This window comes from Sarcophilus harrisii, chromosome 2 (genome assembly GCF_902635505.1).
Source record: "Sarcophilus harrisii chromosome 2, mSarHar1.11, whole genome shotgun sequence".
Taxonomy (NCBI): domain Eukaryota; kingdom Metazoa; phylum Chordata; class Mammalia; order Dasyuromorphia; family Dasyuridae; genus Sarcophilus; species Sarcophilus harrisii.
Genome location: NC_045427.1, coordinates 132,593,953 through 132,666,041, shown reverse-complemented (window position 1 = coordinate 132,666,041; position 72,089 = coordinate 132,593,953).

The window sequence follows — 72,089 nt, the reverse complement described above, 5'->3', positions numbered from 1 at the left end:
GTGATAAATGTTGAAGGGCATTGAAAAAACTGGAACACTAATACATTGTTGGTGGAGTTGTGAACTGATCCAATCATTCTGGAGAGCAATTTGGACTATGCTTAAAGGTCTATCAAACTGTGCATACTCTTTGATCCACTAGTGTCTCTACTAGGTCAGTACCCCAGAGATCCTAAAGGAGGGAAAGGGACCCACACATGCAAAAATGTTTGTAATAATTTTTTTTGTAGTGGTAAGGAATTGGAGACTGAGTGGATGCTCATCAGTTGGAAAGTGACTGATAAGTTATGGATATGAATGTTATGGAATATATATTTCTATAAGAAACAATCAGCACAAGCTTCAGGGGTTTGGAGAGTTTGAGGGAAGAACTCAGCAAGTCTCTGCTTTTATTCTTATCTTTTTGGCTTCACCCCCTAAAGGACACCTTGAATCCAGCTAAGGCAGAAATAGAAGGTGAACAGAAACAGGAACAGAGGCTGGCTGTCATGCTCTCCTCAGAGAGAGGAGGAATACCAGCTAGAATTAGGTCTATCTGTTCTTTTAAATATCATCTGTGAAATCTAGTTTTCATATTCAAGATAACTTCTGATCACTGTTTCATTATTGAGGGAAGGAGGATCTCAAGTTTTATGTGCAAGGTTTGACCCCCTTCCCACCAAATACCAGCTTCTATGATATTTTAAATAATGTTCAAGAAACATAGTTTCTGGGTAACTTAATCATTTTATTAATAAGACCAGTAGATTATTAATAAAAGGATGGTCATTTGACTGTCTCTCTTCTTATCATGGTGGTAAATTCAGTTTATATAGCTTTCCAATGAGGAGATGATGTCACCCATCATTATCTACCCTTTGGGCAGAGAAAATAGCTCTATATTAGACAATATCCAGCCTTGAGCTATCTAGACAAAAGAATCTGTCTTCCCTGAAGCTTGAAAAGAACACTATGAGTTTCCCTACCTTAGACTAGATTCCTTGTAAGGTTAGGTAGGGTCTGACCAAGATCAAGGACAGTTAATGCAATCTCATTATCAGTAATGTCCTTCAAGAGACTGAACTTTCAGGACTTTGGAAGAAGAGAAAAGATTTGAAATTCTCCAAGTTATTGGTTATTAATGATAATTACTCTTATTTCACAATAAACACATAAAGCAATTAGCACAAAAAGAGAAAACATTTATCTAATTAAATAATATAAATCAGAGAAAGTATGCATAAGAAAAATGAAAAGAAAATACAAATTGAAAGAAACTCTCCCACTGAAAGGGAGATATCTCAGCTCATCTAGGAAAGACTCCTAGATCTCACCCAAAAGGGAATTCCCTGAAATTTCCAGTGTAGCAAATTGGGCATAGGAACTTGTTGAAGACTGCCAACTCCTCTCATGTCAGCTTCTTTCCAGTCTTTTCCATCTGCAACCTGAAGTGTAGTTGACCTTTATTATCTTCTCTCTTGAAGACAAGTTGAAGACACGTCTTAAGACACTGAAGGTCTCTTCTGCTATTAGCAACTTTTTCACACAGACCTAGGTCATTGATCTTCACCAATAAGAAAATAATTCATACTAATGGGCTTTGGGATTAGGATTATATATAGGTCCTCAGATCTATATAGAACTGGAGAGATTTCTTTCATTTCAACATAGGACAGGAATCTTCTTTACACCATCCCTAATAAGTGGATATACAACTTATAATAGAAACCCTCTATTTATAAATAACTCCTCACCCTTCAAGTCAGTCCATTCTGCACCCAGGTAGTCCTATTTATTAATAAATTCCCCTCTCCTATTATATCAAGAAGAAATCGACCATATTATAATGCATGCCTACTAAGCCTGATTTGTCCCTCTTGGATCAAACAGCAGCCTTCTCTGGATGGCAGCCTTTTAAATATGTGAATATAGTTATAATTCCCCTCCAATCTCTTCCTCAGAATAAAATATTCCATAATTCCTTCCTATCCATCATAAAATATACAGTGTCTTGATGTCACCCTCCAAAAATTTAGTCCACATATAATCCCTAAAAGGAGAGATGAAGGATGACACATCTTTTCAGTTTCCCCTATATTCAGACTGAAGAGAATTAACTTTGTGGTTTTCTTGGGGGATGATTAAAGGGGAGAAACTGTACAATATGCTGAGTTCCTCAAGAAAAGGCACATGTTATGTGAACACCCTTTCCCCTGCTTCAATTGCTTAAAAAAATTCTAGCAAGCTGACAACTAGAAGAAAATGAGTTTCAGTTGCAGAAACATGTGTGGGGAGATTGAGTCATTCACTTTAAAACACCCGCTTTAAAGACATCTCTGGGAGAAAGCCTGCATCTATATCAGAATTCATAATACAAAACATTCAGTATCTGTTATTAAAATGTTAACATCAGAAACTGCTAAAGAAATCCCGAGAGATTATAGCTACCCAGTGAAGCTTCACTGAGGGAAAACCCAATCCAACTCTACCCATCCATAATACTTTATTTTTATATATTAAAAAGTGAAGAATGTTTAGAGGATGACAGATCAACAATTTTGGTTTGCTAATTGGGCTGAGAATTCTTTAGAATAGCATGAGGGAGAGAGAAATTGTGTTGCACACAGAAGTATTTATTGATGTGTTTACAAAGACAGGGCCTTTGAAGTCAGCTGGAGTGGTGGCATGGTTAAGTCTCAGTTCCTAACTGAGCTCATCTACCTTTAATTCCTATTAGCATACAGCTTCAGGAGAACAAATGTCTTCCTTGCCAAGAGGTGACATTTTGAGAATGAATCATTTTAAAATACTTACACTTTAATATAAGTGCTCGATACTTTGCAATTTACAAAGACTTTACCTGAAGTATTCCCTCATTTAATCCTCACATTAATTATATGAGGTGGCCAGAAATCATGAGGGTCTTCCCCTCCTATATTTCCTTTCTTTGTCAAGGTAAAAAAGGCCATTCTTTCCCTCATTTCTTACCCAGTTTTAATCACTGAATGAGTGTTGTCTCAGTCAAACTGAGACCTGTTGAAGACCTTAAGTCTTCCCTTGCATCCAGGATCATCTCTAGTCATCCTGATCTATATCTGGCCACTAGACCAGAAGTAGAAAGTGGGGCTGATGATCTTGGATAGCCCTCCCTCACTTAAATCCAATTCATTTGCATGTCAAGACATCACCTCTCTGATGTCATGATCCCCTTCAAACATGAAGGACAGACAGACAACAACAACAATCCTGTGAGGTAAGTAGCATGAACATTATCACCCCAATTTTTTAGACAAATTTACAGAACAATTTCAGTGAACAGAACTATTTAAGTTCATATTTAGTAACTAGCAAAGTTGAGACTAGAATCAGTTCCCCTACCCAGTGATTCCCCACCCAGTTTCCCTATAATAACCTGATGGTAATACTTTAGGTCAAAGTTAAAAGGGAGAAAGTGATCCTGACTAACCTTAATCTCTCAAAAATCTTTTATCCATGAACTTTGGACTTTCTGCATCTTAAATTTCTCATATATTAAATGGGAATAGAAGGGAAGAGAATAAGAGGGAAGGTGATAAGCATTTATAATGTGCCTGCTATACACTAGACACTGTATGAAGCACTTTTATTTTTTATAAACATCTTATTTGATCTTCACCACAATCCTGCACAGTAGGTGTTATTATTATCCCCATTTTAAAGATGAGAAAAGTGAGGCAAACAGATTAACTGATTTACTCAGGGCCAAATAGCTAGTGTCAGAAGTTATATTTTGAACTTGTCAGGAATATAGGGGCAATTCAAGCACCCTTTAATATGAAACCCTGAGAAGTGTGTACAGGATTAAGATAATCTTTTCAAAACCTATCAGAACCTTCTCTTTTAATCTTTTAATAATATTGTTGTTCATTTGGTTCAGTCGTAACCAACTCTTCATGACACCAATCTTGGCAAAGACACTGGAACAGTTTGTCATTTCCTTTTCCAGTTCATTTTACAGATGAGGAAATTGAGGCAAACTGGATTAAGTGACTTGAACAAGGTCACACAGCTAGTAACTGTCTAATTTGAGTATTCTAATTTGAATACTCAAAGATGAAATCCAGGCTCAGCCCATCAAACTCAGAGGATTCATTAATTCAAAGTAATGATATTTAGTTAAATAGCATAACAGGGCAAATACCTCTCACACTAAGATGATTGATGATCTTTGAATACAGGTATTATTTTGCTTTTGTAGCTGTTTTCAGTGCTTAGCTTGGCATAGTGCCGAGGACACAGAAGGCATTTAAAAAAATGCTTACTGCACATAGTAGGCACTTAATAAATTTTTGTTGATTGTTTGATTGACTGAATATTTTTTTCATTAATTCTTGTATCACCACATAGCATGTCTAGACGACTCATGTTTCTAGAATTATGCTACAGATGAAATACTTCTCTGACTCCAAATCTCCTGCCTAATATTTCTTTATAGAATTGTTGATGTCATCTAATGTACTGCTTTCTTACCTAAGCTGTAGGCTGCTAATATCTTAGGTTGGGCTGTTTTTTCAGCCACGTTGCTTATCTATTGAATTGCTACGACTAATGGTTCTCCATTGAACTGCTACCAGGCTAATTCTCTAATGAGCTGTTACTGCTACCTTCTGTTTCTTTGCTGAATTGTGGCAGTCAGCTGAATTTTTATAGAGGAGTATTTTCAGTTCTTTTGTGAGTCAGAACATCCACTGTACTTAGGCAGCATTTTAAGAATGCCTCAGATCCAATCTGTCTTTTTTTTTTAACACTTTTTTTTACATTTTCCAGTAGATCAACTCTTCTAGTAAAAGGATTGTTTGTTTTTCTAGCTCCAAATTGAAGTGTAATGCATTACACAAAATACGTGATTGACTGATGCATTTTGTGGAACTCAATCTGCTTTGTTCTCAGAAAGAGCTTCCACAAGTCCACTTGATATTTGTATTGAGTGATTAAATTCTTTCTGGGTCCTATAGTTCTTCATATCATTACCTATAGTGGGCCACCAGTCCCCAGAGCCATGCTGATTATACTGAAGTGTCATAGAGACATACTGAAGAGGGAAAGAATAGAAGAACTAGAGCTGGTGAGCTTTGTTCAAGCTATAACCAAATATTTCCCCTGCATTATGGTGTATAACATACATCACAGAGTTGCTAAGAAGAAAGTACTTTATAAAACTTAAAATTTCCATAGAATTGATGATAGGGACTCAGACTGTGAATGCATTGGTATAAGAAAGGCCTAGAGAAGTGAACTATATCTATTAAGAAAAAATGGCATCTGCTTTGTAATGTACAGCCTCAGAAACCTGCTTAAGTCCTGAGAAGTTAAGTGACTTCACCAGTCTTCCTGGCTCCAAGGCCAGTTCTCTATCTACTGTGTCATGATGCTTCTCACCTTAGAAATATGTTATTGCTGTTATAATCATTGTGATTATATCACAGGATTTGACACAATCTATGAATGATTTCAAAACATTCAAGATGTTCAAAACATTCAACAACCAAGGAGTTTGGTTTGGCTTGAATATTTCTCTGTGGTAGGTCTTACAACATCTGTTGTTTATATCACTGCTCTTTGTTAAGTCAGTTAAATGTAGCCAAGTGGATTCTTATTTCCTATGATTCAGAATTGCTATAGATGGATCCACATGTCAAATTCCATCTTCTTTGGAAACAAAAAGCAGAAGACCAGGTAGAAATTTGTAGATGAGAAACCACTGAGATTTCTAATATGTAAAAACCATCACAATGTTGGGTATTAGGCCATGTTGTTAAAAGAATACAAACAGCAGCATCAAATCATAGTAAGAGTTAGAAAAGGCCTATTAGTCCATTTCACTTTCCTCTATCCAGTGAAGCATCAATTCTTAAAGTATATAAACAAGGACAACAGATGTCTAAGCATTCTTTCCTATAATACAAATTGAAAACATAATTTCGCAGCCATGAGATCAACTTTCATCTCATCTAAGGGATAATCATGGTAACAGGGATATTATTTTGAAGTCCAAAGTCAAGGAGACATTTTTTAAAGGTGTCTTTCATTTTATATTGAAATGAATCTGAGATATGAAAATAAACAAACAATAAGATCAAATATTGATTGACTTATACATTCAGTTCTTTACTTCTTCACTACAGTTGAAGTCTGTGCCAATCAGTTGGTATGAAAATAATTTTTAAGATTAGAAGGAAATGGAGAATACCAGAAAGGTTTTAACAAGCTGTGGAAATGTTAAAGTACAAGGTTCCCAATTCATCTCCTTCATATTATAAATTGACAGACTGGGAGATGAGACAATCTATCCAGAATCATTCAATAATTTATTGACAAAGCTGAGGTTGGATCCCAAGTCTTCTGACTTTTAGCCCAGAGATCTTTTCCACTCCATAACACTGTTTTTTTTCAGCTTTTATTTCATGAAAAAATTTATATTGAATAACCCAGACAAGGGGCTCGAGGGAGAAGAAGCTTTTAGGTATGTATTTAATTTTTTAAAATAACTATTTTTAAAGCAAAGTAAATTACATTATATTTTCCAACTCTGTAAAATAATTCAAGAACTCTATATGGTAATATAGCACATCACATAGTCAGTAGTTTTTGTTTTCCCTAATGCTAAAGACATTTAGTAAGTATTTACAAAGTCCTGAGCTGATCACACCTAAGCAGATTAAGTTTCTTCTTCTAAGTAGTTACTCCTCCATCTTTTCTTTTGCCTCATACATAATAAACCTTATCTTCCACCTTACAGTAACCTTCAATTCTCCCATCCTCTTACTCTTACTCATGTTTTAGCTTCCTTTGCCCTCTTTCATACAAGGCACTGTCATACAACTATGATTCAGCTCTGTGTCCTTTAATTTCTAAGGCTCTGTCAATATTCAATTTGGAGTCAACTACAATCATATGAAAATAAACAAACAATAAGATCAAATACTGACAGTTGAAGTCTGTATCAATCAATTTGAAATTAATTTTAATGTTTAGAAGGAAATGGAGAGTACCAGAAAAGATTTAACAGACTGAGAGAAGCATTTTTCCTTTCTGCCACCAAGTTGCTGAATACTACTGGAGGAAAAAAAAATTTAAGTGTTTTTGAATCCAATATAAATTCACATTAACTAGTTTCAAATGGATCCTCACTGCTCCACGGCAATCCTTTAACTCACTTCTTATTTTGACTATCATGTTTCCTCAGTGACTGTTATAAAGCTCTCTCTTGATTCAAACATTCAATAACACCAGAATCCCCTTCTCTTAACTCCCATTGAGCTATTGAGAAAATAGAAGTCATCTAATATGAGATCCCTCATTTCATATCTAAAAAGCTTTCTTTCCCTAAGAATCTCTGGTTTCTTTAAATGTTCAGCTTAATCTCAGCATTCTGTAGAAGAATTTATCTGAGCCATTTAGCTGCTAGAACTTCCCCCCAGAGTTATCCTCTATCTAATACATATGTATGCATGTGTGTGTGTGTATGTGGTATATCCCTATGTTTGCATTTTGTTTCCCCATTATAATGTGTTTTGAAAACAAGTACTATTTTCTTTTTTCTTTGTTTCTCATTTCTCAGCATAGTATGTGGAACATAATAGACGATAAATATCTCTTGTTTGATTAATTGATCTTTCCTAGGTACCTCTTCAAAACTCTTTTGCATCTGTAGCCATGCTTTCCTCCAGTCTCTGAAAATAAGATGCTCTTTCCTCCTTCTTTGGCCAACCCATTTACTCATACCTTTAATCCCATCTCCTCTAAGCCTTTATCCACAATCATTTCTCTAAACTACACATTTTCAGTTTATCCCTATCTATCATATATGTGTGTGTATTATATTATTTATATCATATATATATTAAATCTTCCTCATCCTTAAAAATTCTCACCTGCTTTTGCCATTTCCTAAAGCCTCTCCCCATTATGTAATCTGTATAATCAATTCTAATCAATATATTAAGTTTCAGCCTCACATATGTGGCAACTTATTTTCTCTTCATTAATTGTTTACAATTTAGATTGTATATAATTTGTATGTAGTTGTTTGCATGTTGTTGACTCCATTAGACTGTGAACTCCTTGAAGCCACGGTCTATCTTTTGGCTTTCTCATATCCCCAGCACTTAGTATTGTTCCTGGAATGTAGCAGATACTTAATATATGTTTATTGATATTGATTGTGAAATACATCCATCTGAATATCCTGCCAGAACCTCAAATTCCACAATTTTAAAATTGAATTCTCCATCTTTTCCTCTAATCTCCTCTACTAGATTTTCCAATTTCTGTATGGTATTGTCTTCCCCGTTACCCAGGTTCAAAATTTCAAAATCATCTGTGATTCTTCCCCAGTTTTTCCCATCTCCTGTCCAATCAGTTGTTCACTATTCTTGATTTTACTTCCATAACTACATTTCTAAGATCCATTGCTTTTTCTCCACTCATAAATGCTGTCAATATTGTAGTCAAAAGTCTCATAATTTCTGTGATAAATGCTTCCTATCTCATTTTCCTGCCTTGGGTTTCTTTTCTTCCTAATCCATCTTTCTTTGCCAAAATTATTTTCTTCAAGAACATAATTTGAAAGAGGAATTTTCTATTGTGATGAGTTCTGCTTATTTGTACATAATATTTTACTGAATGCATAATGCCATCAAATATTACAAAACCTAATAAATGAGATCCATAGTTATTTAAATGAATTAAGCCTAACTATCTTTGTGGGGAAAATCAAATGGATGAAAAATTTCTGTTGTTTGGACTATGATATACATTTGAATAGCCAGTTCATAAAGATAGTCAATCATTATGTTTATGTTTGATAAACTCTGTTCTACTGTTCATTGTCGATCAACAGTAAATGGGTTCTAGAACTGATAGAAGTAGCAGAGGCAGGAATTTGACTTCAGAATCCTCCGACTCTAGATTCACATGATGAATACAAATACAAATATACCCAAATATATACTGGGTAAATTGCTTAGTCTCTCAAAGTTTCTGTTCCCTTATCTACAAGATAGGGATAATAAATAGCAATCATTCACAAAAATGACAAAGATGTTATGAAAATCAAATGAGACAGTGTATGTATTTTGCCTACTATAAAGGGCTGTATCACTGTATGTTATTGTCTAATTCTTCATATTGCTAAGGTTCTAATTAAGGCCAAGGAGTCAAGAAGACTGAATTCTGGCTTCAAACATTTAATAGTGACCCTAAGGAAGCCACTTAACATCGTCTCAGTTCCTCATCTGTAAAATGAGTTAGAGAAGGAAATGGCAAACCACTTCAGTATCTTTACCAAGAAAAGCCCCAAGATCAATTACAAAGAATGGGACATGTGAAATGACTTAATGACAACAAAACTGAGGTCAAAAGAAGAAACATCATTTTTTGAGATCACAAAGCTAATAAACAGTAGAACTAGAGCTAGAATTCAAGTTTCTTAACTTCTTTTTCAGGGACCATGTCTTTGTTGTTTTTCTCTGTCTCTGTCTCTGTATCTCTCTGTCTCTCTGTTTCTCTGTCTCTGTCTCTGTCTCTGTCTGTCTGTCTATCTCTTTCTTTGTGTGTGTCTTTTCTTCTCTTAGCTCATATGAGCATACATTCACATATATGCATTTTATATATACATATATGTATGTATGTAGGTATGTATATGTATGCATACAGATATAGATCTAGATCCTCTAATTTTCTTTTAGGAGGGGAGTAGGGAACTCCTATTTATGTACAAATTAGTCACTTTTCTAATAATAGCATACATGAAATACATTTCTTTGTAAGGCAAACCCAAGGTAAAATACTTAAGCAAAAAAAAATCTATATCTATATATATGTCTCCCTTTCTTTCCTCTTTTGCTTTCTGAAAGCCCAATTTGAGGGATGTTGCTAACTTCCTTTTTAATTTCCCCCAGATAAGTGATGTGCCAAGGGATAGTGTCCTGGGACTGGAATCAAATATTTGAGTTCAAATCTGGTCTCAGACACTTACTAGCTGTGTGACTCTGGACAAGTCATTTATTTAATTTTTCTCTGTCTGAGTTTCCTCATTTGTAAAATGAGGATAATAATAGCACCCACTTTGCAAAAGTTATTGTGAGGATCAAATGAAATAATATTTGTAAAGTGCTTCGTATATGAGACATATTAGGCATTCAGTAAATTCTTCCTTCACCACCATTATCCCCCATTAGCTGTCTCTTTATACATATTTAAAGTTGTACTTAAAGAGCACTTGAATGGGAATTAGGAAATCTGGGCTGTAATCTTAACTCTGCTACTAACAACATGATCTTAGACAAATAAGGTGACCTCTTTATGCCTTACCTCCCCCCTTTTTAAAAGGAAGGGAATTGGTTAATGTCACCTATCAGCTATGACAATCTATGATTCTATCATTCTAGCCTTGTTCAGTCTATTGCCTTACTCAGCCCACAACCCAAGTTGCTATCCCTTTCATGTGTGTGTATGTGTGTGTGTGTTTTAATTTAGACAATCAGAGTTAAATGACTTGCCAGGGTCACAGATCTACTAAGTGTCAGGTATCTAAGATCAAATTTGAACTCAGGTCCTTCCTAAGCCTAATCACACTGGTACTCTATCCACTGAACTATCTAACTGCCCACTTTTTATAGGGTTTTGAAGTTTATAGTTTTATAGGGTTTATAGTGTCTCAGAACAGGCAGCATCCTGATTTCAGCAAAGACATTCAAGAGATTCAGGCTCAATGTCAATGTCAATAGCACATTTTCAATCTATCTAGGAATAACTGACATCCTTCTGTCCCAAGTTTGTTGTTGCAGATGTTTTCAATTCTCATCACTTTATCATAATTGTTATGATAAGTATTTCTGCCAAAATACTGGGAAAAACTCAATTTTCCTGAGGAAAATTAACAACAACAAAAAAAAAATGTTCACAGCTCATGCAACCTGGTTATTAAGCTGTAGCTGGAATTGACTACAGCTGTGAAATAAGATATAATTAAAATCTGGGGCCCTTCACGGCATATCTGGTTTGGTGCATTTACTGTATTGTAGATACATGAATTATTGGGACTGACCATCTCAAGCTGTCAATTGGGAACATGTCTAGGGGAATTATATTTAAGGGTATGAGTGTGTGTGGGGTGTGTGTGTGAGAGAGAGAAGGGGGGGGAGAGAGGGAGGAAGGGAGGGAGAGAGAGAGAGAAAAAGATGTGGTAGGGGAGAGAAAAAGAAGAGGTAGAGGGAAAGTGAGAAGGAAAGGAAGAGAGAGAATGATTTTGTATGAAAAACTAAACATTTGGAATCAAAAGTTTGAAATTCACTGGTTCATTAAGCAAATCACTTCACTCCTCTAAGATTCATTTTTCTCATCTATAATATTCAAAATCATAAAATATCCTAACTACTGCACTGGATTGTGATGAACAAAACATATTGCAAAGGTAGATAAAGCATTTATCAACTGCTTACTATGTGCTAAGCCTAAGCCCTGGAAGTGCTTTCACAAGCAAGTTCTTAAGCAGCTCATAATAATCAGAGAAAAAAAAACATAAAAGGAAACTGAAAAGGGTGTGGAGGAAAGAAGACATTTATGTGATATTGGGACAAGGAAGACAAATAAGTCATCTAGAGTGTTATGGTTTGAGATGGATTTGGAATAAGGAATAAGGATGTGTGGCTGGGCACTTTCTTAAATAAAGGATCCAATGACAGACTCAACAGAGAAGATCACCATGGAGGTGGAGGTGTTATCAGTGTGAGAAGGTCATGGGGCAAAAATTAAGAAGCAGCCTAGGGAATCATAGACTTAGTAAGGTTTGGAGCACAGCAGAAATCTAAGCTATCATTATTCATATATAATTTATTCCAATAAGTGACAATTGATCCTTTGAACGTCTATTATATATGAAAATACTCTGGAAAATGGCATAGTTCTTGGATTCACAGAGCTTATTGTCTTGTGAGGGACATAAGGCATATTCATGAATAATTTCAATAAAAAGACAGCATGCATCCATCTCCTAACAGAAAGATTATTTGGTCAAGCTGGATTATAAGACATAAGTGTATTTCTGTGTCTGTGTGTGTGTGTCCAATGTGTGGATTCGTTTTGATTAATTAGCCTTATTTATGTGGAGTAGGTAGGTGGCACAGTAGAGTCAGAAAGGCTTATCTTCCTGAGTTCAAATCAGGCCTTGGACATAGCGTTGGTTTTTATGGGGTCCTGAAGAGTCGAACACAATTGAAAAGGGATGAAACAACAAGAACATTTATTATTTAATGCCCTCTCTGGAAACTGACACTAACAAATAGAGTCTTGCTAGGCTCATGCTTTTATCCCCAGGGTTTTAGGAGTAACCTTATAGATAGCTATTTTCCTTACCTATTGCTCAAAAGCCCATATTAGTGTGTTTCCACTTCATGATCATTCCAGCGACTCACTTCTTAAGTAATGGCTTTGATACATATGGCATAGCAAGAACAGTAAAGATAAAACATTTTCCCTAAGATCTGGGTCATGTTCTCCCAAAAGTAAACAAAGGGCCTGGAGGAAGGGAGGTGGTGAGTGGGCAGGATTCTATAACAGTCATAGTGACTCACAAATGGCCAAGGAAACTCACATGTTCAGAACTCTTTTCTTTCTCCAAAGGACCTACCTGTTTCAATGTGAGGCAAGGTATTAGTAATGAATAAGTTGCCCCTCTATCCAATTTAGATAGCTCTTCTTGGGGCATATTGTCTCAGCTGTATGAGTGATTTATTTGGGTTTGTTCCTGGTGAGGTATATTGTTTCAGTTAGGCAGATTCATCCACTGCTGGGCTGTATTTCCCTTAGCTGCTGACCTAGCCCCTCATTGAGCATAACTGTGGTAGCTCTGACCCGTCTTGCCCAACAGTTCTTCCAGTTTCAGAATTACCTTCCCTCAGTTTTGTCCTTAATCTTTATTTATAATGATGTCACAATCCTATTGAGACTTATATAGATGAATATCTGGGGACAAAGATATGGAAGAGGTCTGTGACCACTCATATGCAATTGAACTATTCAAGTCTCAAAACAGTCCATTACATCTGAAAAGTCCTATCCTCTACATTTTGATATTTCTATCTTTTACTCCTTCCAATCTGTAGCTTTGCCAAAATAAAAATGGAGCTTACAGCTACAAGTTAGTTTCTTGGATTTTGTTTGTTTGTTTTTTAAGTTGAGGAAATTGTGAGAAGGACACTGGCACTATATAGATTCCCCCAAAAAGGACAAAAGAAAAATAATCATTTTAGAATTTTTATTCAATCAAAAAAAACTATGGGAAGTTCAGGAGGAAACAATCAGGATAGCTTTGAAACAAATGTGTTACAAATCATATGTAATGGGAATGTGCAATTTTGTATTATAATCTTTTGCTCTTCATTATATATAAAAATGCCTAAATTGGTTGTTTTGTTCAGAATAGCAAAAGATAAAAAATAATAACTTTAAAAATAAATGAGAATAAGACAATAAGTAAAAACTATAAGAAAGATACAAGCCTTATTGAAGTACAAGGCTAGTAGAGAGTTGAACTTTACATTGAAAACACCATCCAAAGGATTTAAGCAAAAAAGTGTTTAAGGACATTAAAATGAAGTTAGGGCAAGACATCCTGATCATTTGGAGAATAGTCAGCCTTTGAGCTGATGGGCAAAATTTCAACAGACAGAGTTTGGCAGGAAGGCCCAAAAGCCTGAACAAAGATATAGATATGAAGTAATTCATGTTTAGGGAATAACGATTGGTTCCTCAAGACTTTGGATAGCCATTTTTAGTTCTACTGTTGACTCAGAGACCTTATTAAACTGAGTTGTTACAAGGTCATAAGAAATGCTTTGCAATAGTCCTCAAACCTTTGCTTGCCCTTTTATTGATGGGAAAGCACAACTCCCTAGTTACATTAGTAGCCTCTAGTGAGGTGACACTTTGTGTTTTCTTATCTCTAAATGCCAGCCTCTCACAACAGGCAAAAAGAGCATGGTTTAACCTGGAAGATACTATGACAATGATGAGGAGTTTATAACCTTATAATACTCTTGGTAGCATTGTGTTGCCATTTTCAATTTTTAAAATTCTCTTCTATAGTCTTGACATACAGTTTATAGAACACTTGGTTTCATTTAGGCATAATAGGATATACTGAGTGGAACTATGTGACAAAACACACTAGAAAGAAATTTAATTTGCTTGTATTTGACCTATGAACAAAAACACATAAGCAAACATTTTTATCTATGCACAGATACACTTGGAAAAATATATATTCTATGTCCCCGTTAAGGTCATTCCATTAAGGTTAGCTTGAGCTGACAAGCAAAGTAATTTGTTAGGAAGACCCTGTCCTCTGTACCTTGTTCAACCATCTGAGAGCAGAGCTAGACCAACTGTTGTCATCTCATTAAAAAACCATTATTTAAATGAACACGTCTTGAATGGGATTTAAACTAAGTTAAATAGCAAAAATTCCTTGATAATCAAAACACATTAGTGAAGATATAAAATGGGGAGGCAAAAGGTCAGAAAGAAATATGATGATAAAAGGAATTCCCTCCTTCTCCCTCCTTCTCTTTCCCACTAATGTGGGAGTCAGAATATTTGAATTTTGGTATTGGTTTTAGCTCATGCCAAAATCTGAAACTCACTTTCCTCATCTTGGGAATGAGAGATTTTTTATTAGATGCCCTGTCTAAATAATCCTAGTTTTAACATTCTAGGATTTCTAATTTTTTTTAACGATTAAGCTCTATGAGAGCTTTCTTTTTGATGCTTAAGTAATCTGAAGTATTTAAGTGCAAAGAAATGCTCTGCCTTGACAGTCTATATGAGGTAGGTCCCTGACACTCCATCACTTTCTACTCTCTCTTTTAGAATCAGTGTGGGGAGGGTATGCAAAGAGAGTCTATATTTATGTATTTGTCAGGATTAAGATCAGGTTCTCTGTCTTTGGAATTCTTTTTATATTCTCATGAAGACCTCAGACATCTTCTCCCACTACTGTCATGCTCTAAACAGGAATACACAGCTTGCTGTCATGTGAAATCAATGGGATACTTTCTATCATGATTCGCATTTTAACTGTTGAACACATGAAACTAACTCATCTTCTAAGGATCATTTTTAAAAATCTCTGCATTAAGTAGGCAGGAGAAAGTCACATCCCATTTGACTTACAAAGCAGCAGAAAAGGGAGAAACATTTAAGTACTAGTTTAAGTACACAGTGATAGTCCAAATTCTACAAAGATTTATAGTTTACAAAGTATTTTCCTCATAATCACCTTGCAAGAAAAATTGTCCTTATTTTATTACCCCATTTAACAAATTGGGAAGTTGATTCAGAGTAGATGAGTGACTTACTTGTCTAAGGTCGTGAAGCTAATTAACTAGGAAGCCAAGTATTCAAATGCAGCTCATCTAATTGCAAGTCCATTGCTTTGGAGACCAGCACACACTGAGCTATTAGGCTTTATAAGTTATGTACGAGCATCTTTCTGAAAACTGATGCAGTAGTGCCCAAGAGGGTAGAGTGTCACCCTTAGATGCCAGAGATATCATTTAAGTGTTACAATATAATTAAATTTTTATATTTTCAGTCCTCCTAATCGATCATGGAAGTAAGTTTAAAGATGTCTTTGACATTGGTATCTTAAAACTAACAAGTTTCATTCCTAATCTAAAGAGCCATGCCCATCATTTCTACTCTAATCAAAAGGGGAAATCCTGCCAGCTAAGATGTTTGGATAGTATTGTCATGTCACAGAAGCTGCTCTGCCTCCAAATCTCTCCAAGTATTAGGTTCTCTGGTTCCTGAAACTCCATCATTAGAGATTCAATCATTTGGGTTAAATCTCCCCTCACCTCCCACCCCCAACAGATTCCTGTCAAAATGTAAATACTTCTTTCCACAAATTTTATTTTGCTTTGCTACTAAATTACTTTCCAAAGTTAGAGATATAGTGAATGGAAGGTACAGGTAAATAAAAGCAGAGTTTAGCAGGACTAAGACATAGACCAGATTAATTTTGATGGGGAAAGCCTTAAGAGTAGATCTAGAACTATGCTCCCTCAAGAAAGTCAATTCAGAGTAGGGATATTACATTAAGATTTCTCTCTAGAATTGAAGGAGAGAATTTAAAGGATCAAGATCCTACAGAATGAATGAATAAAGTAGAAAGGTGAAAGATGGGAAGCTGAATGATATAATCTCTGAGATCAATCCCAGGTCTAAATCCTAAAATAAATTTGAAAGAAAATTGTTGACTGTCATAACATGTAGCTTTTGTTTATTGGGCCTTTCTGTTCATGGTTCTGTTTTATGTATGCCCAAGTTATTTTCTTTTTTTTTTTTAATTCATTTTCCTCTAATTTCCCCCCATAGAAAACAACTAAAATTTAATTATCACTCACATTGTGCATAGTATGGTGTGGTTCACTATTAACTAGATGATTCAAGGTTAGATTCATTGCTCCCAAGGCTCCCAAGAGCCTCTGTTAATTGTTACCTACTACTTTCTAATCCTTCTTATTGATGCTATTGAAAAGCTCTTTATAGTGTAGTCATTCAGTTGATGAAAACACAACTGTAGAACTTCTGCTGAAATCAAGATGCTGCTAATAAAGAAAAGACCTTGGTATTTCTAGATATGGTTCCTAACCCTGATTTTTACACCAGAGATAAAGGAGCCATACAACCTTAGGCAAGAAGACAATTTAGTTGCCTACTTATTAGATAGAATGTTGGACTGAAAAGCAAAGAACCTGTGTTTGGAAGTAGTTCCTGACAGTTAGCCTCTTTGTGAAGATGGGCAAAATGATTAAAAAGTGATAAAGATGGGCCTTTCTGAGCCTCAGTTTTCTCATTTTTAAACTGAGAAGGTTCAATTAGATAATCTTTAAGGCTTTTCAGTTGTAACTTCATTGACAATTTTAACTGTCCATTCTATTAAATATAATCACGGATCTAAGGAGTAACATTGTAAATGTAGATGAGAAAGACTTTTAGTTTCTTATAAGAAAAAAATTTCTATTTATAAATTCAAGGGATTTCTGTTAGAAATAAAGTTTTTGTTGCTAAGGCTGTTTGTTTGCTTGTTTTGTATTAGGAATTGTATATATTATAATTATTAAACATTAGATCTGGAACTGTCCTTGGAAATTACCTAGTTCATTCCCCTGTTTTATAGATAAGGAAACTGAGATTCAAAGAGATTAAATAAATTTCCTAAAGTCACACAGTTAATAAATGATAATGCTGAAATTCAAACCACGTATCTTCTGACTGCAAGTATACCAGTACATACTTCTCATATGCTTTCATTGATTCCTTAGCCCTCTAACTTCTTTTATTCCATTTTTGCTTCATAAATACTATCATTCATAGTTTATGTCACACACTACCTTATGCTTTTATATTCAATGATGTTTAATAATGGTTTCATATCTTATCTAGCTATAAGCTCCTTGTACACAAAATTAGAGTAAGGAAAAAAGCATGTATATAATATCGATTATGTGCCTGACCCTGTGCTAAGCACTTTACAAATATTATCTCATTTGTTCTTCACAAGTCCTACAGGGTAGATGTTCTTATCTCTGTTTTACAGTTGAGGAAACTGAGGCAGAGGTTTGACTAGCTTAGGATAACATAGCTAGCAAGTGTCTGCAGCTGGATGTGAACTCATGTCTTAAATTTCTATGCCTTCCCGACAATGTCCAGCAGAGTGCTAAACACCTTGGAGGAGGCATTATAAGTAATGGCAGCATGGTGTAGTAGAAGAAACAGTGAACTCAGAATCAGAAGATCTTGGACAAGTCACCTTTCTCAGAATATCACAGTCCTAACTCTTCTTTTCAGCTTTGACATTTTCTGATGCCTTTAAATAAATGTTCAATAAAGATTTGTCACTTGATCCAGCCACATGGTGGGAAAGGCACACAATGAAAATGGAAAGAAGGAAACTCTATATTAGCTGCATCAATGTCTTCTTGAGTGGAAAGGGTGTGATGTTCTCTGAGATGCTCTGGTTTATGAGCTGAAAGAATCCGTTAAAGGGGCCTGTCAAGACTAACTTTATATCCTATCCACATTGGGCAGCAGCCAATTTATTAAGGCATATGTCCATAATATTTTGTGCAGACTAACATTGTGCTACATCTATCCATAAGTGGACAGAAGTCAAGTGCATGTTTGAAATAAAGTCAGTTCCAGTCTATTGTATCCATGAAAAGTGAAGTCAGGATATGGAAGGCCTATACACTGCACCTGTAATTTCCCATAATTGGCCAATGGACTTCATTGTTCTATAATGTACATGAGAGATCATTAATGTGGTAGTAAAAAAAGGGGAAGGGGAGGTGTAACAGAAGACAGCTTAATGCTTTCTGAGGAAATTGGCACATCAGTGCTCTGATGTAATATGCACTGGGCTAATTTCATGGAGTTATTGAGTGAATGATGGATAGGGATTGTTAACGGGCACCATGACAGCAATAATAAAGATTGTACCTGCTAGTAAAGACCTTTGCTCTCATGTCCTATTTAAATAACTCTTCATATGCCATTGTGCACTTGCTTGACAAAGGCATCACTTTGCATTCTCACCCATGACTCTAGCATGGGATACTTTTGCTCCTAAAGCCCTATTGCTTCATTCACTGCCCTCTTCAACCCCACCCCTTCTAGTAATTTGATTTACCTAGCAAAATGCAAGTCTAGGAAATTGAGCTACAAAGGAAATTGAACTTAAGAGCAGATATTCAATTTCTTCCCAGTTTGAAACTTTTCATTGCTTCTAAGTGGTCAGCAGTTGTCACTGTTTCAGGGCATTGCAATGTCAGGACAGACAGCCTTATTATTTCATTGCTTTTCATTGTCATGCTGAGTTTATGGCTGCAGCAAGACCAGATGGGATAGGGATGGCTTGCTTTAATGTTGAGATACACAGACCAGGGGAAATGTGACCTGAGTGATCTTATATTGGGAGTGGAAGAAGAAATATATGAAATGTTGGGGGATTCCCAGCTTCAGAGACTGGTTATCAGGACACTGATGGATTTTATTTGGTCTTACTAGAGTAGTAGTTACATACATACATATATATATATATATATATATTTGGTTCAAGGAGCTTACTATTTCTAAATACCATATGCACAAAGTTGAATAAATTCAGCAACACTCCCCTAAAATTTTGTCATCTCTTCTGAATTTTTACATATAGGTTCAATTCAATTTAACAGATACTTGGGTCCCTATTATTTGATAGGTATTATGCTAGGAACTATAGATATAAAAATACATAGAGAGCCTGCTCTCAAGGAGCTTAAAATCTAATGAAGGAGAAGATGCATACAAACAAATGGGTGGCTTTGAACAAAATGATTAACCTCTCTAAAACTCAGTTTCCTCAAATGTAGATCTCTAAGTTTTCTTCAAGCACTACATCCTTGGTCTTAGGCTTCTAAGATCATAAAGGCTGGGACACCATGATAAGTGCCAAAGGGAACTCTGAACATAGTACTATGAGAAATTTGAGAAAAGGACTGACTTTAGCCTAGCATGTGGGTGTGTAAGCATCAGGGAAAACATCATAAGCTGAACCTCAAAGAAAGACAGGACTTTTAACCAATAGAAATGTTGAGGAAGAAGAGGATAGCATAAGTGAAGGTATGGTAGAGAGGATGAGAGCAAGGTATAGATAGTTGTCCAGCTTGTTTGAAGCATAAAGAACATGAAAGAAAGAAGTATGAGTAGAAGTAGAAGGCTGAATAGGTATTGGGACAAAGGGACTTTGGAAGGACTTGAAAAGCAAGATCAGAAGTTTAGATTTTATTCAATAAACCATGGGAACTACTATTGTTTTTCATTGCTATTTTTGGTGATGGTGGTATATGTGTGTGTGTGTGTGTGTGTGTGTGTGTGTGTGTGTGTATGTGTGTAGAAATGACATGAAAATAGTACTTCATTAGGATGATTATTTGGTCAGTCTGGCTAAGGATAAATAAAAGAGGGAAGAGACTAGGGAAATGAAGATTACTTAGGAGATTATAGGTAAAGCAAAAATAGGCAGTTTTATTATTCCAATTCGATTACAGGTAGATGCTAACCATTAACAGTTATCATCTGTAAGAAATAGGAGGAAGTTTCACCTGGTACATTGAACTCTGAGAATTACACCTAGAGGCATGTTGACTGAGAATGAGCAATTACAAGATCTAGCTCCATCCTATTCTTGCCTCATCCTTTAATCCTCACGTTGTAAATTCTGTTACAATAGAACTAGATTTGTTGGCAAGCATCTGGGTTGAAAACCCAGCTTTTCCATCTACGGCCATATGTAACCTTGTGTCCCTTTTAGGGATGAAGGACAATTTAGTACCTTATATACATAGCCTTTTATTTGGTAAGCAGTGGGAGCCACTGAAATTTCTATGTGTGCCTCAGTTTTCTCAGTGGTAAAATGAGAGATTAAACTAAATGATCTCTAAAGTCTCTTCCACCTCTAAGTCTTGGATCTTATGATCCTTACAATGCATCTGCTTAGGAGGATAAATTAAGAGTGCATAGGGGAGATAGATGATAATGACAATGGTTATTATCACAAACCAGTCATATCCAAATTTATCACTAAACCTTCTACATAAAGGTCTCTTCTCAGTTCCAGTATTAGTATAGCCATTAGAATTTTTAAGATCAATCTTGTTTATTTGCTTATTTATTCATCCATACACTTATTCTTTCATTGATTGTTCCAGACTTTTGCAGAGAAATTTTGACCATTCCTTGCATTCTTAATTGTCTCTAGGGAAAAGGAACAAGTATGACATGGAGAGGCAAAATCCATGGATAATACCTTATACACACCTCATTTTACATAGTTGGCCACTTTCTCTCCCAACCAGTCCCTTGAAACTGACTACAAGATAGTTTGATTTTTATTTTCTGTTCTTTTCCTTGTCTACTTCTTTTCAGATTCAGGTCCAAATAAAGAATGGAGTGTTCAAGGGCAGCAAGGGAGGAGAAAGGTGCAGCAAGATTATGATTAATTTACAAAGTATTGACAGTAAATGGAATAAAGAATCTTTATAAGGGATTTGAAGATACTGGAATCCACTGTAAAGTGCAATGTACTTAGTATTATGCAGTTAAATTTTTATTATGTGTGTGAATTGTCTGTTTGTGGATTGTCTACATAAATAAAGAAAAAAAATCCCCAACTAGTTTTTCCCTTTACTTTAGAGCCAACTCCCTCCCCCCCAGTCAGTGGGCATAAAATGCATAAGTAATTTTTATATAAAATGCTCTTAAACACAGAATTTAACAATTACCAAGGGAAACAAATGAATAAAACAATATAATATAATGCATACATAATAATAGTTAACATACCTATATAGCATCTACCATGTGCCAGATAACTACACATATTATCTCGTTTGATCTTCACAGCAACCCTAGGAAATAGAAGTAATTATTATCTCCATTTTACAGATAAAAAAACTGAGGAAAATAGCGTTAAGTGACTTGCTCACAGTCGCACAGTTATGAAGTGTCCAAGGCTATATTTGAACTCAGTAATTTATGTCTTCCTGACTCCAGGCCTGCTACTCTATCCACTGTGCCACTTAATTGCCAAAGTAAGAATATCTGAGGTTATATAAAACAAAGACTGGATTTTCCCAGGATCCATCAACATCTTTCACTGTTATTTCTGAATTTCCTTTCAATTGAAAGGATGTATTTTTGCATTGGAGATAAGGGAGATGAGGGTACATATTATATTAAATATATATATATATATTCACTATTTCATGTCTTCCTTATTTTGATTATTCCTAATTTATACTATATATTATTTGTTCATCCTGTTTTTTGTAGGTTGTTTCTCTCAATAAACTTTGAGTACCCAAAGAGCAAGAACCATCTTTTGCCTTTCTTTGTATCTCTTACCACTCAATAAAGTGCCTGGCACATAGAAGATGTTTAAAAAATGTTTAATGACTGGCTCATAATAAGTAGAAAACCAGTAAATCTTACATACGTGCCCAGTTCCTACTCAGATTTTCCATATCTTAGAAGTGAAATCTCCTTGATGTCTCCCCTGGAGAGAAAAAACTACTTTCTCTGATTTAGAAAGAAGATGGTGAATTTGTGAAACAACCTCATGGGATCTCAGAGTCTCTGCTGGCTATAGGAAGTGAGAGGCCCAGCCAGCAGAAATTTTCTTTTTCCAATAAATCAGCAAGAATTTATTAAACATCTGGTATATGCCCAGCAATGTGCTAAGCTCAGGGGATTCAAAAACAAAAAAGCAATAGTATTCCCATGTCTTTAAAGAATTTATGTTTCTTCAAGGTCTATAATATGTACACAAACACATCTATAAAAATATGTAAATATATTTAAATATAATTTCAATTCAAGTTTGTTAATTTAAATAACTTTAATAAATTACAATTTAATATTTTAAATATGTTATATCTGCTATGAATATATTTTAGATATATTCAAAATTATAAAATGTGTTATTAAATGTGCGCACAATATAAAATATTATGAAATATAAAATAAGAGTACAAATACATAGTACAAAATATTAAGCACATACATACATATATGTACATAATACAGGATAAATTTGATGGGGAGGCACTGGAGGGAGGTTAGGAGAAACGAGGGGTTCAAAAAGCCAACGCTGATTAAAAAATCATGGGAGATGACAGCCTATGAAAAGCCATAGAGATGGGCAATAGAATGTTGTATGAAACAATAAGTAAACTTGTTGGCAGAATCAAAAAATTCATGAAAAGAAATGCTGAGTCAATTAAGGTAGGTTGAAGACAGCTTGGGTGGGCTTTGAATACAAAACAGAAGATCCATATTCAACACAAATTGATAGGGAGCTACTGGAACTTTTTGGGCAGGGGAGAGACTTATGAAATAAATATTAGTTACATAGCTATGAAGAAGAAGAAATGGAGAATGAAATGGGAAGCCAATCAAGATACCCTGAAGAAGGATGTTGACCTCATGTTTGGAAAGATGGAAAGAAACAGATGGTAGGGATGTTGTAGAAACAATACAAAGAAGATCTAACAACTGATTGTATGGGATGCATGAGGAAGAATGAGAAGCTGACAAAATTTCAGAATTTTGACCATAGAAGGGGAACATCTCAGTGTAACAGTGATATGACTGACCTATGTGTAGCTGTGATGGAATGAAGGATGGAAGCCACAAGAGTTGAGAAGATTGAGATATCTTGGATGTTTCAGGAAACTTCAATGTTTCGGACTTTAAAAGGTTGGGGATTTGGGCACCTGAAATCCATGACACCTCTTCCTCTTTCTTCAGCTCTTCTTCCCCCTATACCTGCTTATTGTTGTTTGTCTTTCATTCTCAAAGAGAACCATGACATCAGGGAAATGATGTCACAGCATGCAAGTGTATTGGAGTCACCAGCCTTACTTTCTCCTCAAACTATTTGGGTTCAGTGGCAAAATACAGATCAGGATGACTAAAGATGGTCCTGGATGAAGTAGGAGATCTTGGTCTCTTTTAAACTAAGTCCTTTAACAGGTCTCAGTTTGACTGAAACAACCCCATTTATATGATTAAGGATAGATGAGAGTTAAAGAATGGTCTCTTTTTCCTAGTCAAAAAAGTCCAATCCAGGAGAGGAAGACCTTCTGGGTTTCTGGTCAGAGCAGAAATAATTGCTATTTACATTCACTCTGGGTCCATCAGTGCCCAAACAATGATCAACTGATGTTTGACTTGGGACCTGTTTTTGGCCAATTAATGAGAGCTAAAGTGATTTGTGTTTAAACCATTGCCCTTAAGAAAGAATCTAGTCAGTAAACCTCAAAATATTTTTGGAGGTTTTTCAGCAATCAAAAAAATTTACATTTCTTTGGGTTGAGTACTTGCAGGTATTCATAGGGTATGACATCCTATATGGGAAGGAAGGAAGGAAGGAAGGAAGGAAGGAAGGAAGGAAGGAGGGGAGAGAGGGAGGGAGGGAGAGAGGGAGAAAGGGAGGGATGGAGGGAGGGAGGGAAGGAAGGAGGGAAAGAGGAAGGAGGGAGAGAGGGAGAAAGGGAGGGAAGGAAGGAGGGAGGGAGAGAGGGAAAGAGGGAAGGAGGGAGAGAGAGAGGGAGAGAGGGAGAAAGGGAGGGAGAGAGGGAAGGAGGGAGAGAGGAAGGGAGGAAGGAAGGAAGGAAGAAGGAAGGGAGGAAGGAAGCAAGGAAGGAAGGAAGGAAAGAAGGAAGGAAGGAAAGGAGAGAGGGAGGGAGGGAAGAAGGGAGGGAGGAAGGGAGGAGAAAAAGAGGGAAGAAACTGGGTTGCTCAATCAACCAGTTCAGTTGGGTCCCCAGTGGGGCAGCTCTACTCACAAAGGTTGCAGTTTGTCCTTTGTCCTCAAAGAGGACCATAACATCAGAGAGATAATACCATGACATGCAAATGAGTTGGCTTTAAATGAAAGTGAGATGCTTAAAATCACCAGCCTCACTTTCTCCTCCAGAGCAATCTGGATGTATTAGCACGTTGAATAACATAAATGGATCTCCTTGTAATTCTTCTGCTAAAGAAAGATTTTAAATCCTTCTGAGTGGCAGTTGATATGATAACAATATGTAAGTTTGACAAGAAACTGTTTTCCAAGACTTAAGGTCTCCATAGCACTGCTGATCAGACCCACAATGCTTTTCTGATCATTATTAAATTCTCAGTGATTAGGAAACTGGCTGATGTTATTGATTTATGCTTTTCAAACTAAGCTAAGCTTAAGGGCCCTTTCACAAGGCACAAAAAGGGCATTTGATATTGTACTTTACCTTTCCAATTAAAGTATTATTCACAGCCCAAGGAGTAGATAGCTAGTCATTAGACATGGACTCTAAGAGGAAAAAGGCTGAGCAAAAGATGAAACTATTTGTCAGATAAATATTTTGAGGGGCTTTCAGGCCATATCCAGAATCATAGTGGAAAGGGGTGGGGACTGGAGTATCTTTTTCTCTATTTCACAAGATCTCTAGGAACAAAATATTTTGTAAATCTTAAGGGGCCCTATATGCATTAACTATTATCATGAGATGGTAAGGTTAGAGCACTCAGCCTAGAACTTTATGACCCTGAGCAAGTCATTAACTTTGCCTCAGTTTCCTTATCTATAAAATGAGTTGGAGAAGAAAATAAGAAATCACTTCAGTATCTTTGCCAGGAAAACTCCAAAACGGGTCATACAGAGTCAGATATAATTGAAAACAACTGAACAACAACTTTATGATAAAAGATAATTATGATGGAATAATGAATGTATTTCTGGTCTTGGTGTCAACTGAGATCCAGGATTGAACATTGCCTCCAGTACTTATTAGCTGAGCGCATCACTTAATTACTATGATTTTCTATTTCCTTCATGTATAAAATAAGAATTACACTTAATTCCTATAGCATCTACGTCACAGAAGGGGCAAATAATATAATGAATACAAAATCAATCAATCAAATAGAATTTTAAAGAACCTACTATGTTCCAGAAATTATGTGACAGTGCTATATATATATATATATTTCACATAATATTATGTTATATTTCCTTTTCTCCCTAAGGAGTATACCAAGTCCAAAGCAGTTTAAAATAAACTCAGGAGCACCTCATAGGCCTAAATATATGAGAGTGCTCTTTTTTTTACGAGGATAGATGAGAAAACAGTGGATAAAGGTTGTGTCCAGGACACTGAAAATTCTGAGGGAAAGTTTTGTTGTTATTGTTGAGACATGTCCAACTCTTTATGACCCTATTTGGGGTTTATTGGCAAAGATACTTTTAGTGATTTGTCATGTCTTTCTCTAATTCATTTGACAGGTAAGAAAACTGAAGCAACATGGTTAAATGACTTGCCCAGAATCACACAATTAGTAAAGTTCCAGGGCCAGATTTGAACTCAGAAAGGTGAGTCTTAAAAAATAAACTAACTAAGAGTTCCAGGAGCCAAGATGGTAAAATAATAAATTGATATAACTCTCCCATATTCACCTCCAAACAACTTGAAACAGCATCTCAAAACAAATCCTGGAACGGCAGAAACAGCAAAAATAAATAAATAAATAAAAAGTGGAGCAAAACAATCTGTAAGCCAGGAAATGTGGAAGATGGACAGGAAAAGTCTATCTCATTTGAGTAAAGGGGGAACACAGTGTAGAATAGAAAGTGTCCCAGAAATCTAGCATCAAGTCTCACCTTAGCAAACAAATAGGAGAGTCTAAATCCTAGTTCTATAGAACAAGCAAATGCCAACACCAGGATCCACCACTATTACCACTACCACCACCATGTACTTGAGCATAGCCAGGGGAACAGTCACTCTCCATCTCTGAGGAACACCAGCATAGTTCTGGGAAAACAAGTGGCCTCCAGAGACCAAACTGCAATGTGCTTCATCATAATCTTGGGCAAGCAAATTGCTGCTAGTGGTCAGACCACCATATACTTCAGTGTATACCTGGGGTAATGCAGAAAAAACCACCAGCCTCAGTACACCCCAATCATTGGCACTAGGATTCTGGCTCAACACCAGGTAAGCTATCAGACTCCTACAGCCTCCAATAGTGCCAATCACCCACCATCGCACTTCCTCAGTGCAGCACCCGACAAAAGGTACCCTTGGGGCCTCAGGGGAACATTAGTACAGCACCAGGTAAATAGCCAGAGCCTGCAGCTACTGACAAAAGCAGTCTGAGACAGTGTCCCCTTCTATCCTGGGAGCAGAGATTCAATGTAAATAAAAGAAAAAAAGCCCAAAAAATGAACAAACTAATAATAGTAATAATATCTGACCACAGAAAGTTATTATGGTGACAAGAAAGATCAAAACAAATTCAGAAGAGAATAATAATGTCAAAACCCCAAAGGAAAAGGGAGTGGTCTCTAATACAGAAATAACTTATGGAGGAGCTCAAAAAGGAACTTAAAAATAACATAAGCAGAAGAAAAATTGGAAAAAAGAAATGAGAATGGTGCAAGTCAATTATGAAAAAAGAGTTGGAAAAAATAAAACAACTACTTAAAAAGTAAAATTGGCTAAATGGATACAAAAATCCACTGAAGAAAACAACTCATTAAAAAGAACAGGTATGGGGAAAGAGAGGCTGAAAGAAGAGTACATTGGGTGCAGAAGGAAAAGAGAGGTAGAATGAGGTAAATTATTTCACATGAAGAGATGCAAAACACTTATTGCAGTAAATGGGAAAATGGAAGAATAGATGATGGGCATTGCTTAAACCTTCATCAATACTGACTCAAAGGGAGAATAATATATACAATCAGTTGAATACAGAAAACTATCTTGCCCAAAAGGGAAGAGGAGAGAAGATTAAGGAAAGGAAAAGAGGGGAAACTTACAGAAGTGAGGAAAGAAAGGAGAAAACTGTAGACAAAATCAAAACACTAGTGATGAGGGAAAGGCTGAAAGGAGAGAGGGCACAAACAGTAAAAAAAAAAAAAAATAGGGTGAAAGTTAGTAATCATAACTGTGAATGTAAATAGGTTGTACTCTCCCATAAAATGAAAATGGAAAGGAAAGGGAACCAAAAACCAGAATCCCACAATATATTTTTTACAGGAAACACATCTAAAGCAGAGAGATACACGGAGAATAAAGGTAAAGGGAACAGAATTTATTATGCTTCAGTTGAAATTTTTTAAAAAGGGCAGGTTAGCAATTCTGATCTGAAACAAATTTAAAACAACAATAGGACTAATTAAAAGAAGGAGGAAGAAAACAATACCTTGACGCAATATCAGTACTAAACTAAATAAGTGCTATTCCAGATTCTTTTTTAATTTTCAAAATACATGCAAAGATAGCCTTCAATATTTATCTCTGCAAAAACCTGTGTTGCAAATTTTTCTCCCTTCCTTCTCCCCATCCCCTCCCCTAGACAGCAAGCAATCCAACATATGTAAACTTGTGCAATTTTCTATATGTATTTCCACATTTACCATGCTACCTAAAAAAATTAGATCAAAAATGACAAAAAATGAGAAAGAAAAAAGCAATCAAATAACAAAAAAGATAAAAATACTATGTTGTGAACCACATTCAGTCCTCATAGTCTTCTCTCTGGATGCAGATGTCTCTCTCCATCACAAGTCTATTGGAATTGAACTGAATCACCTCACTGCTGAAAAAAGCCAAGTCCATCAGAGTCAATAATCACATGATTGTGTTGTCTATGAACATTGTTCTGGTTCTACTCACTTCACTTTAGCATCAATTCATGTAAGTCTCTTCAGGCTTTTTTGAAATTATCTTGCTGATCATTTCTTATAGAATAATATAGAATCCAAATTCTTAAAGGAGAAATTAAATGAGTTACAGACATTATGAAATATAAAATAGGTCATTTTGTTTATATTAAAATAAGAAGCATTTGTAAAAACAAAATCAATGCAACCAAGAATAGAAGGAAAGCAAAAAACTATGAAGCAATCTTTATAGCAAGTGTCTCTGATAAAACCTTATTTCTCAAATACATAGAGAACTGAATCACATTTGTAAGAATACAAGCCATTAATTAATTGACAAATGGTCAAATGATATAAGAGGATGTAGGAAAATTGGAAAACTGATGTACTATTGGTGGAATTATGAACTTACCCAATTACTCTGGAGAGCAATTTGGAATTATTCTCAAAGGGCAACCAAGTTGTACATATCCTTTTGATTTAGCAAAACCAGTACTATGTTGGTATCCCAAAGAGATCATAAAGGTGGAGAGGATCTACATGTGCAAAAATATTTATAGCAGTCCTTTTGTGATAAAAAATATATATTAGAATTTGAAAGGATGCCCATCAATTGCAGAGTAGCTGAGCAAGCTATGGTATATGAATGAAATGGAATTCTATTGTGCAAAAAGAAATATGAACAGGTAGATTTCAGAAAAACCTGGAAGACTTGTACAAACTGATGCAAAGTGAAATGGGCAGAACCAAGAGACATTTTGCACAGTGACAGCAATATTGTGTGATGATCAACTAAAATAGACTCAGCTCTTCTCAGCACCACAATGATTCTTGAATCAAGTAGTACTCAGAAAGGAAAATGCTATCCACATCCAAATGAAGAACTAATGGACTCTGAGTGAAAAGCTAAGCATATTTTTTCACTTAAGTTATTATTTTTCATGTTTTTTTCCTTTTGATGTGTTTCTTCTTTCACAACTGTGATTAATATGGAAATGTTTCACATGGTAATACATATATAACATATCAAATTGCTTATGATTTTCAGAAAAGGGAAGGGGAAAGAAGGAGGGAGAAAATTTTGGAATTCAAAATCTTGTAAAAAATGATTGCTAAAAATTGTCTTGACATATAATTGGGGAAAAATACTATTTAAAAAAAAGAAGGTAAGTCTTCTTCATTTCAGGCCCAACATTCTAACTATTGCATCACCTTGACTGTCTCTTAGGAAGAACAGGCAATGCTAATAAAATCTCTTGAAAATAACTTTTCAAAGGAAAAGTAATATGATTTTTATCCTTCTAAACAAATTATGTTAACATTTCTATTCTATTCCTTTGATTACCAGATGGCCTAGTTGATAGAATGTTGGAGTCAGAAAAGCTTCAGTACAATTCAGGTACTTTCTAACTCTAAGACTCTGAGTAAGTCTCTACTTAACTCAGATTCCCCATTTATAAAATGAGAGTGATAATTATAGCCACTACTTCCAGGGATTGTTGTAAGAATCTAATGAGATAAGCTAGCTAAGATATCTTTCAAAACTTAAAGGTGTTATAAAAGCCAACTATTATTATTAGTTACCCTTAGACAAGAAGCAATTCCAAACCTAAATAATTATATTTAGTTTTAAATCAACTCTTCTTTCCCACAACTAAGTCTAAATCCTTTCCTTACCCTAAATAGCAGCAAGGTCATGGCCCCAGAAGGCTCAACATGCCTTCATCTGTGTGATGTTGCATTTCAGCAGTGGGAAGGATGTTGCTATTTAAATACCTTGTTCATGGGATGGGGCTAGACGTTGGAGGAATAGAACTCATGGAGAATAATTCATTCATTCAATACTTTGTCATTGCCTACTATGTGCCTACAGCTATGCTTAATGGCATTGGAGAAAACAAAAAAACAAAAAAGACTTAGAAGATCTTGACTTCAAGATACTTTTGGAAAAAAGAGAACATAGGCATTTGATGCATTGAGTAGGAAAAGCTACAATTGTAGCTTTAAGATCTGAGTTCAAATTACAATTCTCCTTCCCATTTATTACCTATGTCAACTGAACTATGTCACTTAATAGAGCTTCCTGAGCCTCCATTCCTTTATTGGCAAAAGGAGGGGTTTGGACTGGATATCAATGACTAAAGTCTCTTTTATCTTTAGATATGTAATTAGAACAATTCAAACAAATGTATGATCAAATGTCAAATGAATAATATATCTAGGTGGTAAAGTGGATAGAGCTATCTAGATTCAGAAAGATCTGAGTCCAGATTTAGCTTCAGATATTTCCTAGCTATAGGATCTTGAGTCTCAGTTTCTACATCTGTAAAATGGGGATCAAATGAGTTAATAATTGGAAATCTCTTAGTATAGTACCAGGTATCTAGTAAGCACATAAATGTTAGCTAGTAGTAGTGGTAATAGTAGTAATAGTAGTAGTAGTAGGAGTAGGAGTAGTAGTAGTAGTAGTAGTAGTAGTGGTAGAAGTAGAAGTAGAAGTTGTAGACATAGTAATAATAGCATTAGTCATAGTAGTTTTCATCAACATAGTAATAGTAGCAGTAGTACCAATAGTAATAATGGTGCTGATGGTGGTAGTGATAGTGCTGATAGTAATAATAGTGGTGGTAGTAATAGTAGTAAAAAGAAGAACAAGCATGAGAACAAGGACTAGAAGAACAACAAAAAGGAGAAAAAGGAAAAAGAGGACAAGAAGAAGGAGGGGGAGGAGGAGAGTTACATAATAAGGAGGAGGAGGAGTTGGAAGAAGTGGAGGAGAAATATGAAAAGGAAAAGGAGAAGAAGAAATAACTGTCACTCATGTAGTACTATGTACCAGACTCTGTGCTAAAGGTTTTACATTTATCATTTTATTTGAACCTTATAATAACCCTAGGAGGTAGTGCTATTATTTTAATTATTATAGTAGACAATAAAGTCTATGGTATCAGGAGGGAAGAAAAATACCTGGAGGAGGAAAGATGTGAGCTTTGAATAATAGGTAAGATATGAAAGAAGGACAAAGGTACAAAAGAAAGAATTAAGACGCTATGTTAGGTGGGGGGAGGGAGGGGGTAGAATAGAGAATGAATATATATCTGAGGCAAAGGGTTCAAAGTGAGGATTGATGGGAGATGAGGTTGGAAAAGTATGTTAAGGCCAGATTAGAGAAATGAGGTCATGAATGATTAATGGATCTGTGTCAATCTGGAGAAAAGAGTTAGTGAAATGCCAGAGGGCTTTGTCCTTGGGCTTGTTCTGTTTAACATTTTTATCAATGACTTCGATAAAACAACAGATAGCATATTTTTTGAATTTGTGGATGACAGCATTGCTGGGAAGAATAACTAACACATTAGACAAGAAAATGAGAATCCAGAAAGGGCTCAACAGGCAAGAGCTTTTGGCCAAAGTGCTAAAATTAGGTTCAAAACATCAAATGTTCAAATACAGGGAGATGTGATGAGGCCATCATCAATGTGAAATATATCTGAGGATATTAGTGAACAGCAAAATGAATGTAAGTCAATAATGTGACATGACAATAGGAAAAAGATTAATTAAATCATAGCCTTTAACTCAATAGAAGCATAGTGGCCAGAATGAGGCAGATGAGTAAGTATGCCAAATATTTTTTCCTAGTCAGATCATAATCCACAGAGGCAGCTAGTTTGGTTTTAGTGGGTAGAGTGCTAGACTTGGAATGATACCCGAGTTCCAATCCAGCCTCAGATACTTCCTTACACTGTGACCTTGGGCATATACTCTGATCTAGGGACACCAGCCTTCTTGCCGTTCCTTGAACAAGATACTCTTTCTCCAGACTCTGGGAATTCTCTCTTTTTTCATCTCCATCTCTTACCTTCCTGACTTTTTTCAGTCCCTGCTAAACCTTTCCCTAGGTCTCTGCTAAATCTTTCCCTAGCTCCCTTAATGCCAGGGTCTTCCTTCCACCGATTGTCTCAGTAAGCAGTGAGCATGAGGAAAGAGGCATTTGTCTCAGTTTCCTCATCTATAAAATGAGAATAATAATAGTAACTAATTCCCAAGGTTGTTATGAAGATCAAAATAAGATGATACCTGTAATGTGCTTTGCAAATTTAAAAGTACAATATAAATGCTAACTATTGGTATTACTATACTTTCTGTTCTGGGTACTACATTTTAGTAAAGACACTGATAAACTGTAGTGCATCCAAAGAAGTGTAATCAGGACAATGAGGGGACTCAGCTAATCAAAATCTGGTTAGAGGACCAGAGAATGTTTCCCATTAAGGAGAGAAGGCTTACGATGTAATAAAAATAGGCAGCAATAATATAATACCTACTGCATGCCAGACATTGTCCTGAGCATTTTGCAAACATAATTTCATTTGAATCTCACAACAACTTTGGGAGATAGCTGTTGTTTTTATTCCCATTTTACAACTGAGATTTTTTTATTTTTTGTTTACTGATGAGAGAATTAAGGAAGAGCAGTATAGGGGATAAAATGCTAGGCCTAGAATCAGGAAGATCTGAGTTTAAATCCAACTTCAGATACTTGCTAGTTATGTGACCCTGGGCAAGTCACTTAGTCACACTGTTTGCCGCTGTTTCCTCAACTGTAAAATGAAGATAATAATAGCACCCACCTTTCAAGGTTGTTGTTATGATCAAGTGTGATAATATTTTTAAAAGAAAAAAAGGGGGGCATCTAGGTGGTGCAGGGAGTGGAGCACCAGCCCTGAAGTCAGGAGAACCTGAGTTCAAATCTGGTCTCAGCCACTTAACACTTCCTGGCTGTGGGACCCTGGGCAAGTCACTTAACCCCAACTGAAATATAACAGGTACTATATACTTAACCCCAACTTCCCCTTCCCCAAATGGAAGTTACATATGTTGCCTAAAGTCACATAACTAGCAAATAGTTTAGGCCAGACTTGAACTCAAGTCTTCTTGACTCATGGTCCAACATTCCACCAGGTCATTTGGCTGTCCAGGTGAAGGCTAAGATAACTTCAATCAGAAACTTAAAGGGCTGTGATGTAAAAGGAATTGGTTGGCTCTGTTTGGGCCCTAGATGCGGTGCACCTACACACACATACACACACACACACGCACACACACACACACACACACACACATTCTCCAGTCCATTACTGAACATGTACCATAGATTAGGAGAATATATGATTGCCAAAAACATGTGTTTCTTTCCACCCTAGGCATAAGGAGCTACAAGGCAAGCAGGAGAGGAATTTACTAGAAAAAAAATAAAATGCTAATCCTTCTTTTTTATATATAACTTCAGATATGTTTCCTAACTCCTCTCACCTACAACCAGCTACAAATATCTCTAACTGCCTCAAAATTGATGAGATTCACAAAGATTTAGGATAAAGGGGAAAGGCAAGGGACAGACTCAAAGACTTTCTCCAAGTCTTGAAATTAAATATGGACTAAATATTTGGCGTTGTTTATAATTACATGGAGAAATTAAAAATTATCAGAGACGTGAGTCTATGATAAATCAGCAGATCTGGGCACTTTGGGTGAAACCAGCCTGGCACTGTGAGTTAAACAGTCCTCCTAGCCAAGTGACAGGGAATAGTTTGAATGTGGAAACTCTATTGAGTTTCTATTATATCTATGGATAGATATAAATCTATTGACATCATTTCAAATCATGTGATCCTAAGGAAGGCTTCTTTCTCCTGCCCTTTAGCACAGGGACAGCAAAGAAACAACCAGCAGAGAAATCTTTTGATTTAGTCTTTCTCCTCTCTGACCACAGAAGAATCTCTCAGTTTTAACATTCAGATTTAGTCTTTAACTGTTTTGTGTCGTGGATTCCTTTGGTAGTCTGGTGAAATTTATGAACCTTTCTCATAATGTTTGAAAATGCACAAAATTCATAGAATTACCATGGAGATCAAATTATATTTGAATGTGATTGTAATTTTTTTGAACTTCAATGACCTCAGGTTGAGAACCTCTACTATACACTAGGGCCATATAAAGTTATCTTCCCCGGGGTTCACATTTTGGACCATCTGCTCTTTACTACTGAAGTAACTAGTAGCTGGGCTGTGACTCACCCAAGCAGCCAGCAGAAGAAAAGGAGGTGGCTTCAACAGCTGGTGCTAAAAAATCCCTGAGCGTCACATACATACGGAGCCTATAAATTTTGCTGCCATCCCCCATCAACAAAGCCAGAGAGTGTTTTCCTCCCTTCCACACATATACCTCAGGCTTCCATTCTGGGAGTTTGTTTCCTGTTTAAAGCTGTCTTTAATGGGGAAGAATGGCTAAAGAATTGACCCCACAGTCTCAGAGAACTGGATTCAAGTTCTTCCTCTGAATGTTGTTTTCAGTTATGTCAGATTCTTTGGAAACTATTTAGGGTTTTCTTGGCAAAGATACTGGTATGGTTTGTCATTTCTGTCTCAAGTTCATTTTACATATGAGGAAACTGAGGCAAACAGAGTTAAGTTACTTGCCCAGGATCACACGGCTACTAAGTGTCTGATATTTCCTAGTGAAGTGAAATGGATAAATCCTTTAACCTCTATGGAACCTGGATTTCTCAAGTGAAAGAAAAGGAGGGGTTGGAAAGATTATCTTTAAACCTATCATTCGGTGAAAGTATTTTTCCCTGTATAAAACCATAGCAGAAGAGAAGATGGAGCAGGTGGTGGCATTTTTTCCCAGCCCCTGAATCTCACTAAGGACAATTCTGGTAACAGCTTTGGGTCTGCATGGAAGTGGAAGCCAAGGTCATTCATTCCTTCAATTAGGTTTATTGAGCATCTGTGCTGTGCAAAATTGTCCTAAACACTGTGCAAGAATGAAGATGAATATGTGGAATAATGGAAAAAACACTAGATTTGAAGTGGAAAGTCCTTCTGATTCTGGGTCTGATCCTTAGATGTGTGTGACTCTAAATAAGTCACTTTTCTCTGCATTTTAATTTAATAAAAGGAAAAGGAAATGCTTGGACTAGAATACATTTTAGGTTCCTAACAGTTTCAGATCCTATGATCCCAAGGTCCCTGTCTTCATAGTTTTGGAGGCATGGAGATTTAGTGTGGAGAATGAAGTATTAACATAAGTAATTATATTAAAAGGTGAAATTTTTGAGCTATGAGCTCAAATGAAGGAGAAATGATATTAGTCTGAGGGGACCAAGAGACATGGTGAAGGAAATAGCATTTAAGCTAAGACTGGAAGAGTAGCTCAGTTTTTGAGAGAGGTTTATAGATGAAGAAGGGCATTCTAGGCAAATGTACTGAGAATGGGAAAGAATAGAGTATGTTTGGAGAAAGACAATCATTTGTTGGTATAACACAGTGTCTGGCACATAGTATACACTTAATAAATGACTCAACATTTATTGATTCCATTAGTTGGATTATATTTCCCCCACTTAATGGAATAGCATAATAATAGATTAAATAAGAGGGCATCAAGGAGTAATGGATTGAGGATTAGCCTTGAAGTCAAGACTTGGGTTCCATTCCCAGCCAGTACCACTGGCAATCATTAAGCCACTTAGTGCTCCAGACATCTTTCTAAGACCATAAATTGTAGATAAACTCTCTATTTTCAATAGCAAAAGCAGTTTTCCACATAGAGCTTCTTATACCGATGAAATTACATTTCACATTATCAAGGCTAGCTTTAGTGGGTTTGGGGGCTGGCACAAATGCTACCATCTGTTCCATTTTTCTCTCCTCCCATATCTTTTCTTACACAGGAATGTCCCCCACCCCAGGGAAAAAATATCTGAAAGACTATTGTAAGGGATGTTTCAGAGGTCATTATATCAGATGACCTCTGAGGTCCCTTCATCTCTAAGAGTTTATAAATTTAGCATTCTTTCTTTCCTCACCCAGTCTCAAAAACAGTTGAGAGTTTGTTGGTTTTCTGTCTTTTTTCCCATTAAATGCTACAGTAAACACTTAGTAAACATGTACACACACATTAATTTATGCCGGCTGCTGCCTTTGTATGTTGGAACAAGTCAGCCTCTTTTGTCTAATTGCTTAATGAAACATTCCTGTCTATCCTGTCAACACAAATAATGCCATTAAATAATGGATGCCCACCTGCCACCTGAATGTAAAGCCATCTAATTAATAGCATGAACTAGATTCATTACCACCAAATGTTCTCTCCTTCCATCTCCTCCAGGGCTTCCTCCCAATGCCCCACCTTAGTGTCCCAACCTAAACCCTCTGCTGCCCTAGCCAGAGAAATATGCTAGTAAACAGAAAACTGTCCAGTCCTTTAACTGTCTCTTCTGAGTGATCAGAAATGTATATGTATATACTATACATATATTACACATACATCTATATGATAGAGCTGAAGTCAGACCTGAGTTCGAATACTGTCTCATCTCCCTCCCAAACCATGGATAAAATGAATTAACATTTATAAAGTGCTTCAAAAACCTTAAAGTGTTATAGAAATGTTAGCTCTCGTCAGCTATCATAGCTACAGCATGACTTCCTGTTCATAAGTGAACAAGAATTTCTTGAAAAACTCAGGTGACTGTTAGGATCACCACCCCACAGACCAAGAGCTGGTGAGCTCTGAGAGAGCAGGGACATTGTCTTCTATACCTTCTACCTCATCTAGTGCTAAAGGCAGCTGTTTATTAAATGTTTGTTGAGGAGTTCAATGAGAAGACCAATAGTAACTTCTGTCAGGAGTCCTGGATTTCAGTCCTACTGCTAACCCTGTTTGATCCTGGACAAATTTCTTTCCCTCTACGTGCCTCAGTTCCCTCATGTGTAAAATGTAAAGTGATCTCTGAGGTCCCTTGCAGCTTTAATGATCTATGACTCTAAGAAGGGGCTTTCATCCTTAGCAAGGAAGTTTCTCTGTACATGTGAATGAGAAAGAGAACAGATTTTTTCCTCCATATGTTTGTCTAAATTTATTAGCAGTATGTACATACAGAGAGAGAGAGAGAGAGAGAGAGAGAGAGAGAGAGCACAAAGCATAAGACATATTTTCAGTTTCAAAAACTCATAATCAACTCCCCTGAGAGAGGATATTTAGGGGGCAGGATTTCCAATGGGCATAAGTGCCTCTCCAGAGAAGCAAAATGAGATAGTCCCACTCCTTTCCCCAATGTTAAGAAGATTAAGTTTCTATCTTTGTCTGTCTCTTTTCTCTGTGTCTCTCTTTGTGTCTCTTTGTGTCTCTCTGTCTCTGTCTGTCTCTGTATGTCTCTGTCTCTTTTGTTTCTCTCTCTCTATGTCTCTCTACATATCTCTGTTCTGTCTCTCTGTCTCTGTCTATCTCTCCTCTCTCTCTCTCTCTGACTGTTTCTTTCTGTCTCTCTCCTCTTTTTGTCTCTCCTCTCTCTGATTCTGTCTCTGTCTCTGTCTGTCTCTGTGTGTCTCTGTTTCTCTGTGTCAGTCTGTCTCTCTCACTCAAACTTCCTTGTAAGTCATATTAAAAATATAAAAGATATTTTACAGATTAGTTAATTCACCTTTTAAGTGAGAAATTTGAGTTCCAATGAGGGTAAATGACTAATCCCCAATAACTGAAAGGCAGCCTAATTCAGTGAAAAGAACAATTAATATCCAGTTCTAGATTAGTTATTTAATATTTCTACTGGAGATAACCATCCAGAATGATATTGCTCTGTTATCACAATTCTTTGGAATCTGATCTTTTAATCAATTCTGAAAATCACTGGTTCTGGATCCTATTTTTTGATAAGCTCTCTTTCTACAACCTTGGGCCAACTATTCCCCTTCCCTGGGCCATAATTTGCACATTTGTATTAAAAAAAAAAGTTTCTGATCTTTCATTTCTAGAACTACAATACTATATCATTATTTTTATAATAGCATAATATATACATATAATATATATATATAATATTTTTGTAACTCTTTAAGCTACATAATGAATTTTTAAAAAAAAAATCAACAACACAATCTTTGGATCTGCTCTATTCAATGTCCCTAATAGAGACTGTGATTCTCTTCTTCACTATATCCAACAAATAGTGAGCTAATCTCTGGTTAAAGGCCTCTAATGATAGAGAAACCTGAAGCAGCCCTTACAGTTAGCAGGTTCTCTCATATTAAAGTAAAACCTGCCTCTGTGCAATATGCATCCCTTCTTTTTGGCTCCTCCACTTTTAGGCTATCCAGAAGGAATCTTTGCTTTACGTGACAATCTTAAAAAAATTGAAATCACAACCATTCAATTCAATTCATGTATTAATATTTATTAAATTCAGTTATGAATTCAAATCACAAATTCAATTTGACATTTATTAATACAAGTCTTCTCTTCAGCTTTAATCTGCTCAGTTCCTTCAGTGAATTTCTAGGGTATGATTTGGGATTCCCTCACCATCAGAGTCACTCTCCATCCAAATCCTCCATCCAGAGGGTTTTCTTTGCCTTGTGAATGCCTCTCTTAGAAGGAGAAACTTTTAAACCTTTAAATCAAGGGTTCTTAATCTGGGGTATCTCTGAGAACCTCTTTTTAAAAAGATATTTTGATAACTATTTTAAAATAATTAGTTTCTTTTGTAATCCTGTGCATGTTATTTTATGTGTTAAAAAACATTATTCTGAAAAAGGGGTCCATAGTTTTCAAAAAAGGTCATTGGGAGTTCTATTATAAAAAGCAATACAACAAGCAATTTAGCTGATGGCAAAAAGAGGAATTCAGGCTAGACAACAAAGAAAAAAAAATCTCTCCTAATCATCATATTTAAAAAAAAAAAGGAAATGAGTTGCCAGGGACAGTTATTGAGTCTCATTCCTGGGGAGTTCCCTAAGAAATGAAGTCCTTTCTCTGGGCACAGTTTTCAAGGTGTCCTTAGCCCATGTTACCTCCAATGATGCCCTTTTAGACCCAGGGATTTTGTAAGAGGGCCCACCCCCAAGCCAGAAGCTCCATAGGGGCTATGGGGCTGTAGGGCGATGAACAACAACCAGAGCTATTTGTGGCAAGCTGCTATTTATAAGGCAGGATTGCAGCCCTGTTCCCACCTAACAGCTGGTACTCGGCGGGGGCCCCTGGCTCTGTTTTCTGGTGCATATGACAGAGAAGGAACAATTCATTACAGGAGCCCCTTTTCAAGTTCCCAAGATGGGTGGAAACAGAGAAGGAGGGAGCTATTATCTTGACTGGCATATATGATATCAATCACAGCATCAGAGGCACAAATACAGGTACTTACTATCAAGGACTGAGGAATGAGGAATGGAAGAGAACATGGAAGTGGGAGTTCCCCCAACCACCTTTGATGCTCAGAAGATGCTCTTTCCTTCTGGAATACATGCATTAAAGTCTGATAGGGGAACAGAAATAATTCTCCCTGAAAATAGAAAGAGTACTACTTCTCTCCCCTTGCCCTTCCAGCTCCACAGGTGTCCTGGGAGGGGATCTGTATCCTCTTGGGAAAGGGTTTGCCAGGATGCCAAATGATTGCCAGCGGAGAACTGTGTGATGAAATGGGAGCCAGAGCCTGATCCTTTGGCATTTCAATCAGAGCCATGTTTCCCTGCAATCAGGGATAGGGAAGCTCCTGCTGTGTGAACCTCTGCCATCTCCTGCTAGGAGTCTCAGTATTTGAAGGTACAGATGCCTGTCTGGCCAGGCTCTGAGAATGCCAGCAGGGATAAAAGAGCCCACTGTCTCACTCCTGCTTTGCCTGAAAGGCCATCAGGCATCTGGAAACCACAACTCCCTTTGAAACTCTGGCAGTACAGGTTCTGTCCCCAGGGCACCTTGCTCTCTCACTGCTAGTAGCATTCCCCATAGCCTGTGATACCTCCTTCAACCCAAATCATCCAACAATCCCACTACTGTTATTTCTACTGTTACTTTACATATAAGCATGGTTCTGCTTCTATGATTAATATGAGAAATTCACATCTATCTGCCATGACTTAGGAGCAATCTGTCCTAGGGATGAAGGGGCAAACAGGTAATATGTCTAGACCGCTCTCAAAAGTAACCAACCTCCATCTCATGTGTATTCAGGATCTTTTCCACAACAAGAGTATTTTCTTTATTTAATTTAATTAATTTAACTGAGCACCACTATCTGCCTAGGGCTATTTTATGTCATTGATAATAATTACCCAATATGATTCTTGACATTATTCTTAATAGTTCTAACCTATCTCATGTCTCACTGCTCTCCAGTCCATCTTCCACGCTACTGACAAAATTATTTTCTTTCACTCAATCTGACCATGTCTCTTCTCTACTTAATGAACCCCATTGGCTCTTAATTGCCTCTAGTATTAAACACAAACTCTGTTTAGATTTTAAAGCCCCTTTTAATCTGATCCCAACCTGCCTTGATCAACCTCAATGGAAATCATTCTTCCTCCCACATACCAATAGGAAGACAAAGTCATCACAAATGATACTGCAATTCCCTCCTATGTGCCTTTGCATTTGCAAAACCTGGTATACTCCATGAACACTATTGATATCAAGGAGTGTTCATGGGACAATGGATTGGGAAACTGTTCAATGGAAAACAGTTCAAAGTAATCAATAAAGATTTACTTGCTGTTTGGCTATGGTTGTGGGAGGGGAGGGTGTAGAACAAGATGGCTGTTTTCCCTCTTGTGACTTAATTGAAGGCATCAGGGTAGAAGGTAACCAAGGTCCCTTCTAGATCTGAGTCCTATTATCTAATGTTTGGGAGAATGGGATTAAAAATCATAAATATGATGGGAACAATGTTTGCAGAAGGACTTCAGAAAGACAGATGAATTAAGTTAGAAAGGTGGGATTTCCCTTGGGCCATAATATCAGACCTGGAGATGTGCAGAGGAAATTCAAGAAGGGAAAACCTGGGAGAAAGGAAATAATGGAAATAAGTATGCTATATAGTTGGAGAGAATAAGGAAGATAGTGAGATTGAAATAGAAGCCTGATATTTTATAAATCAACTATTCTTAAGATAATCAATGCCTTGTGTTTATAGTTATTATTCCACAAAAGATCATAGAATGATAGAGCTAGAGCTGGAGGGAACCTCAGAGATTATCTAAATCAAATTTTCTTATTTTATAGACTGAAACTCAGGGAGATTAAATGATTTGTCCAAGACTGAACAGATTGTTAAGAATCAAAAGTGAAACTTGAATTCAAGTCCACTGATTTTAGAGCCAATATTCTTTCAATTGTATTAGCTGTTTTTCCCTATAACACCATGGAAGGGGGATGAGGAAGATATTGTTATTCACTGAGATTTGATTGGGTATGATTGGGTACAGATAGGAAATCATCTTCTTTTTAATCTTTATTTAAATCATCAAATACTTCCCTTTATAACTGAAGTGTTAATCAGGAGTAACAGAATGAAAACCTCAATTTTCATCTCTAACCAGATGATTCTAAAATCCACCTACTCAACTGCCATGAATTCCAATCTCACATTGCCAACTGTCTACTCAATGTCTCTACATAGATAATCTGTAGGTACCTCAAACTCAACATTTAAAACCGAACTTATTTTATTTCACCCAAAATGCATTCTTTCTCCAAACATCCCTATTTCTATCAAAGACTTCCTCTATCCTTGCAGTAACAAAGATGACAGTGGTCATCTTTGAAACTTTCCTGACCTTAATCTCCACTAACCACCAATTACCTATATGCCATCAATTTCCAAATCTACTTCTTCCAAATACCTCTATTTTCCAACAGCATAGCCTGTATCCTAATTCAAATCCTCGCTACTTTCACTTGATCTAAAGCTATGGTCTCCTAAATGGTTTCTCTACTTCCTGTCCTAATCCCCCAATATGCCCTGCAAATAAACCACAAAAGTTTTATTTCTGAAGTACACACGTGACCATGTCATTCCCTGCTCCAAAATCTCAATTGTGATGCCTTGAATTCATGCCTTAAATAAAATACAGATTGCTCCCCCTAGCTTTTAAAGCCCTCTGTTTCTAGTCTTACATTTAGGAAAATGATCTGCTCACTATTCCCTATTCATGATATTCCATTTTCTGTTTTCCATTTTTCTGTGTCCCTATGAGACTTCTGCACAGGTGTTCCACCATATTTGGAATTTACTTCCTTACCACTTTTAGCTTTTAGCATTACTCCAAATCATAGCTTGGGTGCCACATCATATGGGCCTTTCAAGATTCTCCAGCTTCAGTGTTTGCCTTGGAAAACTACTTTGCATATACTTTGAATTTACTTATTTGGGGGAAATAGAATGAGTTCCTCATTCCTAGAATAAGAAACCCTCAATTTCTAGCACATACTTAAACATTGTAGGCATTTGATAAATATTTAATGAATGGAATACACTTCTTCAATCCAAAGAGATCTCTCTCCCACAGTAGGAACAAAAGTGAGTCTCTAATGAAAATCTTCTCCCACTTTTGTCCACAGTCCCCAGTTTTGTATTTTCCTCCCAGACTCCTCCCCTGCACTGCTCATTCTCCATTCATATCCACAAGCATAAGAGAGGCAAGCGCATGCACAATGCTCTGTGTTCACCTGCTGTCACACCTATTTATTCACTGTAATTATGAAGCAGCTCCTCCTAAGGAAGAAGAGAAAGTAATCAGGATATCTTGGGGGGGAATAAAAGAACAATGTTTATATTTATGACCTAATTCCAGAAAACCACAAATTCCCTGGAGAATAATTAATTAAATGGTTATCACTGCGACTGGTTTAGCTATTTCTCAGTCCCCTAACTCTGTTTCTCTCTTCCCATTGTAGTTACTCCCTCCCACTCAAGCACTTCTTTGTCCCTTCTGGTTAGAACCTTCATTTTATTTCCCCTGGCGATGGAATGTGGATTTGTTTTTAAGAGCCTAAAATTTGATGTTTTTTTTTCTCTTAGTCACCATGTTGATTCTATATTTAGTGATTTTATTAAGGAGATAATTTACGTAAATTCCATATCAGGGCCCTGCTGAGTAGTGAGCTATTTAATTCCATTCTTCTTATTAGGGAAAACAGACATGCCAAATGAGATTTAGAGACCAGACAGATGAATTTACATCTATGCTGAAGTAGGGCCTGGGGCTTGGGAACACAAGCCAGGGGAACTGGGAAGAACAGAACATTCTGTGCAGGCACTGAGGCACCCTCAGTCTAAGGGTAAGCATTGATACATAGCCAAAGACCAAAAAATATGTCACTACTGAAATTCAATGAGGGGCAAAGGCCATAGTCTTCAAACAGTATCTATAGATCGGATGTACAAAGGCCCTTTTTTCTTCCATCTATCCCTACCAGCAACTCCTGAGCACAACTAATTCACAGGCACCTCAGTTCTTAGAACTGGAAGGTATCTCAGTGATATCTGGGCCAATCATTGAATTTTTCAGATGTGGAAACCAAGACTCAGAGAAGCAATAGGACTTCAGACAAAATTGATTATCTATTACATGCAAAGAACTAATACAAAGATGTAGATAGAAGAGTCTTTGCCCCCACAGATATTGTATGTAGCTAATCAGTGGCAAAATTTGAACTCAAAACCTTGATCAAATAAATATGTCTTATTAAATATGTAATTAGAGTCAGAAATCAAAGATATAGAGATATGGGAAGGGGCCTTAGAAGCAATCTAGTTCATTTTGTAGATAAGGACATTGACTTTCTAAGCATTAACAAAAGGCATCATTGGAATTCAAGCCCAGATTCTCTCCCTCCAAATCCAGGAGACCATACCACTATCAAGTGTGTGGAATCCTGGAACAATGGTCTTTCTATCATGCTAGAGAGAGCAGTTCTGATACTTCAGATTTTTTTGGGGGGGTGGGGGTTGCTCCATTTCCTCAGTAGGACTCGATCATTTTGGTTTCTCAACATCATCTATTTTTAAGATACTTTAATTACATTCGATATATTGAAAAAATCAATTTATACTGAATTATTGAATTCAGAACATACATCATTTCATTAATATATGCCCCTCCCTTCACCAAAATAAATCACAACCCTCAACAATATCTTAATAGATAGTACTCAAAACCTATAGTGCCTCCTCCTGGGGAAAAAAATATTATGGCTATTTTTTGGTCAACTTTCTAGTAAAAAAAACCTTTCTGAATTTACCTGGACTGATATAAGAATTATAGACAAAAAGTCCATCACAAGGCTCATGACCAAAAATGTTTTAGCTTGTGAGAAATTATCAATCAATAAACAAGCATTAATTAAGCACCTATTATATATATATATATATATATATATATATATATATATATATATGGCAAAACTCATGCTAGATCTTAAAAATACAAAAATTATAGAATTCCTCTTTTTAAGAAGCTTACATTACGGGAGAGACAACACATACATGTGAGTATATTATATATCCATACAAAATATGTCCAACGTGGCTCTCTTCAGTAATGAGATGATTCAACCCGTTCCAATGATCTTGTGATGAAGAGAGTCATCTACACCCAGAGAGAGGATTGTGGGAACTGAGTATGATTCACAAGATAGTATTTTTACTTTTTTGTTGTTGTTTGTTTGCATTTTATTTTTTCTCATTTTTTCTGGTTTGATTTGATTTTTCTTGTGCAGCAAGATAATTGCATAAATATGTATGCATATATTGAATTTAACATGTATTGATTGCTTGCCAGCTAGGGGAGGGAAATTGGAACACAAGGTTTTGCAGGGGAATACAAGAATTATCCACATTTTGAAAAATAAAAAGCTTTAATAAAAAATGTCCAAAATATATGGAAGATAATTTTAGGGGAAGAGAAAAGAGAGAAGAAGGTACTAGCAGTTGGATCAGTTCAGAAAATTTTCATGTAGAAGATGACAGGTTTGCTCCATGACATCATTTTTGAGATCCCAGGGTCACTAATGAAGCATAAGAGGAGGGGTTCCCATTGATATAAAAATAAAAATAAACTATAGAGTCATCATTGACTTTACAGAAAGATGAGACACAGTTGTCTGTAGTCTCAAGCAGAATTAGGTGTGGTTACAACAAGTATTCATTTCAATAAGGCTACCCAAGAAGCTCCTAACACAAAACAGTTCTTCTGTTCCCTGGCACAAGACAGGCAGACACATGCAGTCTGTGAGCAAGTGAGTGGGCCCATATTTCATCTTCCTCAGAAGCCTTTAGAGACTTTACCTTCTGCCAACTAACATTCAATCAACTCCAAATCTCTTCTTCCTAAATACATCCGGGCCTGGCTGTGCTCTCTAAGTAGGGGTGATCATAAGTGAGAGACGGATTAAATAGCCACCAGCAGCATGGCACATAACCCTCCACCCTTCCCTTATCCACCTGCCCCCATTCAAATGTCTTTGCAGGAAGGCTGTACATTGAACAGTGGGGGAAGCTACACAGCTCTGGTTTTGATTAAAAGGACGCTACTATCGTTTTATTTGCCAATCTATTTTAAAACTGTTTGTAAAAACCTTCTGAGAAGTCTGAGGAAAAACGACAACTACAGCTAATCGTCTTTTGTCCCCAACTGGCTTTGTGCTTTTCTATTCCACCAACATTGATTTTTTTTTGTATTTTGTTTTTAATTTAGCTTTAGAGAAGCAGAGACATAGCTCAAAGAAGTAAAGTAATGAGCTTGACTGAGACTCAGGGGCTGAGAATTCTAATCTCAGCTCTCTCTGAGGGGGCTGCTGGGTCAATGTGCCTCAGTCTTTCCCTCCTGGAAAAAGGGATTAATTTTAATATGCCTTCTAGGGTGGCTAGAGACAACTAGTGAGTCTTTTAAAAGCCCTATGCAAAAATAGAAATGGATTGAGAAACTTGAAATTCAAGTCTCAATGAGGGATGGTAGGAGGAATAAATGAATGAATGAATGTTCTCCTTAATGATTATGATTAAGCACTAACTTTGTATCAAGCACTGTGTTACACCTAAGGGATACAAAGAAAAAATGGAAACAGTTCCTGCCTTCCAGGACTTTATATACTAATAAAAGGTAGATAATAAAAGGGAATAGTAGCCAGAGAAGGGAATTTTTAGCCTGAGAGGAATCAGAGATAGTAAATGGGGCAATAATGTAGTAGATTTTCAAAATCTGTCCAGAAGCAATGGAAATAATGATCTGATTACCTTTCCAAGAGCAAGAGTTGAAAAGTGAGGAAAGTGAGTGAAAAGTAGGGAAGCAATACATATTCAGTAGCAGGGCAGATGGCAAGATGTCCAGATGGATGGTCATGGAAGCATGGTCTGTGCCTCAAGACAGGATTGGTTGAATTTGCACTTATTTGCCAATCAGGACAGCCAAGTCCTAAGATACAGGACAGAGATAATGGAGCAGAAATACAAAGATAAGTACACTAACATCCCTAAGAAAGAGGAGATGGTCTATAGTGATATGAGATGAAGAGTGTTGTTCCAGGTAGAGAGACGGAGGAAAGACAGAGGTAGAGCAGATGACAAGATATCCAGAGAGGACACAAGAGCAAGGAATCGGGAAACCTGAGGTCTACTTTTGGTTCTGCCATGCTGTATGACCTCTGATACCCCATTATGGCATTCCAGATGATGCCAAAATATAGAATCCTCGTTGTCCTGGTTTTAGTTCAATTCAGAAAATATTTGTTAAATAATTACTATGTACAAGGAGCTAGGGATAGAAGGATTTCTACACTATTGGTAAGAAAAGATGATAACATTTATAAAAATAAAGAAATTCAAATTAACTTGAGGAGAAAGAACAATAAAAACAGAAAGATCAGGAGGGATCTTGTATAAGAAGTGGTACCTTAGCTTGACCTTTGAAGGAAGCTACAGATTCAAAGAACTGGAACTGAAGAGGGAATGAATTCTAAGCATGTAGGACAATCAGGTATAAAACGGAATGTCAAGTTTGGGAAACAACAAGACTAGATAGAATGAAGCGTGGATGAAGGGATGTAATGTGAAATGTATGTTCTCACAGGTTACACTCTCAAAATACAAACTCTGAAAGCAATGTTACTAAACCAGAAAGACGTCAAACTTGACACAATCAACACATTGATTTTCTGATAACTGAGAACCAAAACAGGTAAATTCAGAAACATTCATCACCAGAATGTTGGCTGCAACCTTTAAAAAAATTATTTTAATTATTTTGGTGTTTGCTTAGTAACTGAACAAGCATTTATTAAATATCTGCCTCAGGACTGTAATTTAAAAACAAAAACAAACAAACAAATAAAACAATATATAGGCTGGCCTGGAGGAAAAAGATCAAAGGCAGAGAATCCTCTTTTCACAACAGTAGAAGCCACCCCACTCAAGTTACTTTGGCTGCCATAGGTCACTGACTAAAAGATGTAGAGAAAAGAAAAATGAGTAAAAGACATTTATTTTATTCTGGAGCTAGATTTGTTCAATATAATGGAAAAGAAGGATCTAAACTCATTATATTGTCAATAAAACAGAGTGAAAATAATGAATAGTGCTGAACTTCGATCTCAAAAAAGTATTTCCACCTAGTGTCTCATCTGCATCTCAAACTCCACATTCTGAAATAGAACTTATTTTCTTTATAATACTTCTCCCCATTCCCTATGTTCTGTGGAAAATCCAAGTCCACTACTTCACAACTCTACTTTTTTAGAGTATTGTCAGTTTTGGCTCTAGAGTCTCTTTGGTGCAATGAATTTTGAGTGGGAGGATCTGTGTTCAAATTCTGGGTTTTTACCTTTGTGACTTTGGGTCACCTATGGATCCCAAAGTCTTTATCTTTAAAACAAAGAGGTTGGCTAAATGATTTATGAGATCTCCAAGTCTATTATCTCACAAATGCATTGCAAACTATCTACAATGAGGATCTGTGCTACATGTTAAGGGAGTTTCTGCACTTATGAAATTATGTTTTGTGAAGTATTAGAGTACTATTGCAAGTTATGTTTGAGTTTCCTCCCGTGCAAAAATGAACTAAATTACATCTAAGACCTCTCTCAGTTTTGATATCCTTTTAAGCAGACAGAGTATGGTGATAAACTATACTAGATAGGCTGAAGGTGCAGGAAGCAGGGTCTGCCTAGGACGGAAAAGAGAGAAAAGGTGGAGGTGGCAGGGGTTTCCCCTCACACCAGCCACTACAGTGCTGGCTGGGAGAGGACAGGAGTGTCCATCCAGGAGCCGTCTGAGCAGCTGGATGAAGGGATGAGAAATGTCCTAGTACTTGGCCAGGGGTGGGGGAGGAAGAGTTAAGATTTTAATTCCACAATCCTCCCTGCCTCATGCATCTCAGCTACATCCTCTTTTCCCCAGGCTCATTCCAGTTCTCAACTGCATCTCCTTCTCTAGGACCACATAAAGGTGGTCCTCTTTTGCTTCCCTACCTCTCCTCCTCTCCCCTGAGTCTTCAAACATTTTGGGGTGGACCACCTCTGCTACCGTAATGCTGAAAGTCTTCTTCAGTCCTGATCTATATATTACCACTGGACCAAGATGGTTCTGGAGAAAAAGTGAGGCTTTGCAGAGCTCTCCCTTACATCCCATTCATCTGCATGTCACCTCTCTAATGTCATAGTCTTCTTCAAGAATGAAGGACAAATAACAACAATGATGTCCATTAAGCAAATGAGCAGTTAGTAAGCACCCATTGTGTGCTAGGTCCTGGGGATACAAGTATAAAGAATAAGATAATCTCTACTCCTGAGGAACTTTCAATCAAATGAGGGAACAAAAAGTCTATATATATATATATATATATATATATATATATATATATACATGAAGAATAAATATAGGAACAAATGCAAAAACAAATAAACATAGACTGTATGAATATTAGGAGATAGAAATGGCACTACCAGTTGAGGGATAAGGAAAACCTTAATGTAGAAGGTTATGCTTGAAACGTGTATTGAAAGAAGAGAAGAGTTCTATAAGACTGGCATGAGAAGGAAGTAAACTCCAGCCATGGCAGAAGAGGGTGGTAGTGACTGGGAAAGTGGCCAATGCAAAGATACATAGAAGAAAGGTAGTTTTGTGTGTGAGGATCTGAGAGAAGTCCAATTTGTCTGGATTACAAAGTAAAAGAGAGAAAGTTAGGTACAAGTTGGATTATGAAGAGCTTTAGGAACTTAACAGGGGAATTTATATTTGAACACTGAGGTAACATGAAACCACTTAAAGTTTTCTAAAGAGGTAAGTGACATGATTGTTTATCTGAATTCCAGGAAAATCACATTGGAATGTTTTGAAGATGGAGTGGAGAAAGAAGATAGTTGAAGAGAAAGAAGAGAAATTATGAGGATGTTGAAATAATCTAACCAGAAGATGATATGGATTTTAACTATTTAGATGGTCACTATTTGAGCAAAGAGAAGGGATCAAATGCAAAAGATGTTGTGAAATTAAAAACAGCACTATTTATCTACTTAATGTTCCAAGCTATTCTCTTCAGGATATCACCTGAAGAACAGGTATTATTCTCCATTGGAAGAGAAAACACTTCACCAGAATATCCCTATATGAATGAAATCACAGGTCTTTTCAAAACAAAAACTATCAAGTGAAGTGCTGGAACTTCTAAGGCCAAGATAATACAATTGAGCTGTGCACAAGGCTCTGAATTGCTGAAAATGATTGTAACTGTGGCATAGAGTCAAAAATTCTTCATTTTTAATCTTCATTCTCCTTTCTCTTGCAAAAGGTCTAAGATTTATCCCAGCTTCTAAAAATTAGGTTTAATTTTTTGTTTCAATGTTTACTTCAATAAAAATTTATTAGTCACCCACAATATTAATCTATTGTTATGATGAAGTTATAAAGGAGTGATTGAGTGAGAGGGTATCTGGGAGAGAGAGAGAGAGAGAGAGAGAGAGAGAGAGAGAGAGAGAGAGAGAGAGAGAAACAGAAAGAGAGCGAAAGAAAGAGGGAGAGGGAGAGAGAAAGAGAGAGAGGGAGAGAGAAAGAGAGAGGGGGGAAAGGGAGAGAGAGAGGGTTTTAAAACTGTATTTTGCCAAAGTGTGATCTCTGGATGGGGGCTCAGAGCTACAGAAGAGAGTTGTTAATTGTTTTTTTTAACAGATAATATTTGAACTGGGATTTTTCCAGTTAATGAGTCAGCAGTAGGAGCAGCACAGTTATAAAGACTCTGATAAATAAATGGGTTTAGTTTGAGAGGAAAGCCACTCCTAGAAGAAAGGAACTAAGGGCTTATCTGAAGAGAAAGTCCTATCCAAAGGGAGAGGAGAACAATGGTCCCCCCAAAAGGAAGGGGCAAGTTCCTAATAGTGAATGAAAACTCTACCTACCTACTAAATAGCACAGCAAAACGCCATCACCACTACTAGAAGACCATGAGAAGCTAGGTTCTCTTTCATTGTGCTCCTTTTAAATGGAGATAATAATCTTTGTCTCCATCTTGCATGGAAACCATGAGATTTTTATTAGACTAAAAAAGAATTGTTTTAAAGCTAATTAGAAATAGGAAAACAAAAGTGTAATAGATAGTAATTGATGCCTATACCATGTCTTTTTCCTAGGCAATATCTTTTCTGTTTTTCCTAGGAATCTTGCCATCCCCACTTCCCTGTAACCTACTTTATGCTTAGGAACAGACTGATACCAGGAATCTATTAGTTTTTGGTTACATCTCAATGCCACGCAAAGTGATTATACTTAATGATATATAATCTTTCAGGATGCCAAAGCTGGTCACTGATCACAGATGCCACTGTGGGAGGTAGAGAGGAAAATAGGTTGGTAAGCCTCGGTGTGTCTTGAGATAAATGAGATTTCAGCCAATAACTAGGTCATTTCCCCCATAGTGTAGATTACCTGCTTTCCTTTCCTACATACTTCCTGCATAAAAGAAATTGAGATCTGTTAAAGACCTTAGAATTAAAAGGCCAATCTCCAGTCATCCTGATCTATATATGGCCAATGGATCCAGATGGCTCTGGTGGAGAAAGCGAATGAAGCTGGTGACTTTACACAGAGCATCTTCACTTAAATTTAATCCTCTTCCATGTCATAACCTCCCTGATGTCATGGTTCTCTTCAAGAACAAAGGATGAACAGTAATAACCTTCATTAAAAAAAATCTTCTAATGAGGGCTTAATGATTGTGTCCTGGCTGTAAAAATTACTTAGGGAGAATGATGGTCTCAAGAAGCAGTGTGGCCTGATACAGACTTGTCCTTAGAGACAAAAAAAAACCTACTTTCAAGCCTTCCTCTAACATATAGTGGCTGAATGACCCTAGGTGGCTTATAGTTTCACAATATTCATAAAATACAAAAAATGTCCCCTATTCATATTGTTATAAAGTTCTCTCTACCAAGAATCAACCCTAGTAACCACACTCTCATATTTATGTCATTTATGTCATTTACCTCAATGAGGTGGGCAAGATATACATTATTCAAAAATCATGGAAGAGGAAACTCTCAGGATAAGCATTTTTGTCACACAATTGATCGGTGGCCGATCCAGAAATCAAATCCAGATCTTGTGGCTTAAAAATCAGTGACCTGTTCTCCCTTCCCCCATCATCTCCTTTAAGTTCCCCTAAATTTCCACAATTCTCTTGCAGCTGAGATTCTGATGCAGTCAATAGCTTGGTCCCTATTCTCCACCCCAATCAGCAAGACTTGCTGGTCTTTGGCCATACCCAACTATAGTACAGTATGGACCCCTTCTGCGTCTGGAAAGCTGAGTGGCATGGAGCAGGGGGAAGGGTGAGGGTGGGGGGAGACAGAATTAACTGCGCAAGGAGATTCCTCTAGCTTTCAAAGTGAATTGAGTCAAGGCCCAGGTAATGATCATTAGAAATGGTGTGAGTCTCTGTAGCTTACCGGCTTCCTCTGCATCACGTTGACACCCTTAGCCAAGTCTGAGTCTGACTGGACACACACATACACACACACACACACACGCACACACACAAGATGTTGTTTAGCAGCTTGTCAGCCACTGTAAATTGCCCAGGCAGAACCCCGGAGGAGTTGGTATTCACTACTGAGGCTGCAGTATAGATTAAACAGCTCCCTGCCAGAATGCAGCTCCCTCACTCTCCCCACTCCTCAGTTTACCACCCTCTTCCACCCCTTTCCCCCTCAATTGGTAGCCTGTACTGACAGGCAGGGGGATGGAGCTCAGCAGAGCAATTATATTGAGGTTGAGCCCTGGAGGACTGAAATAAGCAATGTATTGGAGCCTAAACCCCTTTTTTTTGCCCTTTCCACCCTCCCAGCCCCCACCCCTTGTCCCCATGCACCTCTCTGTATTCAACACTCATTGATCTTGGACAGTACCAGTGGACCAAGAAAATAAATAAAAGCAATTTGTTCCCACTAATCTGAAAGCAACATCAGCTATCCCAAAGCAAAGCCAGCACACTCTGGCTCACCCCCACCTATACCTCGGGCTTTCTGGAGTACAATTCTAATTATAGCTGGGCTACCCAGAGGCTTTCATCAAAGAAACTCAGCCTAGACCATAGAACTTCTTGTTGGCTTGTTTGTTAGAATAGGGGTAGGTAGAGGGAGTGTTAGTAACTGGGGGGTGGAATTAAGGAATCGGGGGTCAGGATGAGGAAAAGGTTGGCATCTAGTCTCTCTGCAACAGAATCTAGCCACCCCCAGAATGATTCTTCTCTTCCACCTTTCCTTCTTTGAATAATGTGTTTTCTCTGCTTCTGCAGTCCCAGGCCCTGGTCTCTACATTAACATGTATATTGCTTGGTTAAGGGCTATCTAACTGAGGATTCTAAATAACTGGGAAATGACAGGGAGGTGATGGGGGTGAAATGAATGAAGGGCTTGTCAAAATCTACCCATAGCCTTTGTCATTGATAAATAAGCGAAGAAATGCACTGAGGTCTCTGAGTTTTCTGTCTCTTAGGACTGCCAACCATACTATCCTAAAGAGAAGCTGCCCCTCTAGGGGAGGAGCAGAGCCAGAGTCGGAGAATTCAGCATTGCAAGAGGTTTTTGAGATGGCCATCCTTACACAGATGAAGAAACTGAAACTTGGATAAGAGAGAAGTAGTCCCAAATCCCTGACCTCCCAGCACAGTCCTCTTTAACTAGATCACTCCCAAGGCTGCATATCCAACAGCCTCGGGACACCTCCCCTGGGTGTCCAACCAGAGCCCCAAACTAACCTTCAACAATCCAATAAGCACTTATCAAGCACCTGCTGTGTGAGAGGCAGCTAGGTAGTACATCTAGAATCAGGAAGAGCTGATGCAAATCCAGCCTGAGAAACTTACTGTCTGTATGTCCCTGGTCAAGGCACTTAAAGGCTTTTTGCCTGAATTGCCTCTCAATTAAAGTCCTGTGGATCCTACCTTCTGCAGTGTTTGTCATACCCAACCTTATCCTTTGATTTACATGATAACCATTCTACTTCAGATGTTCATTACCTGTTAATAGCTAGCATTTTATGTTGCCTGGGCTAAAATACGTTCAGGGCTTCCTAATTTCTTGCTGGTTTTCCCACTGCCATTCAATCCTACACATGACTGTTAGGTTAATCTACCCCAAATATATCTCTGATCATCTCCTCTCCCTACTCAAAACAGAAGGCAGTAATTATTGCCTTAATGGTAAGCGATAATTATCCATTATCTATAAGATCATATCAAAATTTCTTAGCCTGGCATTCAAGATCTTTTCCCTACCTGGTTCTAAACTCACATTACTTATCTTTTTTTGATCTTATCAAATTGGACTGCTCTCTATTCCCTAACCATTCTTGTTTCTGTCTGTGTACTAGCTCAAACATTCTGTGCACAGTGCATTGAATGTGCCTGCTTTCCCCTTCTCCCCAATACCTCTAACTCCATTGCCCCAGCTCAGTCTGTGGAAATGTTATTTATCCTTCAAGACCCAGCTAAATATCCATGAAGCCTCCTCTGACAATGAAGTCTCTTTACTCTCAACCTGGATATAATTTTTCCTTTCTCAGATCTCTCAGATCATTTCATGCACAGAGGCATTTCCAATTTAGGAAATAAGAGCGCTGGATTTGGTGCTAAAAGAAATGTGGGTTCACACTCTGTCTCTGACATTATTAATTGTATGACCAACAGCAAATCATTTAACACTCCTCCCAACCATCTCTTCAACTGCCTCAACTCCCTCCTTCCTATAAAAGGAAGATGATACTGTAGTAACAGGTTCTAAGGGCTGCTTTGGGGGTCAACTGAGACAACATCCACAAATTCTTTTGTGATTCTTAAAGTGAAATAAACCTGTTAGTTGTCTTCTTTTGTCTCTCTCTTACATGTAGAGACTATGACCAGGAGTCAGTCTGGACAATTTAATGAGGATAAAGGACTAGGCTATTGCTTGTAATTTTGATATGGGTCCTTCCTAATTACAAAGGAATTCCCAGAATGGTAGAACCACTCAGCCCTAAAGATGGCAGCTGAGGAGAATTGATGGTGGAAGCTCTCAGGAGTTCCTAGATCCAGGAGAAGAGGAATCCACATGATTCAAAGGATGATAGCAGATAGGGACCTCTAGAGAGTGGCAAAAATTCCTAAATATTGGCTTTCAGGAAAAATAAAAAGAAGAGGGTTGTCCTGAATATCATCTCCTGGAGAAAAGGGGGAACTCTTAGATAGAGCTTGATGGAAAGAAGCTAAACACTGTCTTCTGTAAAAAAAAAAAAAGAGCAACAAAATTATATTATATTTGACTCTCCTCCCTTCAAAAGTTATTCAGATGGTGTGGACCATTCTTCCAGGGGAGTATCTCAACTACCTGACACAAGGGATCCTGTGAGAGAATGGGGCACTCAGGGAAACAACTAATGTCTCCTATACTTATAGGCTCCTGAATTTGGAGCATTCATTCAGTGAAATAGAATAAAGGGTACCTTATATTTTATAAGTTTTATTACACTGAGGACTTGCAAGGGATCATTTTGCCCACATTTTGGAGACCTTGGTAGGGGTAAAATAAGACTAAGGATGCATCTATGATCCAATTAATGTGAATAAAGAATTCCCTAAAGTACATTATTTGAATTTGCATTGCATATGTCCACTGGGCTGAAATGAATTATCTTATGTAATTATAACTTCAAATAGTGTGAATTTGAATTCAGGTATCCACTTCAGGGAATTAATTTTTCATATTAATTGGGACCTAGCTGTATTAGCTCAGCTATCAGCAACTTCTGATATTGCCTCATGCCCTTCCTTGTTTTCTGGTGGCAAGTGGAAGCTGCCTTTGAGGGGATTTTCCCAGAAGATTGTATGGCATAGTATAGCATGATGCATTTGTTTCCCCCTCCAGGAATGTGCATGTCATCTTGATATTTTTTGTCTTTCTAGGGGGGTTTCTCAAAATTTAGTAGGGCTGCTCTTATAAAGATCTTAATTTTCAATATGTCATGTAGACCTATAGTAAATCAGAAAGGCATGGAGAAAACCCTGCTGCCCATAAACATCTCACACATATATCCCTGATGATATAAATTCCACTATTAATGATTCATTCATTTATGTATGCTTTGTCCTCTCTCTATGTTCTCATTTTAAATTACATTATTTGCAACAAATTTTATGAGATCCTATTTAAATTGGATTAGCCTACGAGGGGCAACATATTATTCTACCATATGTCAAAATTTGTTTTAATGCCTTTGTTGATAGAGTGGTTTAAGTAAACTTTTGCCATGCAAATATTTTAAATAAACAGAAAATGCTCTATAAATGAACAAATGAGAAAATTGAGAAAAGATCTAATATATAAATTAACAAAGAATAATCTGTTAAGGTTTCTACTAAGCACTTCTACTAAGTTCACACGTATAGAGGCCTTTAAGGTTTATTCTTTCTTCACGGTATGCCTACAGTGGACAAAACAAATATTATTATTCCCATTTTATAGATGAGGAAATAGAAGTTAACAGAGATTTAATGAATTGTCTATGGTCACATGACTAGCTTTCAAAACCACATCCCTCTTGAGAACAAATTCAGAGTTTCAGAAACAATGCTGGTATCTAGTAATACCTGACCTAAAATTTTACTAAAAGAATGAAAGTTCATCAGGCAGACCTATGTGCGTGAGAGGGATGGGGAATCATTCCATGTATGAGATACAGATCATATAAATCAGTGGAAGTGAGATTGATAAAAGACAAGATACAAAAAATGAAGAAAAGGAAGGGGGGAGGAGGCAAAAGGTAAAGGAGAAAATGTAATAGATTGGTAAAGTAGAAGGAAAACAGATTTTGTAGTCAGAAGTTATGGGTTCAAATCCTGCCTCAGACATTTACTACTTGTATGATGGATTCTTTAATGGCTCTGGATCTCAGTTTCCTCATCTATAGAATAAGGAAGTTGAGTTAGTTCTCTAAGGTCACCCCTATCTCTGTATATAGAAACTTGTAAACAGTATTAAATAAAACTTAAGAGACAGAGATGATAATTTAGAGAGTCTCAGAATATGAAGTGTTTATGTTTGGCCTTATTTTTCTTGACTATATTATAGGGGAGGTTTTCTATTTGCATAATATAAATCAGAGCAGAGGATTGGGGGGGGATGGGGGTGGAGAGTTGATGGCTAGTAAGAGTAATGCAATAAAAAATAAAGAAAATAAGGTCAAGAAAACATCTTTAAAATAGGAATAAGAGATCAAAAAGAAGGAAAGCCAGGAGGGGACACAGAAAGGACAAACAATTGTGTTGCTGTCATATAAAATTTAATACATTCTTAAAAAAACAAACTAGGAATAATAGAAGTTTTTGGTTTCATACATAATCCTCCTTTTATGCCTTCCTTTGTATATTGAAGAGTTCATGTTTGTTAAAATATGTCAGGTTTTGAATAAAAAAGAAAATAGGGGAAAAAGAAACAAGATTTTAATGAAAAAGCAGATTGGGGATATTGTACAGTGGGCCTTGAATGCCTTTTCCTCAACTACATATATATCTTGAAGTCCCATTGGGTGCAGAGCTCTCTACTAAAAAGTAGAGCACATTATATCCCAAAGAGATCATAAAGAAGGGAAAGGGACCTGTATGTGCATGAATGTTTGTGGCAGCCCTCTTTGTAGTGGCTAGAAACTGGAAACTGAGTGGATGCCCATCAATTGGAGAATGGATGAATAAATTGTGGTATAAGAATGTTATGGAATATTATTGTTCTGTAAGAAATGACCAACAGGATGATTTCAGAAAGGCCTGGAGAGACTTACACGAATTGATGCTGAGTGAAACGAGCAGGGTCAAGAGATTATTATATACTTCAACAACAATACTATATGATGACCAATTCTTGATGGACCTTGGCCATCCTCAGCAATGAGATCAACCAAATCAGTTCCAATGGAGCAGTAATGAACTGAACCAGCTATGCCCAGCAAAAGAATTCTGGGAGATGACTAAAAACCATTATATTGAATTCCCAATCTCTATATTTTTGCCCACCTGCATTTTTTTATTTCCTTCACAGGCTAATTGTACGATATTTCAGAGTCCGATTCTTTTTGTACAGCAAAATAACAGTTTGTTCATATATACTTATTGTGTATCTAATTTATATTTTAATATATTTAACATCTACTGGTCATCCTGCCATCTGGGGGAGGGGCTGGGGGGAAGGAGGGGAAAAATTGGAACAAGAGGTTTGGCAATTGTCAATGCTGTAAAGTTACCCCTACATATAACCTGTAAATAAAAGGTTATTAAATTAAAAAAAAAAAAGTAGAGCACAGAAGTAAATAAAACTTAGTCTCTGCTCTCATGGAGCTCATAGATACATGAGCAGATAATTAACAATATAAAGCAATGTCATTTTTGTCAAATCAGGGCAGTATGAGCATTTATACTTTAAAGTTCCAAAGTTTTTAAAAGTGAATGTTGAAAACTATCTTTACATGTATCTGGAAAAATAAAATACTATTAAGGGAAAAAAAGAAATAACAGATAATATTAAACATGAATGTATTTATTATGTTGAATAAATCTTTAAAAAATAAGGGATGCTTGTTGTTTTGTTGATTGAATGGACCTATGAAAATGACGAAGAAAATTATCAACAAAATAGATTAAATTTAAAGCTGTTCCATGAATACTTTTTTTAGAGATCCAGTTGTTAAACACTTTCCAGAAATATCAGTGGGTATGTATAATGAGGGTTACAAGAATTCAGAGAGAGGGTGGATTTGTTAATGAGCTGAAAAAAGGAAGAGAGAAAAGACATGAGACACTATCTTTATCTACTTAACAATTTCTTTTGAAGAACCAGCCTTGAACCTAGACCTCCCACTAAGACAAAGTCAAGTGCAAAGAAAAATCTCTTTCAACCCTATCCTGGATGAAGGTGGGCCATCAGGAAAAGTGAGTGATGGTTGCACCCGCCAACCAGAATGAAGAGGGAGCCCAAGCTCCCATTTATCATCTCTTTTCCCTGGGTAAATACATGGTGCTCACAGCATGGCAGAAACTGCTGCCTCTGGCTCCACCAGCTTGCGGAAACTCTTCATCATCCTTGGCATTGATTCCCCTTTCTTTAGTGCCCCCTCCTTCTTTTTTTTTCCTTTAACATTGCGAAGTAGACTTGAGATCAGGAATAGGCAAAGCAGGGCCTATGACCAACGGGGAGGTACGTTGGGGAACATTTCTCATGATTTTTTTTTACCCTGGTATGTATCGTAATTCTACAAAATACCACACTGGGGCACAAAGGCACTTATTTTATGTCATTGTTAGAGTTAATTGAAGGCCTCCAGTGAACAGAAACACATTTCAGGGGTGTTTGAAGATGGTATGAAAAGGGGAGGAAGATCTTAAAAAACCTTTACAAAGTCTTCTGGGTAAATATCAATAAATATAATCCACAAAAAGACTCTAAAAGAAAGTATGGAAAGAGTGTAGGAGAAGTGATAGGGTCCTTGGTTGCTGGTACCTATGTGGGTTCTAGGGAGGGACATTGACAGGAGAAGGTTTTAATCGGATTTAAGTGGAATTTAATCAGACCTTTATTGAAGTGGATCTTAGTGGAATTCCTTGCATTGACAAAATCGTCTTGACCCCCCCCACCAATTATCGTACCTAATCAGAAGGCTAATCTATAGATGTCAACCCCTCCAGGTTATTTTTCTCCTATAAAAGAACCTACTGCTACCCCACTTCCTCATTAACTCCTTTTTGCAACTCAGCCTACTAGTAAGCATCACATTGGCTAACTCCTTTTTGGGAACTAAGCTTGCTAGTCAATGTGTGATCTCCTGATAACATCTTTTTAGAACCTAGTATACTTCCAAGCATCAAGTAACTATTTCATTAATAATTCATATTATTCAAATGTATTTCAATATATTTTGGAGGTCTAGCCCTTGCAACCCAACATATGGTGGTCCTTACAGGGAGAGATCAGGAACCCCAGTATATATTTTGGTGATTCAGTGCTTCTGCACCTCTGTGCCTTAACAGTACCCCTGTAGACACTTGAAATTCAATCACATCAGTGTTAGGAACTTGTCTATTTTTGGAAAAGTCATTTACTCTCTCTCATGGACTCAATTTCCTCACCTGCAAAATAAAAATAATAATTCCTGCCCTACATGAAGAAGTTGTGAGATAAAATGAAATAATAAACATGAAAACATTTAATGATTATAAAGCTTATAAATGTACCATTATTAGGAATATTATTAAATCTTATTAATCATGTTGTTTTGTTGTTTCAGTTGTCTTAATTATATCCAACTCTTCATGACCCCATTTGGGGTTTTCTTAGCAAAAATATTAGGTTGATTTACCATTTCTTTCTTCAGCTCTTTTTACAGATAAAGAAACAGAGGCAAATAGGTTTAATCAAATTGCTCAGGGTCACATAGCTAGTAAATGTCTGAGTCTGGATTTGAACAGGCCTTCTTGGCTGCAGGCGCAGTATTCTATTCATTACAGAACCTTATTAATCTTAACCTTCCAATAAAGTCCTATCCCAATGTCTCATTGGCATGATAGTGCTTTTGCATTGGCTAACTTGGCTAATGTTGTTCTGCCTCACCTCTATCTCCTGATTTCTTTGGATTCTTTCAAGACTCAACTCAAATTCCATCTTTTACAAGACAGCTTCCTAGTCCCTACCTGCCTACTTCTAGTACTTTCATTCTGATACTACTTTCTATTTATGTGCACACAGTTCTTTGCTCATTATACCTTCCATTAAAATGTGATCTCCCTGAAGGCAGGAACTATGTTTTTGTCTTGTATCTTCTTTGCTTACTTGGCTCAGAATAAGCATTTAATGATATTTGTTGACTGGATAAGAACTGGGAAATATGAGCTTTAGTGCGGGTCATTCCTTCTCAGATTGTAGACACTTTAAATAAATCACTTAATCAATCAATAGTGTAAAGTAGGTGTTTGACTTTAGGATATTTTCTTAAGGAATTTGTGTGAATAAATCTTTAATCAGTTTAAGAATATTGTAGTGTTTTGGCCATTGGTTGAAGAAAGATAACGCCATACAAGAAATATATTAGGACCAGATGAAAGAATCAGATATACATCTAGTCTATAAAAATTGCCACTAGTCAAGTGTTGGGCTAATGCATTGTTAGAAGACTCCAAATTTGCAACCTCAGTATTCCTAAGTTAGAACCAGGCTTTTGAAAATTGCTCTCAAAAGAAGGAAAGAGACTGGGCCAGTAGGAGGCAGTACAGTTATTAGGGAAAGCCAACAAAAAAATTCAGAAAGACATATCTAAGGAGAAAGAAAATTTCAAAGAAATTGATCCTTTGCAGCAGAGAAGAATGCCAACTATGGAAGATACTTCCAGAAAATACTTCCAGCCATAATGAGTTACTCCTTTTGCCACATATGTATTCAATACTTGTACTCTGTTTGGACCCACTCTTTCCATGTCCTGTAGATACCCCAGGTTTTGTGGGGAATGTTTTATATCATCTGTTCTTACTGAAATAGGGAGTCTACTCAAACAATCCAGCTTCTGGGATAAGAACTCACTATTTTGAAAAAAAATGTCTGGGAAAATTGGAAAATAGTATAGTAGAAACTTGGCATTGACCAACACTTAATAAATATTCTATACCAAGATAAAGTTGAAATGGGTTCATGATTTAAATATAAAGAGTGATACTATAAGCAAATTAGGAGCACAAAGAATGATCTTCCTCTGAGATCTGCAAAAAAAAAAAAAAAGGAAGGAATTTGTGGCCAAAATAGAACTAGGTTACATTATGAAATATAAAGTAGATAACTTTGATTATATTAAGCTAAAAAGTTTTTGTACAAACAAAACCAATGCAGACAAGATTAGAAGGGAAACAATAAACTAGAAACAAATTTAATATCCAAGGATTCTGATAAAGGCCTCATTTCTAAAATAAAAGAATTTTATAAGAATACAAGCCATTCTCCAATTGATAAATGGTCAAAGGACATAAATAATTTTCAGATGAAATTAAAACTATTTTTAGTCATATGAAAAGATGCTCTAAATCATTATTGATCTGTGAAATGCAAATTAAGACAAATCTGAGGTACCACAACACACCTCTCAGATTGGCTAAGATGACAGAAGTAGATAATGATGAATGTTGGAGGGAATAAGGAAAAACTGGGATACTAATATATTGTTGGTGGAGTTGTGAACTGATCCAAACATTCTGAAGAGCAATATGAAACTAGGTCCAAAGGGCTATTAAACTGCATACCCTTTGATTCAGCAGTGTCTCTACTGAACCTATATCTCATAAAAAAAGGAAAAGGACCCATATGTGCAAAAATATTTGTTGCAACCCTTTTTTGTAGTGGCAAGGAACTGAAACCTGAATGGATGCTCATCAGTTGGAGAATGGTTGAATAAATTATGGTATATGAATGCTATGAAATATTATTGTTCTATAATAAATGACCAGCAGGAGATTTCAGAAAAGCAAGAAGAGATTTACATGAATTGATACTAAGTAAAGTGAGTAAAACCAAAAGAACATTGTACACAGCAACAAGAAGATTATACAATAATCAATTCTGATGGACATGGCTCTTTTCAGCAATGAGGTGATTCAGGCCAGTTCCAATGGACTTGTGATGGAGAGAGCATTTGCATTCAGAGAGAGGATTGTGAGGATTGAGTGTGGATCACAACATAGTATTTTCATCTTTTTTGTTGTTTTTTGCTTGTTTTTTGTTTTCTCTCTCATTTTTTCTTTTTTGATCTGATTTTTCTTGTGCAGCATGATATTTGTGGAAATATGTATAGAAGAATTGCACATGTTTAATATAGATTGAATTACTTGTTGTCTAAAGGAAGAATGGGAGAAAGGGAGGAAGAAAAAGATTGGGAATATAAGGTTTTACAAGGGTGAATGCTGAAAACTATGTATGTATGTATTTTGAAAATAAAAAGCTAAAAAAAATTTAAAAATAGATGTTCTAAATGTTTTAATAAACCACTTTGGCATCCTGATAATGTCTATTTTCTCCTGAAAATAATGACTTTTCTGAATGCACAAAATAAATAAATAGGATTATAAATTAAACCAAACAAATTGAAACATAGTTATCAAATTTTTAAAAAATCACAGATCAGGTAAAGAACATTTGAACCTAGACCATCCTTGTAAATACTTTTCCTAAAAATATAATTCATTTTAATGGCTAAATGTCAGTTAGAAGCATACTGTTAGGACTCAATAAATGATAATACTAAAGGCAGGTAGCTGGAGTCATAGTTCATACAGTGCTCGGCCCAAAGTTAGAACGACTCATATTCTTGAGTTCAAATCTGATCTCAGAGACTTAATAGCTGTGTGACTCTGGACAAGTCACTTAACCCTGATTGCTTCTGTTCCTCATCTGTAAAATAAGCTAGAGGAGGAAATGGCAAACCACTTTAATCTCTTTGCTAAGAAAATCCTAAATGAGGTCACAAAGCATCAAACATAACCAAAAAAAAAAAAAAAAAAAAAACAACTGAACAACAACTAAAGGTGTACCCCTTCAAGATTACATAAAATCCTAAGATTATACCCATCTTCTGTGGCCTCCAATGGATGAATATAAATGAGAGGTGGATGACTGGCCCCAGAAAAGATGTCATATAAGTTTACAGAGGTGTGACATCAGATTGACCTCATCTCCTTCAAGGACTTCTACTTTCTACTGGAGATGCAAAAATAAATTAAGACATAGTCCTTGCCTTAAAGGAATTTACATTCAACCATGCCGGAGAAGAAGTATATGTTATATACACAGCAAATTTTCATTTACAGAAGCCCACTCTTAAATAGGAAAACTTGATGAGAGAGGGGTCAGTTTTGTTAGGGAAAAGCAGATCAAACTTCATCCAACAAATGACATCTGAGTTGGGTCTTGAAGAAAGAGAGAATTTTCAACAGGTAGAGATGGGATTTGGGAGAGCCCATTCCAAATAAAGAAGAATCAATAAGCAATTAATATTTATCTCTAAAATACATGATAGGCTTCATGTTAAGTCTCAGGGATACAAAGACAAAAGAGAAACAGTTCCAACCTTCAAGCTTCCATTCTAATTAGGGAAGATGTAAACAACAATCACAGGAGAGAGATCCCCAATAAGAAGGTAAGTGCTCCAGTTTGGTTAGGATAAAGAATGGCCATGATATCAGGGAAAGAGTTTTGAACTAGAAATAATAAGACTTGAGTTTGAATACCAGTTCTGCTACTTTCTGCTGTGAAGCCCAGAAAATTAATTTCTCTGAGCTCTCATTTCTCCATCTTTAAAATGAGGATTTTACAAAAACTTGCCTTGGATCACTGAAGTCTCTTCCAGATTTAAAATCTATGACTCAATGATCTCTTTATGTATAAAGTAAAGACAGGTAAAGAGTTTTTGGTCATTTGTCTGTTTTATTCAGAACTTAATAAATAAAAAAATAAAATGGACATTTCCATATACACAGTAGAAAAGAAAAAATAGTATTGTACATAAACTGCAGATGGCTATTATATATAGCTTGCTTTTCTCTTTAGATGGCATAAGTTCAACCTGTAACTTTCAAAGCCATTTTGCCAGCGAATGCTTCTTCTACACTTCCTTCAGAGAGAGAGAGAGAGAGAGAGAGAGAGAAGAGAAGAGAAGAGAAGAGAAGAGAAGAGAAACTTTAATGACCTAAATTTTTTTCTATTTTCTCTCCTCCTACTCACCCCTTAATTGGAAAAGAAAGAAAAACAAAGCCCTTTCATTGCTATGCAAAACAAATTCCCAGGTTGGCTGTGACTGAAAATATATATCTGATTCTGTATGCTGATAGACAGGTAAGTTATAACCTAGTAGTGGAGGCCTCAAATGCCAGGATAACACTTGAAGCAATTAAGAAACAATTAAGTGGTAAATTGTGCAATGCTGACTGTAAGTCCCACCGGAGCTTGGTAAGGAAAGATCTGTGTGAGCCAGAATAGCAGAAGACTTTATGAGGCAAATGGAAGCTAAGATAAACCTCAGAAGTTCTGCAAAGACAGAGAAAGGAAAGAAAACATTTGAGCAGAAATCAACAAAAGGAAAGGCTCAGCAATGGGAAAGAGTATTATTTGGGTATGAACCAGAAAGACATCCACCCTACTGGGGCAGAAGATGTATAGGGATGTAACAATCTTTTCTCCTAAGAGAAAAATAATCAAGGGAAGTGTTGCCAGTGGAGTTTCACCAAGAAAGGAAGCCATTTGTTTATTACTCCTGTGGGAGCTGGCAAGGAAATGTACCAGGGGAAATATACCAGGGGAAATATACCAGGGGAAATGTACCAGGGGAAATGTACCATGGCAACAAGACTCTGGGAGCATCAGCTAAGCCACAGAGTTTAGGTTTACATGCAAAAATATACATACAAGAAGCCTGGCTGTGATACTTTTGCCTCACAGTGGCAAAGGATGGTGGAAGACTATAAATCAGAGTGTGGTAACTGTAGCCACAATGGGAGGAAATGTACCCTCCTGGTATGAAAGTATATTTAATTGAATGTCCAAGACCTAACGCATAGTCCAGTTCACTCTACCATTGCTATTTTGAACATGTTAAGCTTATTAAGTCTTTGGGATATCTAGTTTGAAATACCTAATATGTGTGCATGTTTATAATGTATGTTAGGATTTTAACTGAAAATGTTGATCTGAAAGTCAAGGTGATTTTGATGAATGAACATTAAGATACTTCCAGAACAAAAGGAAAGGGCATGGTGGGAGATGGACAGCAGTCACTTGATTAAATGTTGGCTATTTAGGACTGATATTGAGTTTGGCTTCCTTGGACATGACCTTGAAGAATTGTTCAGTTTCATCTCAGACTTAGTCAAAATGGTGGATGACATCATACATGATGACCATTCTGGGAATCCAATCCCTGGAAGCTGCTTTGTTCTGAAAGTTTGGTGCTTCAGCCCCAAAAATAAAGAGCCAAAGATTCTCAGAAGCAGAAATGAGGAAGCATTCCATTCTAATCAGGATGATTGAGAATATAAATGCAAGGAATCCTGAGCTTAGGGAAAAGTAAGGGCTTTTCTCCACTCATCACTTTAATTTAGGCTCTCATCAGAGCACTTCTCATTTGGACTATTATAAAAACCTCTCAATTGGATTCCCATATACCTGTCTCTACTCTCTTATCCATCTTCCACACAGCTGCCAAAATAGTCTTCCTAGAGCATGTCTAACCATGTCATTTTCCTGCTCAAGTACTGGGCTTTGAATGAAAGGAAGAATTCTCCCAGGTGAAAATCAGTAAAGAATATGTACCAGGAATGGTAGAGGAAGAGGAAAGTGGCCTTTGTGAATGAATGGAAATAGGATGAATCAGACAATACTGAGAAATAGCTAGTCGTATTTTACTAATTTGACTAATTTTGACTAATAATAAAAAATAATCATAATTATAGCACTTTACAAATGTTAATATGAAATAAAGCTGAAAAAATGAGCAGGAGCTAGACTGTGGAAGGCCTTAAGTGTCTTAAGGTTTATATAAATAATAGGGAGCCACTGAAGGATTCAGAAAAGAACAGTCATATGATTAAAAATATCCCCTAAAAAAAATCATTTTGTAAGCTATACTGAGGATAGAAAAGATGAGAGGCTGGGAAACCAGTTTGGAGACTATTATAAGTCTGAATGAGAGACAATGAGAGCCTGAACTAGGATTATAGCAGTTTGTATGAAGAGGGGGAACAGACCCAAAAGGTGTGACAAGTTGGATTGACAAGTTGGTAGGCCTGGTAAAATTGCCAGGACTTGGACACTGATTGGATAGGGAAGTAAGGAAGAGATAATAATCAAAGGAGTTTTTGATACTCTGAGTCTAGTACCTGGGGAGATAGTGGTACCATCAACAAGATAAAGGAAGTTTAGGGGCAGCTAATTGTCACAGTGAATAGAGCACCTGTCCTGAAATCAGGAGGACCTGAGTTCAAATCTGATCTCAGACACTTAACATTTCCTAGCTGTGTGATCCTGAGCAACTCACTTAACCCCAACTGCCTCAGCAAAAGAGAGAGAGAGAGAGAGAGAGAGAGAGAGAGAGAGAGAGAGAGAGAGAGAGAGAGAAGAAAAGATGATTTAGGTGATTTAGGAGAGACATCTATGGTAAGAAAGATGTTCAATGGATAGTTGCACTAGAGCTCATGGAGAGAATGGGACTGACGTATATAGACCTAAGGGTCACATACATAATTTTAACCATTCAAGCCATGGGAGTGAAGGAAATGAAGAAAAGAAAGGATGTCAAGAAAGAAAAGAACACAGGATACTTCTTCATTTAAGAGGCAAAGCAAGTAATGCTAAGGAAGAGCTATTAACTAAGATATGGGAAAAACAAAGAGGAAGTCATCTAAGCCAAGAGAAAAGAAAATAGTTAGAAGAAGAAAATGATGTGCACCTAGAATAGCAAATATAGCAGGAAGGGAAAGGGAGCTGAAGCCTGTGACTAGAGCCCCAGATTGGTTTTGTCTTCTTTAAGCGAGTATAACATGTAGGTAGTTTTCATGATTTTTCCTTTGGAATGATTCATAGCTAGCATATTTAGGTTTTCTCTCCCTGAGCATTTGTACCATGATGTATCCTGATGAGAACCATAATCATGAGAGGCTGAAAAAGCCAGGTAGCCGGGGAGGTAGCTTATATGAACCAACTTCAAGCAGGAGAGGGAGACACAGAAAGAGAAAGAGAGATACAGAGAAAGAGAAAGACAGAGACAGAGACAGACAGACACACACACACACACACACACACACACACACACACCAAAAGAGAGAGAAGAGACCAAAAGAGACCAAGAGACTGAGAGAGGCTGGGAGGGAGAGAGAACACATTCAAAAGGCAACCTCAAGACCTACATGTTATAATAAGGCTTGGAAAAATACTACACTTTGGGGAGTCTGTTATTTAAACAGTTGTCATTTCATTGAGCCAAATGTCCAATTATGGAAGATCAGCTCTATTTCAGAGCACTGTGAGGAAATGAATTAAAAGTAATGTCATCAAAGACGATCCCTGTTACCATCCCAGTACTACTATCTCAGCTCCCCTGGCTCTAAGAAATCTAACTAATCTGGATATTCATTCCTTGAGGAAGTCTCACCTGCCAATTGTTGCAGAACATGGGGAGAAGATGGGGAGAAGGCCTCTGAGAGTGCCTGCATGATGGATAAGAAACCATTACAGATCATATGCAGTGATGATTTCAGAATAACCACCATTTCCCACAGACCACCATGGTTCCCTGGCAAATGTTCTGTGAAGACACTCCTGGTGCTGGATCTTTCCCAGAGTTTCCATCTTTTGTCTCTATTATTGTTGACTTGCCATGGTCAAGGGCCATCTGCTAACACCTACCTGATATCAATCATCACTCTGCCTAGTTCCCACCTCAAGCTCCACTAATAGCCAGTCACCAACTTCCAGGAGGCAGGGTATGGAAACAAGAAGCCTACGTTGGAGAACTTGGATCTGGAATTCCTTTACAAATTTCCTCTGTATTGTGAGACTTTGGGTGATCCATATGGAAGCAGCCCTCGCTAGATTTTCAGAATAGGCCTTCAATGCCATATAATGGGTCAGGTAGGAAACAATTGTTGTGGGGCCCTACAGTCATGCTGAATCTGTGGATGGGCCTTTTTTCGCAACTACATTACTTCTCTTGATACAATGCATATTTTCCTAAACACACACACACGCACACATGCACATGTACTTGTATATATTTTTATAGATCTATATATTGTTATATGCATATTCTATGTAATATGTGTGTATATGTACATAGAGAGAGACATATATACACAGAAAATAATGGTTTCATTAATATGGGGAATTCATAATGAGAAAACTCCTACTAATACAAATATGCACTTTAACTTAATATCTTAGCTAATACAATCACTGAAAAGTTAATTGATTTGCCCAAAATTATATAGCCAGTATGTGTCAGAAGTAAGATTTGAATTCAGATTTTCTTCATTTACAATGACTCTTTTCCACTCACTATTTTCATGATATCCCTAGTTCTTAAACAAGCTATACTAAATTTCAATCTTTGTAAACTAAACTCCATTTTCTAACTATTTACATCATAAATTTGAAGGTGTTTTATCCACATTTTGTAACTGTCCTTCCGTTTACATTGATTCCTATGATTTGGCTTTTAAGTTTCTCTATTTTGATGTCTCTACCACTGTAGTACTACTTACCTCTATTACCTCCAGTTTTAATTACCTTTAGTTTTATGATGGCTTGCTTGCAGAAGTTCTAGATAATGAAAAATGAATGCTCTTGCATTTTCCCAGTCCGCAATGGAATGAAACTTGGCTTTGTGCTTGCTCCCATGATTTTTAGCATAATATTTTCAACACTGTTGTTTGATTCTATTTTCATCTTCATTAAAATCATCCAAGTCAGCTACCACACTGACAATAAATGATTTAATTTGAAAAGGCTATAAGCCAAGACTAAAGTAGATGGAGAGTTGGTGTATGATGTTTTGATTGAAAGTGATTGTACACCCAATGCAGCCTCCAAAGCTTAAATGCAGCAATGTATAGACTAATTCCCTGATGCTTTTCCTAATTTTGACCCAACAATTAACATCAAGAAAACACAGGTTCTCCACTAGTCAGCACCATACCATTCATATGTGGAACCATCGGTACAGCAAATGGGGGAATTTTGAATACTGTGGATAAGTTCATAGACCTTGATGAGATACTTTCTGGAGATGTATTTATAGATGATAAGATTGGTGCATGTATTACCAGAGATTGTTCAGTGTTTAGGAGGCTCCACACAAAGTATGAAAGAGAAGAAATATTAGATTGCCTACCAAACTGAAGGTCTACAGAGCCATTGTGCTGATCTCATTGTTATGTCTGTGAAACCTTGACAGTATACCAACACATCCCAGGAAAATGAATCACTTCCATTTAAATTATTTGGAGAAAACTAAACTGTCAAGCATTCAAAGTCTACTGCAGAGAGTGCAGCTTGAATGGGCTGGCCACACTGTTTTAATGCCAAATATATGTTTACCTAAAAGACTCACACAAAACAAGAGCTCACAGAGAAGTCAGAAGAAGCAATAGAAAGACACTCTTGTGAACAATCTGAAGAACTTTGGAAGCGATTGCGTGATATGGGGAGACACTGGCACAGATCAGCCCAGTGCCTGCCTCAAGGAAGGTGCTGTGCTCTATGAGCAAAGCAGGATCACAGTAGCACAAAGGAAACTATCCCAAATGTGTCCAACTTGTAGTAGAGCCTTTCCAACTCATATGATCAGTCATGGTCGGAAACACTGCATCTTGACTCCAATATTGTGTTGTCATTGGCATTTTCTGCAAGCACCAAGGACAGCAACCAACCCACCAACCAATTAACTCCAAACAAGCCATAATAAATCTGAGAATCCCAGTAATTAGAAGATCACAGACTGAGAGGAATCTTATAGGTCATCTAGTTCAACCTCCTCATTTTACAAATGAGGAAACTGAGGCCTGGAAAAGTTAAGTGACTTATTCAAAATCACATAGAGAGATGGTGTGTGACATAGGATGGATTTGAACTCAGGTGCTCTTATTCCAAATCCAGTATTCCATGACTTAAAGGAGCCCAAATATAGATTCTATTATAAGGCAAATAATTCTTTTGGATTGAAAATCAAATTCTCTGATTCATCTGTGTTTGGACATCTAGATTTTCTCAATGGATTCATTTAAAGAAAAGATATTGGATCCCATCACCATAATATTATCAATCTTTGAGATAATTAAAAGCCTATTGGATTTGGAATTAAATACCTTGGGGTCGATTGCTGGTCCTACTTTGCCAATCATGAGACTTTAATAAAATAATTTGATAAAATAAAAGAGAACTAGATAATCTCAATAGCCCCAATTCTACTCCTACAGGGCAACTAGGTGGCACAGTGGATAGAGCACTAGACTTGAAAGACCCATCTTCATGAGTTCAAATCTGGCCTCTGACATTTTCTAGTTGCTTCATCCTGGGAAAGTCACTTAATCCTATTTGCCTTAGTTTTCTCACCTGCAAAATGATTTGGAGAAAGAAATGGCAAACTATTTCAGGTTTTAGCCAAGAAAACCCTAAAATGGGGTCACAAAGTCAGACACAACTGGTGCTCTTTCCTGCACATCTCTGAACAACAGCAGAGTTTGCCATTCCCAGAGTGGAAGCTGGAGGAAAAAAAAGAGACATAATCAATTGAGTCCTATGTGCTTTCCTGACACTGTGTTCTGGGCACTGTGGGTCTCACTGATAGATGGAAAGGGGAGAAAGGTAGGTCAGAGCCCCTGACCTAGCTGTCCAAAGTTGCTTTCCTGGGTTGCCTTCCCCCTAGGCAGTATCCAGGGTGGACATGGAGAAAGTTCAGATCTGATCCTGGCTGAGACCTGAGCAGCTTCAGGTCAGAGCTGCTGTAAACACACTCAGATTTTTAAACCAAATGCCTTTTTCAGCTCCTGTGTACACATGGACTCTAGCCTCACAGTCCCACATGACAAATGCAGGTGGGTAAATGAGAGCTACCAACACAAGCATCCCATCTTTACTTTTGCATGTCTGACTATTGCCATCTAGTGGTCTTGTTCACAAACCTCAACTCCCCTCTCCCTTCTCCTATGCTCTCTTTATAATCCTTTATTTTTTTAATCAATAAGTGGGGGGTGAAAAACACTCATTTTCAACCTAAAACTGGTCCCCCCAAAATCTGAGACTAAGATTTCTAGTAAAGTTAAGTGTTTTCCAAAAGTTTCTGTTGGATCAAAAAGCTCAGTGCTTCAAATGCAATATGATAGAGCATGGGACCCATCTGACCCAGGTTCAAATTCCTCCTCCTCCATCTACCACCTTTGTAACCTTGGGCATGTTTCTTGATCTCACTGAATTTTAGTTTCTTCATCTGTAAAAGAAGATGCCTTGGGTCAGATGATCTTTAAAGTCAATTAATCAATAAAACAGTATTTATTAAGAGCCTATTCATCAATAAAATAAAATAATTCCAATTTCCATGTATCTGTATTCTAATGGGGATGGGATGGGATGGGGTGGGTAATAAACACATTTAAAATACATGTAGTATAACTACAAAGTGAATATGTATATACAAAGGTCCCTTCTAGCTCTATGATCTCATGATCTTTGTGTATATTACATTGCCCAGAGCAAAACAAGCTCCCTAAAGGCAGAGATTATTTTTATGATTCATTGGGCTGTTGTCTTTGTATCAAAAAGGTTTATCCTGGAGTTTTGCCCATAGTATGTACTTTTAAAGTGTTTGGTAAGTGGAATGAAAATAAAATATTTTTGCGTCAGGGTAAAGCCCATGGAAGTAGATCACATTTCTTCTCCTTTTTCTTGGCTGGAG